General features: G+C 43.0%; 1 protein-coding gene across 2 annotated transcripts; it reads left to right on the forward strand.

The window, feature by feature from the left end:
- The first annotated feature begins 19,326 nt into the window (after positions 1-19,326).
- Positions 19,327-51,982, forward strand: SPATS1 (spermatogenesis associated serine rich 1). Of its 2 annotated transcripts, none has more exons than XM_025382581.1 (9): positions 19,327-19,423; positions 19,766-19,904; positions 28,904-29,051; positions 35,633-35,757; positions 37,029-37,190; positions 43,273-43,393; positions 44,924-44,986; positions 51,184-51,293; positions 51,850-51,982. In XM_025382581.1, exons 2-9 carry the CDS (start codon positions 19,766-19,768, stop codon positions 51,876-51,878), a joined length of 897 nt encoding a protein of 298 aa, XP_025238366.1. In that variant the 5' UTR covers positions 19,327-19,423; the 3' UTR covers positions 51,879-51,982. The 2 variants fall into 2 exon arrangements, with proteins under 2 accessions (XP_025238366.1, XP_025238367.1); XM_025382582.1 differs by lacking the exon at positions 19,327-19,423 and adding an exon at positions 20,104-20,208 and having other exon boundaries at positions 19,608-19,904; positions 28,936-29,051.
- The last annotated feature ends 9,129 nt before the right edge of the window (positions 51,983-61,111 follow it).

Below are 61,111 nucleotides of genomic sequence, written 5' to 3' on the forward strand. Positions count from 1 at the left end.
TTTTTAGTAGAGACGGGGTTTCACCATGTTAGCCAGGATAGTCTCGATCTCCTGACCTCGTGATCCACCCGTCTCGGCCTCCCAAAGTGCTGGGATTACAGGCTTGAGCCACCGCGCCCGGCCGAAAGTATATTATTTTTAATAAAACTTGTTATTTATGTTAACATATAATGGATTTATTCTTTCAATTAAATATTAATATTTTTAAGATTCCCAGTTTAATTTTAAATTTTCTTTTTCTTTTCTTTTTGAGACAGAGTCTCGCTGTGTCACCCAGGCTGGAATGCAGTGGTGCACTCTCAGCTCACTGCAACCTCTGCCTCCCAGGTTCAATTGATTCTCATGCCTGAGCCTCCTGAATAGCTGGGATTATAGGTGCACGCCACCACGCCTGGCTAATTTTTGTGTTTTTAGTAGAGACAAGGTTTCGCCATTGGTTAGGCTGGTCTCAAACTCCTGACCTCAAGTGATCTGCCTGCCTCGGCCTCCCAAAGTGCTGGGATTACAGGCATGAGCCACTGCGCCTGGTCTCCCTGTTTAATTTCTAATACATATTACCCACATAGAAGCTCTTTGGGCGTTTTCTATACCTTTTAGGAGTGCAACCTGAAACTAAACATTTGAAAATTTCTGCTTTACAGCAACCACTAAAAAATCATGCAATGAGCAGCACTATTCATGGTGGGGAAAACAATCCAAATGTCCATCAGTGGATGAATGGATAGATGAAAAGTGGTATGTGCATACAATGGAATACTAGTCAATCATAGAAAGAAATGAAATCCTGATACGTGCTGCAATGGGGATGGACCTTGAAAACATTACTCTGAATGAAAGAAGCCAGACATAAAAGGGCACATATTGTATGATTTCACTTATATGAAATGTCCAGGATAGATACATTCACCAAGACAGCAGATCAGTGGTTTCCAGGTGCTGAGGAAGAGGAGAATGGGAAGTGTGGCTTCATGGATACAGAGTTTTATTTTGGGATGATGAAAATATTTTAGCTCTAGATAGAGGTGGTGGTTGCAGAACATTGTGAATGTACTAGATGCCTCTGAATTGTATACTTTAAAATGAGTTTTTTTTGTGTTATGTAAATTTTACCTCAATTAAAAAAATAGTGCAACAAAATATCATTACAAATTTAATTTTTAATTTAATTTATTTATTTTTGAGACAAGGTCTTGCTCTGTTACCCATGCTGGAGTACAGTGGTACACTCACAGCTCACTGTAGCCTTGATCCCCCAGGCTCAAGCAATCCTCCCACTTCAGCCTCCCTAGTAGCTGGGACTACAGGTATGTGCCATCACGCCCAGGTAATTTTTGTGTTCTTGGTAAAGACAGGATTTCACCATGTTGCCTAGGCTGGTCTTTAACTCTTGGGCTCAAGCAATCTCTCCGCCTCAGCTTCCCAAAGTGCTCGGATTACAGGTGTGAGCCACTGTCCCTGGCCAAAATATCATTAAAAATTAATAGAGAAGGTGGCTCAATAGAGCAGTGGCTCAAGCCTGTAATCCTAGCACTTTGGGAGACAGAGGCGGGTGGATCACCTGAGGTCAGGATTTCAAAACCAGCTTGGCCATCATGGTGAAACCCCATTTCTACTAAAAATACAAAAAATTAGCTGGGCATGGTGGTGTGTGCCCATAATCCCTGCTACTTGGGAGGCTGAGGCAGGAGAATTGCTTGAACCCGGGAGGCAGAGGTTGCCATGGCTGAGATCGTGCCACCACACTCCAGCCTGGGTGACAGAGCGAGACTCCATCTCAAAAAAAAAAAAAAAGAAAAGAAAAATTAATAGATAAGTTAAAACTGAATTACAAAAATTATTTAGTAAACTAAAAAAAAAAAAAAAACACACACTTAGAAATGGAGGAACAGAGTAACGAAAAACATGTAGAACAAACAGAAAACGAATAGCGAAATGGTGGCACTAAACCTAACCATATCAAGAATAATATTACCCATGACCTAGCAATTCCTCTTCTAAGTATTTCACCAAAAGAAATGAAAACAACTATCTTCAGAAAGACTTGTACGTGGACATTCATAGCAACTTTATTTGTAATAATCAAGAACTTGAAACGGTCCAGGTGTCCATCAACAGAGGAATGGATAAACAAATTGTGATATATTCATACAATGAACTACAACTCAGCAATATGAGAACAAACCAGTGATATACACACAATATACATGAATCTAAAAAGATGCTCAGTGAAAGAAGCCTTACACAAAAAAGTACATACTTAATGATTTCATTTTTATGGAGTTGTAGAAGTTATAGAACAGGCAGACATCTTTTTTTTTTTTTTTTTCTGAGACACGGTCTTTCTCTGTTGCCCAGGCTGGAGTGCAGTGGTGTGATCTCGGCTCACTGCAGCTTCCACCTCCTGGGTTCACACGATTATCCCACCTCAGTCTCCCAAGTAGCTGGGACTACAGGTGTGCACCACCAATGCCTGGCTAATTTTTGTATTTTTGTAGAGATGGGGTTTTGTTGTGTTGTCCAGGCTGTTCTCAAACTCCTAGGCTAAAGCAATCCACTCGCCTTGGCCTCTCGAAGTGCTGGGATTATAAGCGTTAGTCAATGAGCCTGGCCCAAACATCTATTTTTAAAAATCTAATTTTTATCTTTATTATTATTATTATTATTTTAGAGATGGGCTCTCGCTTGGTTGCCCAGGTGAGAGGGCAGTGGCACTATTGTGGTTCACTGCAGCCTCAAACTCTGGGCTTGAGCAATCCTCCCGCCCCAGCCTCTGGAGTAGCTGGGATTACAGGTGAGCACCACCACACCAGGCTAATTTTTAAATTTTCTGTGAAGGCAGAATCTTGCTATGTTGCCTAGGCAGGCCTCCAAATCCTGGACTCAAGCAATCTTGCCTCCTTGGCCTCCCAAAGTGCTGGGACTGTAGGCATAAGCCACCTTGTCTGGCCAAGAGTAGGTACTTAATGATTCAATTTTTATGAAATTATAGGACAGGTAAACATCTATTTTTTAATTTTTAATTTAATTTAATTTTATTTTACTTTGAGATGGAGTCTTGCTTTGTCGTCCAGACTGGAGTGCAGTGGCTCGATCTCAGCTCACTGCAGTCTCCGCCTCCCAGGTTCCAGCGATTCTCCTGCCTCAGCCTCCTGAATAGCTGGGATTGCAGGTATGTGCCACCATACCCAGCTAATTTTTGTATTTTTAGTAGATATGGGGTTTCACCCTGTTGGCCAGGCTGGTTTCGAACCCCTGACCTCAGGTGATCCACCCACCTGGGCCTCTCAAAGTGCTAGGATTACAGGCGTGAGTCACTGCATCTGGCCTCAATTTTATTTTATTTTTGAAACAGGCCGGACAGCAGTAGGGCAATCTAGGCTCACTGCAACCTCTACCACCTGGGCTCAAGCGATCCTCCTGCCTCAGCTCCCTGAGTAGCTGGGACTACTGGTGCAAGCCACCATGCCCGGCTAATTTTTGTATTTTTTGTAGAGATGGGTTTTGTCATGTTGCCCAGGCTGGTCTTGAATTCCTAACCTCAAGTGATCTGCCCACCTCAGCCTTCCACAGAGTTGAGATTATAGGTGTCAGCCACCTCGCCTGGCTAAGCAGCTTTTTTTTAAGTGTAGTTGTGAATGCTGGGTTTGTGTTGTTTAGAAGACCGCCTTCCAGTGATGGACCTGAGATGCTTTGGTACTATGAAGGGGAAGGAAGAAGGAAAGAGGGGGGTTGAGATGCACAAAGAACACATCTATAATCCCAGCCCTATTAGCTAAGCAGTGCGTTTGACTAGCCAATGAAGCTCATGTGGCAAAGTGTCTGGGCAGCTTTCCTGGAGGCCTCACAATTAAGAATCAATTTTTTCATCAGAATTAACCAAGGCCAGGGGTCTTGTGTAATGTTTTTTCCTTCCTCCAGAAAATCTGGAATAAAGAAGGTCTGTATGTAATGCTATGAAAAGATCTCCAAGCTTGAAAAGAAAAACATGCAGAATAGTATGATTGTATGCTACTACTGCATATAAAGGAATGAAAAAACAAAAAACAAAAAAAAAACCAAATACGTACTCATATTTGCTTGTGCAGCTCTGGAAGGGACACATAAGAAATAATGGTGGTTGCCGGGCGCAATGGCTCACGCCTATAATCCCAGCACTTTGGGAGGCTGAGGCAGGGGGATCACCTGAGGTCAGGAGTTCAAAACCAGCTTGGCCAGCATGGCAAACCCGTCTCTACTAAAAATACAAAAATTAGCTGGGCGTGGTGGTGCGTAACTGTAATTCCAGCTACTCGGGAAACTGAGGCAGGAGACTAGCTTGAACCTGGGAGGCGGAGGTTGCCGTGAGCTGAGATCATGCCACTGCCCTCCAGCCTGGGTGACAAGAGTGAAACTCCATCTCAAAAAAAAAAAAAAAAAAAAAAGAAAAGAAGAAATAACAGTGGTTTTAACTGAGATGGGGGTGGAGGTGGGGCTTGACCGGGGGTGTGGGGCAGCAGAGAGGCTTTCCCTGTATGCCTTTGTATGGTTTTTGGTTTTGCAAGCTATATAAATGAACTTCCCATCCAAAATTAAATAAATAAGATATAAAAAGAGAGACATAGAATAACAGGAAACAATGTTCTCCATGTCCTCGGAAGAAATAAGAGAGGGAAATTTTAGGCTGTGGCTTTCCCTGATTAAACATAATTTCAGTTACAAAGATGAGCACCACACTGTGAGACAGGGACTCCGCATTTCAGTAAATGTCCATGAGGCTCTGCTGTCAAGGTACATTATTTTGATATTGTTTTCATTTCTCTTTGCTTAGTTTTTATTTTGCTTGTTTATTCTACAGGTAAGTTTATCACCAAATCCTTTTCTTTCATAAAGATATTAAAGATATTTAGACAGACCCCTTGCTAAATGCAGGATTTTTGTTTGCAGAATAACATTATCTTTCAGAAGACATGCTACAAAGTCAGGTGTTGTATGATGTCTGTGGCTGCTGGGAGTCAAATTGGCTCATTTACCAGAGTATCTGACTTCCATCTTTCATTTGAGCTATTAGGGAAGGAGATAGTTGTTCTGTCTTTGGTCTAGAAACCTGTGATAGGAAGCCTTTCCATGAAAAAGTGTTTAATAAATTAGAACAGAGAATTCCATTATGCCTTCTTGAAATGGGCCCTCTGTCTGTTTGTAAGGATGTCTGGAGAATGGAAATGTAAACACAGAATTAAGAATCCTAACATTGATGCAATTTTCATTTGCTATCAATTTACTCCATTGTCTTTGAGATGCTATTAAAAATGCATGCCGGATGTGAGTGAGATAAAACATCAAATTCAAGTTGATTCCAATTTACAATGGCACTCCATTTCTCTGACCCGCCAGCTTCCAGTGGCTTTAAGCCATCTGGGACACAGCCCAGAGCATGGGAGTGAGCAAAAAAGGCCTCTGAGCAGCAAGAAGTGCTGCCATAAAGTCTGAGAAGCTCAATTCAAAGGAAGACCTTTCCCACACTCACTCAGGGCCCTTGGAATCAGTAACTTCCTTTATATTATTAATAGTAGCTACCTTTTATTGGGTACTTACTGTGTACCAGGTAACATGCTTTATATGTAATAACTTATTTAATCCTCACAACAATCCAATGAGGTAAGTTCTAATTCCCATTTTACAGATGAAGAAAGTGAGAGAAGTGAAGTGACTTGCTGGACATCATATAGACAGTAAATGGTAGAGCAGGAATCTGAACCCAGGCAGCCTGGGGCCAGAGTCCGTGCTATTAACCGCCATGCTCAATGTTTCCTTCTCTCTTTTAGATATACAACAGCTTTTGCACAGACCACAGATGCTGAGTCTGTCTTGCTGCTGGATGTGGCCATGTGGATACATTTTTGGTCCCTGGACTAGGAGCAGAAGTGAGATGTGCCAGGTCATACAAGCTCTGCCCTTTTGCCTCTCCTTTTTTACAAGTTGGAATCTGGTCTTAGGGTTCAGAGTGCTAAGAAAGGTAACACCCAGGGGTGGCAGAGCAAGAGGTTGGAAAGAGCTTGGGTTCCAACCCCGTGGAGTTACCACGGATGCCTTGGACTATCTATTCCTGCATTATTACATGTGAAAGAAATAAACTCTTCTGTTTAAGATGCTTTAAATCTCTATGATAGCAGCCAAACTCACAAGCCAATGAATTTATTCCAGGGCATGAAAGAAAGGCTACTTTATATTAACAAGTCAAGGAATTATTCAAAGCATTTAGAAATTCAATAACAAACAAGCTTTGAGTCCTAAAAGGGGCAACTTTAATTCTTTGGAAATATCTCTGGAAATTTCCTTAATGATGACAGTAAAAGGAGGTATACTTTATTTGCTGGATATAATAAAGAGAGCATGTGAATTCAATTCAGTTCCACAAATGTTTATGGAATGGCTACTATGCTCTAGCCAAGGCTGATAGAGCCCTTGCCCTCAGGAAGCTCTCAGTCACTGGAGTGTGGGGAACACCGACAGATGAGCATGCAGACATCAACAGTGATCACGGATAGTGGAGCACAGAATCCAGCCCTGGCTTAGGGCATAAGGGAAGGCTCTTTGGAGAGATGGCCAAACAGAGTCCTAAGGCCGAAGACAAGTTGAGTTTTCCTTAAAGAAAGGAGTACATGTGTTTTATGGAAGTTGGAATTGAAAAGCCCATCCAGATCCAGAAGCTTCTCTCTTCCTTGAGAAATGTGACCTATGAAACTAACATCTTGAGTTACCCCCTTTCCTTTTTGTTCCAAGCTCCTTGCACCCATGGGACAGGTTCTGGTGAACTTTTGGGTGGCCAATGTGCTGTCTTGCACTGTAGGTAAGCAGACATTACCTAGGCTATATCACCCAGGATTAGGAAGGGTCCTTAGCTGATAGCATCTCTTCCTTCATCTTTAAACAGCGATAAAAGCTGAAGGAGCAGCCAGGGGCCTCGGGGAGTTAAAACAGTGCTCACGGAAGTGGGAACTCACTCACCCTTATCCTCAATGACAGGCAGATAGAGGACGGACAAATTATTTAACTCTGGTTGTCAGGTCTGAGGACGAATATGTTACCCTTGCCCAAGCTGGGGACTGTGGGGAATGATCAATCGAAGGTATTAGATGGCACTTGCCAGACGGTGAAATAAAGTCAGTAATTAATTACCTTGGAGCAGTCTCACAGAAATATTGATGTCTGAAAGATACCTGACATTCTCTTTTCCTTAGAGAGTATTCACTCAGAAAGAGAGTCCAGATTCTGGTAATTGGGGTAGAAGATGGTAGAAGGCAGAGGAGAAGCGAGGAAAGATAAAGGTAGAGTAGGATCAGTCATGAGAATTTTCTTTCCCTGAAATGTGGTTTGAGGCTGGCATTCCTGGGGTCTCACCCCAAACTTTTTCCTTACCTCTCTAGTCTCCAGAGTTAAGACCTGGGCCTATTCTGACTCAGCTGTAAGTCAAAGCCAAAATCCAGCAGAATATGGTCATGGACTTTTAGGAAAATTGCCTAAAATTATATTTTAAGGAAAATTGCATTCTTTCACATAAAGAGTGTGTGTATACACATATGTATATTATGTATATACCCATATATGTGATATGGTTTGGCTGTGTCCCCACCCAAATCTCACCTTGAACTGCAGCTCCCATAATTCCCACATGTGGGAGGGACCTGGTGGGAGATCATGGAGGTGGTTTCCGCCATACTGTTCTCGTGGTAGTGAATAAGTCTCATGAGATCTGATGGTTTTATAAGGGGAAACCGCTTTTGCTTGGCTCTCATTCTCTCTTCTCTGCTACCATGCAAGATGTGCCTTCTGCCTTCTGCCATGATTGTGAAGTCTCCCAGCCATATGGAACTGAGAGTCCATTTTTTTTAGACGGAGTCTCACTCTGTCACCCAGGCTGGAGGGCAGTGGCATGATCTCAGCTCACGGCAACCTCCGCCTCCCAGGTTCAAGTGATTCTCCAGCCTCAGCCTCCCAAGTAGCTGGGACTATAGGCGCCTGCCACCATGCCCAGCTATTTTTTTTTTTTTTTGTATTTTTAATAGAGACGGAGTTTCACCGTGTTAGCCAGGATGGCCTCAATCTCCTGACCTTGTGATCTGCCTGCCTCGGCCTCCCAAAGTGCTGGGATTATAGGCATGAGCCACCGCACCTGGCTTTCAGGTATGTCTTTATCAGCAGTGTGAAAATGGACTAATATATATGTGTATACACATATACATATACACAGATGCTTTTCACTTGGCTTTCAACAAAGATGTATTTATCACATTTGCTTTTCATGCAAAATGATGCGACTAGGTGAAAAAAGATAATATAATAGAACAAATAAAATACTGAAAGAAAGAGCTCTTGAATTTTGCTGAAATGAAAATTTAATGATAAATGAGAAGGCCTCTATTTAACATAAATGTAACCCTGAATGTGTTACCGTTGTCCTCTTTGACATAATAGGCAAATGTATTGAGCTGTAACTACTATACACACTATACTAAGTGCTTGAATTTTAATCTAATCTCCCTACAAAAAAAAAAAGTATGAAATTGCTTCCTGGTGTTCTTAGAAAAGAGAATTAAATTTATAACAGCCTTTTGAGCACTGTGCCCTGAGTCCTGCCTCTCCTTCCTTTATTCTCCATGCCCTTACACTATTTCATTTTCTTCATAGCACTTCTTCCTTTTCTTTTTCTTTTTCTTTTTTTTTTCCAGACAGGTTCTTAGTCTGTCACCCAGGCTGGAGTGCAGTGGTGTGATCTTGGCTCACTGTAGCCTCCGCCTCCTGGGTTCAAGCGCTTCTTGTACCTCAGCGTCCTGAGCAGGTGGGATTACAGGCGCCTACCACCACACCTGGCTAATTTTTGTATTTTTAGTAGAGATGGGGTTTTGCCATGTTGTCCAGCCTGGTCTTAAACTCCAGGCCTCAAGTGATCCGCCTGCCTCGGCCTCCCAAAGTGTTGGGATTACAGGCATGAACCACTGTACCTGGTCTCATAGCACTTATTTCTAGCTCTCATTTTTATGTTCATTTCTCTATCATATTAAAACTTGTCATTGAAGAATAACATATGTGCAGAAAAGTGCACAAGTGAACTGCTGGATGCATTTTTTGGGGGTCATGGACTTTCAAAAATGTTATTTGTTCATGTAGTTGTAAAATATACATAACACAGTATTTGCCATTTCAACGATTTTTTGTTGTTGTTGTTTTTGTTTTTGAGACAGTCTCGCTCTGTCACCCAGGCTGGAGTGCAGTGGCGCGATCTCGGCTCACTGCAACCTCTGCCTCATGGGTTCAAGCACTTCTCCCTGCCTAAGCCTCCCGAGTAGCTGGGATTACAGGCATGAGCCACCATGCCTGGCCCCATTTTAACCATTTTAAGTGTACAATTCAGTGGCATTGAGTACACTCACATTGTTGTGTAGCCAGCCATCACTGCTATCCATCTCCAGAACTTTTTCATCACCTCGACTGAAGCTCTGTACCTATTAGACATGAAGTCCCCATTCCCCTCCCCATGGCCCCTGGCACCCACCATTCTACTTTCTGCCTCCATCAGTCTGACTATTCCAGATACGTTATATGTGGTCATGAGTCACTGGCTGTGACCCTGAGCACCTGACATCATGTGCCTCCTGTTTCTCTTTATTTGGCATAAGTGTATGTTAAACCGTGTGATGATGGTCCCCAGCCAGCTACGGTGCCTTGAAGACTGTGCACAGGCATTTTTCTCTCATTTCCTGTCATCACTGTGAGAAACTGTGATGCAGCTAATGTTTCCATGTCAGACCGCAGTCTCCAGTGTGAGCAGGAGGAGCTGCCAGCTTCACAGTTAACTCCTCTTGCCCGTCACAGTAATAAGTGGATTCCTTCCACTTAAGTGGATTCGGTTAAGAGCCCAGTGGTGCTGTGAACACGATCTCTCAGAGCAAATGGACGCTATGTTTGGAGGATGCTGCTTCTACCAGTGATGATTTCTGAATTTTTCTTCTTCATCTCCTCTGAAAGATTTCTTTCTAAATTGGTAGGTTTTGTACCCAAAACAGCGTCAGTTTGGAAAAAAAAAAAGTGTTAAGTATGCAGTTCTGCTTCTTTCCTGCCATTACCCCTTCTCCTAAATCTGTTTTAGCTGAATAATCTCCTAAATCCTGTTTAGCTGAATAAGGAACATCTGGGGCTTTTAAAGGCCTTTTTCATGTGAGAGAAAGGCACATCTGTATTAGAGTATTTCCGGAAAATGAAAGAGCAGAATGGAAATTTCACAAGATTGAAGTGTGGTGGGAGAACATGTCCACTTCTCACTCCAGAACCTGAAAATCATGACAACATTTGGTTTGGAGGAAATGGCCGGTCCCGCAGCTGGGCCTGTCTCCCTCCAAAGCCCCATAATGAACCAGCGAGCAGTCCAGTCGTCATGAACGTGGACCACAAGTTCCTCTTGAGTTGCAGAAGACTGAAGAGGAAGGTGCTTTCCCTCCACTTGCAAAGTAACAAGAACCAACGGCCTCCTGACCTCATGGATGTCTTGGAGGGATGTTGAGGATGGATGAAACTCACAGGACTCAATAATCGTTCTCCACTCCTCACAGCCTCCCTGTGTTAGGACGACACAGCCACGCTCTGTGCCATGTGACTTTGCATTATCTCCCACGTGTGAAGATGGAGTCTGTGTGTTCACCTCACTGATTCTGGGTTTTCCCATGTGACCTGCTTTGGCCAACAGAATATGAGTGAAAGTGACAGTGCAACGATTTCAGACACAGGCCTCAAGAGACGTGATGCATTTTCACTCACCCCTCGTGTGCTATGCCATTTGACATGAGAAGAACAGGCCTTGGGGAGCTGCTGCTGATCCCTAGGGAATGAGATCAACCCCAGGGAGCGAACCTGGATCTGAGCTGCAGTCTGAAGCCAGGCTCCGTTGACCAGGTCTAGCCTGAAGTAGATTGATGTTAGCCGACCTCCAGACTCATGACTGAGCAAAATAGCTGTTCGTTGTTGTAGGCCACTGAGTTTGAGGTAGTTTGTTATACAACGCTATTTTGGCAATAGCTGAGTAATACAAAGGCCAAAATACAGAAGCCAAGAGTAAAAGGGCAACTGAAGTAGGTGGCTGATGTGTGAGTCAATACGGAAGTGATGGTGGGATCTGAGCAGACAGCATGTGGGGAAGGGCCTGCAGGAACAAGGTGGAGAGGATGGAGGAAAGGAATACTGCACTGCAGCTCCACCAGAGGCTGGATGGAGGGGCAGCCCCCTGCCCCACACACCCCTCCTCTTTGCCTCTACTGAGTACTGGGCCTTACATCTTTGTTCAGTGTTGTCAATATCCAGGAGGCTTCCAGAGAGTAGAAGTTTGACTCCTAACAGGGTCAAGATTTCCAGTTATGGGGTCTACATGGGCTCGTGGTCATGCTATGTCAATGGAACAATAATGGAAAGGTGGGGCACGTGAGATCTAAGGAGAACACTGCTGAATGGGTATTGGCATCACTAGCTGCAAGCTCCCTAACTCTACACAGTCATTAGTAGAGGGAACTAGCCCTCCAAAGCAGAACTTCTGGGCCATGTTGGTGTGAGCAGGCTCTGTAAGGTCCTGTGACCTTGAGGAAGCTACTTAATCTCTCCAAACTCAGGCTAGGAGGTAATGGGGATAATAACAGTACCTATCCCCACAGGATTTTTACAAAGAGTCAATGCAGGGAGCCTCTGACATAATGCCTGGCACAGAGTGAAGCCCACCATGAATTAGCATAAATAGCCATGTCGCCATTTCTCTTCTTTTCTTTTTTTTTTGTTTTGAGTTGGGGTCTTGCTATGTTGCCCAAGCTGGCTTTGAGCTCTTGGGCTCAAGTGATCTTCCTGCCTCAGCCTCCTGAGTAGCTGAGCCTACAGATATGTGCTACCATGCACAACTTATGCTGCCATTTTGTAATGAGACTGATATCTGGTGTTCAGTAAGAAATGAATATGTCTTGTTTTCCTGAGCCTAGATATTTCTTAAAAGTAGAAGGCCGAGCGCAGTGGCTCATGGCTGTAATCCCAGCACTTTGGGAGGCCGAGGTGGGTGGATCACCTGAGGTCAGGAGATCAAGACCATCCTGGCCAACATGGTGAAACCCCGTCTCTACTAAAAATACAAAAAAATTAGCTGGATGTGGTCGTGTGTGCCTGTAATCCCAGCTACTCAGGAGGCTGAGGCACAAGAATTGCTTGAACCCAGGAAGTGGAGGTTGCAGTGAGCCGAGATTGCGCCACCGCACTCCAGCCTGGTGACAGAGTGAGGTTCTGTCTCAAAAAAAAAAAAAAAAAAAAAAGTCGAAGTCCCCACCAAGTAGACTTTCGCACTAAGTTTGAACTCTCCTTGGCAATACCCCGAGCAGAAATCTGACTTCTACCATTTGTTCCTCAGCCCACATCAGCCAACCTGCTGGCTTTTGTTTTCTTTCCCCTTTCTCTGTTTCTCAGGAAATCTGTCTATTCTTATGCTTGCAGGGGGGAAAAAAGGTGGAGGTGGACCTGAAAGAGCAGATGGCAGAGCTCAGCAGGATGCTATCTCTTGCCACCAGCTTGGGCTGTGGAAATGCTATTTTATAGTTGGCACTTCCACCATAAGCTAGGTGACCCCTCTGCCGCACCTGTGGTTTGTGAAATGGATCATATGACCTTCATCACAACAACAGCTGGGGCTTTTTAAACCAGGAAGATCCTGTCATGCTAACTTGCATTTCTTTTCCTAACCTACCATAGAATCTTGCCCTAGTTCTGTCTTGCACTCTGCTTTTTCAGGGGAGAGTTTCCAAGGCCAATGAGCTCACTACCTAGCCATTTTTGCATTTTTCTTAGAGTTTGTCTGGAGAAGCCCGTCTGTCTCAGGAGGCAGTCTTCCCCATTGTCTTATAAAAGCTGGCCCTTCTGGAGGGTTTTAGTCTGTCCCTGGTCCTGGTTCAAACCTGAGTGAAGATGCAGGAGGATGTAGCCACCCTCCTCTCAGAGTTCATGATGAGCAGGGTATGAAAATGGTCTAACTTCTTCCCCAAGGACCTTCAGCTCTTTAACAACTTGCAAGAATGAAATTGCTTCTATTGGTTTCTCTCCTCCACCCTGTCCCAAGAGAACAGGCCAACTGCTGTACAGTTCCTCTTGCATCAGATTTGAGTGTTTGTACTTCTTTGTTATAGAAATCAGTCGTAGAAGAAATTGCTCTTCATAACAAAAGCACACAGTTATTGACTTCCTACCATGTGCATGTCATTCTAAGTGACTGACATGTACTTATTCATGAATCCTCTCAACCTTATGAGGGAAGTACTATTATGATCTCCCTTTACAGATGAGGCAACTGAGGCTCACAGGGACTGAGTAACTTACCTAGAGTGGACAGATGGTAAGCAGGAGTGGCAAGATTTGCGCTCGGAAAGTTTGGTTCTGAAGACCGCACTTGTACTTCTGACGTCATAATGCTTATTTTCACAGTATTGGCTGGGTTGAAGACCACAATAACATTTATTTGCTTATTTTTTCTGCAAAAGTAACACATATTCAGCAATGTTCAGCAATTTGGCAGCCTTTTAATAGGCTCCAGAAATAATCTGGCCTTCCATGGGTGAATGTTCTCTTTAGAATATGGATTATTTAATGCCTCTTTGTCTCCAACTTGGAGCCCCAGGTACAAATTCCAGGCACCAGAAAAAGTTCATTCAACTTCCTGTTAGCATGCCAACATCTCTCACTCTCAGCCTGGCCGAAACCAACTTAACCATTTCTTTTGCTACCCCTCTTTCCTCTCCAGCTCACACAGAGACTCGTGTAAAATTAGATCTATTTTTCCAAGACTTGGTGTCCTCAGGCCATAAGTCTTGGGGTTGTCTTTGTCTCCTCTGTTTGGTTGGCTTCTCATATCCATTAAGTTCCTTCTGGCTGGCCCTCTTCCTCAGACAGCAGCCTTCCCACCTCATCAGACTAATCTCCCTAGAGCTCTAGGGTTCTACTAAGAAAGAAATGGCACCCTCCAGATGGATAACTGCAGGGTATAATAAAGGCACTATTCACAGAGGTGCAGGTGGGTTTAGGAAAAGCAACAGGGAATGGGGCAATGCCTCAGGGCTGTAACAGCTGGGAGTCACTGCTATTCCTAGGCCTGCAAGGTCCAGGGAAGGAAGCAGTGAGTAGTCCCCAAAGAGAGCTGTGTGGAGCCCACCCCTGACAGGGGCTGTGGCCCTAAGTGGAGGGACATAGACAACTGAGGCCGACAGGACAGAAGCTGGGGACTGAGGGGTAAATACCCTGACTTCACTTTCCTCCCTGCCTTCCTCTAGTGCTGCCATGGGATTTGCGGGGTGAAGTCCACATAGGTCAACCTCCCAGGCACAGAACAAGGTGGGGACTGTGGGAGTGGACCTGGGAGAGATACAAGGATGGACAGCATATGCCACTTTTGCCTCATCATCCCTCCGATGAGAGATCTGCAGTGACTTCCTAGTCCATATTGGGTTAAACCTGATATTGAAGGAATTTCACTGCAACCTCACCTAATTCAGCCTTTTCCTTTCCTGTTCTGCAGAGAATAGGCATTCCACTCACAGAAGCTGGTATCCTTACTCTGCATGTCTGTTTTATATATTACATAGGTTACATACATCCTAAAATCTTAGTCATTGATTTATGTTACTCAGAAATCCAAATCTAAAGGGACTTTTGTGTTTCTGGGGACAAGCGTCCTCTCAGGCCTCTCCTGCACAGTCTGGCAGCCTAGGATGTAACCCTGACAGCCTGGCCAGTACTGAGATGACAAACAGACCTGCTCACTGCTGAGGGCACATATACGAAGGCTCTGGCACAGCGGTGAGAGCTTAGGCTCTGAATCCAAAGAGACTGGATTTAAACTCCAGCTTTGCCAGTTACTGGTGAGACAAGTTACTTCTGCCTTCTGAGTCTGTCTTTCCTCATTTGTAAACAGAGGATGATTTACTAGCACTTTACTGTGGTTGGGATTAAATGAGATAATAAATGTAAAGAGATGGGCATAGCTATCAGGGGAACTCAGTCAGGGAAGGGACTGTGTTTTATTCACCTTTAAATTCCTGTACGTAGCACACTGCCTGGAACATAACAGGGGTCTGGTCATTGTTTCCTGGCCTGAACTGATGGGGAGGCCCTCTGGCTATTTGGGAGCTGGCCATGTTAGTCAATTCTGAGGTAGCAAATTCTCTCTCTCCTCCATCTTTGCCAGGCTTCCTCTACCTACCATTGAAGGTTTCTGAAGGTGGCCGTGCGTCAGTAATCCACTCAACACCTATTTCCTCAGCGCTGTCTTTATACAAGTCTCTATGATGCCCCTTACTTGAAGTCAACAGTAGAGAATCTATCAGCGCATCCCATTTTCCATACCTGGGTTTATACTGCCCTCTGGTGCATACTTATGGGACAAGCGTGTTACATGAGGGCTTCTGCTGGATGACCTTTCCTTGACATTGGGGAAGACAGTCTCCCCTATAGGGACCATCTGCAGTGCTCTTTCGAGGAGAAGTGGTGTTTAAGACGCCCTCCTCGCCCAGTTTAGCTTGCAGCTCTTGAGGCTTACCAAACTCAGAGGCTTTTTACCAATGTCTCTGACCCTAGGCCATTAAATAATACCATCCTTCTAGGCTCAAGTTTCTTTCTCCAGCAGGCACTTTTTGTCCTGCCAAGACTCAAGAGGAACAGGGTAGAGTTTATTTGAGTTTATCTTTCTCCCTCCACTGTCTGGTTTCCTCTAATCTTTGGGCTCTTAATTCTTATGTCTGTCCCAGCTGCTCTCAGGGGTCTGGGGTTGCGGGAGCCAGGGGAGAACCAGAACCAACCATTCCTATCCAGTGCCCGGCCCCCTGCTTCCACCCCCACCTCACTGTCTACTATTCCTTCCCAGAGCCAAGCTCCCAGTTACTGAAAGCGAAGTGGGGTCCTTCAAGGAGAAGGAGCAAAGGAGAAGAGGAGGGGTTAAAGTTCAACCCACCCTCCTCTGGCCTCACCATGAAACCTGCTAGAAGTATTTGTCTTTCATGATTAAGTCGAATAACATAAATTTGCTGATATGCAACTATGTTTCACCTACATAACCAGAAATTTTATCTAGTTCAGTGAAATACTCCACATGTAAGCCCTGTGTGTGTTTGTAGTGGCCTGGAGTCCCAGGTTTCCTGAGCTCATTCAGACCCATGAGGACCAGGCTTGTGGAACATCAGGATCCTGGACTGTAGAGCTGAAAGGAGGGCCCTAAAGCTGGAGAAAGAGTTGAATTGACCTTAAGGACCTGGGACCACCGTTCCTCCCCACATCAGGCCTCCATGTTCCTGTGCAGGTTCTGCGGTAACCTCCAGACCGGGCTCGGTTTGGGGTGCTCAGCCAGGGGCCGGCAAGGGAACACTGAGGAAGCCTTCTTCTTGCCCAACTGTGCTCACCCTCCCAGCTCTACGGGCAGGATTTTCTGGGACCTTCAGGATCCTCAGCCTTCTGGGAACACCCAGCATCCGTCCCTCACCTCTGCTGCTGAGCTCTGGTTGTGGTGCTGCTGTGCACAGGAAACTTCAGGTGCAAATCCTGGGAACACACCGGCTGTGTGGGGGGCCAAGCTGATCAGAGGCAGCTCCGAGGCCCTGAGAACCCCTTAGCTGGCTCCAGTGCCTTGCCAAACCTTGGGTACAGCTGCCAGGGCAGGCCTGGTGCAGCAGGCATCTAAAACTTGCCCAAGGAGTGAGGGCAAGGTGGCCTGGGAGGTTTTAAGCTGCAGAGTAAGGGAAGGTTTATGAGTCACAGTTCACAGGACTCACCAAGGATGAGAAAGTTTCCCTTCTGTGACTCACTCGCCTGCCTAGCAAAATCACCTGACCAACAGATAGATCTTGATATCTTGGAACCTGGTGGTTCATGTTAGAAACCTGGTCTCTTTCCTCCTAGGAGGATGCAAGCAAGAGAGGGAGGGGCTCAGCTCAGACCATTGTAATCATCCATCCATCCACCCACCCACTCACTCATTTATTCATTCATTAAACAAATGGTTATTGAGCATCTATATGTGCCAGGCACTGTGCTAGTAGCAGTGGATAAAACAGACAAAAATCTCTGCCTTCCTGGTGAGGCAGCATCTTGAGTCAAGCCATTAATACTCACCTAACTATGCTGTTGCCCAGCTAACATTTTTATTACAAAACTATTACCTCTTCTACCATGGGATAAAGAGATAACATGTTTTTTAAACTTTGATAAGGGGAAATGCTCAGGATATGCAGCCATCCCTCTGTATCCCTGGGGGATCGGTTCTAAGACTCCCCTCCCATACCAAAATCTTGAGCATATCAAGGATGTTCAAGTCCCTTTTACAAAATGACATAGTATTTGCATATAACCTATGCACATCCTCCTGTACAGTACTTCAAATCATCCCTAGATTATTTATAATACCGAAAACAACGTAAATGCTATGTAAATTGTTGCTATACTTTGTTGTTTTTATCTGTATTATTTTAAATTTTAATATGTTTTTTGAATATTTCCAATCTGTAGTTGGTCATATCTGTGGATCCAAAACCCTCAGATATGGAAGGCCAACTTTTTTTTTTTTTGAGATGGAGTCTCACTTTCTTGCCCAGGATGGAATATGGAGTGGCATGATCTCAGCTCACTGCAACCTCTGCCTCCTGGGTTCAAGCAGTTCTTCTTCAGCACTCCAAGTAGCTGGAATTACAGGTGCCTGCCACCACACCTGGCTAATTTTGTGTGTGTGTGTGTGTGTTTTTAGTAGAGACGTATTTCATCATGATGGCCAGGCTGGTCTTGAACTCCTGACCTCAAGTGATCCACCCACCTCGGCCTCCCAAAGTGCTGGGATTATGGGATTATAGGCGTGAGCCACAGCCCCTGGCCATCAACTGTAATCTTAAATTTTAAAAGCCCAATACAAGATATATATATATATATATATATATATATATATATATATAATGTTAACACATTTGTGCACAGAAAAAGGGCAGAGAGGAAGCAGCCCCTAAATATCAGCAGGGGTGTAAATCACTAGCGGTATATGACATACATGTGCATAGAAAAAGGGCAAGGAGGAAACAACTCCTAAATATCAGTAGGGGAGATTGTGTTTTCTAGGAGGGCCACAAGCTCCCCTGTCCCCTGTGTTCTTCATACAGTATGACCATGATGGATAGGTGTGATCTAAGTTCCCTCTCCATGCATTTGTGACTGTGGAGGCAATACAACTTCTGCCTGGTCCTCCTGGGATGCTCACATTGGAAACTGACACTGGTGTTAGAAAGCACATGGAAAGGCCACACATGGGTGAACTGGCGCTAACCCTACTGACCTCAGCTGACAACCAGCATCAATCACCAGACACATGAGTGAGGAAGCTCCTCTGTGACCTCTGACTGAGACCCTGTGAGAGACCCCAAGCATGAGCAGCCTAGCTTAGCCTAGCCAACCACCAGAATCAGAAATTAAAAATGGATGTTGTTGTTTAAAACAACGGAGTTTGGGGGTGATTTGTTATACAGCAATAGCTATCCAGAAAAAGAGTATTTAACTTCTATGTTGTGAGATCATGGATATTAACAATACTTTTCCATATTTTCCAATATTTCTATAATGACCATTTATTTCTCTTATAATCAGTAATTAAAAAAAGGGAAAATTTGGTCTAAACACGAATTTAGGGACTTAAACTAGACTTGGAGAAAAGCTTTCTATGCAAGATTTATTAAATACTGGAAAGGATGAGGAAGATAAATTTAAGTCAATATGATGGAAAGAGTGGTGGATTTGGAATGAGGAAACTTAGAAATGAATCTGTTTTCTGGGTGACCTTGAGCAAGCCTTTGCTAAAATTTGGTTTTCTATTTTGAAAAATGCAGCTGGCTGCTTAAGGAAGATAACATCCACCAGGGCGCCTGGCCCAGAAAAGACGCTCTGTAAGTGGTAGGTGGATCCTGTCTAATCAATGCCAATTATAACCAGGCATCTGCAAGCTTTGTGGAGGGCGCATCTTTCACTGCTACCAGAGCCTACAGTTCTAATAATGAAAATTGCCTGGAAAAGAACCACAACTCTTAAAAAAAAAAAAAAAAATCCAAAACCACAAAGTGGCTTTTGCAGCGGTCCTTGCCTGTGACGCCGGGGCCATGGCTGGAGCCCGTAGCTCCTCATCACTCAGAAGCCTCCATCCTGTATCAATGGCAAGAGAGTCCGGGGGTGACAGACAGTGGGGCCGGCAGCCGAGCCAGGCAGGACGCTGCGCGCCGCGTTGCTGGAGCCGGTGTCCCGGCAACCCCGGAACGCGCCTCCGTGGGAGAAGCAGGCGGCCGCAGCGTCCCTTTTGCTCTCGGCTCTCGGTTCCTCGGCCTCGGCGTGGCGTGCGTTCGGCAGGCAGTTTGGCTGCCAGTTGGTTCGTTGGTCCCGGCCGCATGCTCCGTGGAGGCCTCTGAGCACAGACCGGGGCCTCCCCTGGGGAAGGGGGTGGGAAGACTCTGAGGTGGAAAAGAAGGAGCTGGATGGGGGGTGCAGCGAGCCTGGCTCGGGCTGGGGGCGGACTTGCTGGAGCTCCGAGGGCTTCCAAACCACGCATCGCCCAGGTGGAGGGAGGGAGGCTCTGGTTTAGAGGCCAGTCCTGCCCGCCTGACTTTCGGTGGCTTGTGGAATTTGTTTGTTTTGACTGATTATCTTTCTTAAGAGGTTCTTTTCTTTGTCTCTGGGTTGCTTCTAATATTTAAAATCAACATGTGCACAGATGAGTCCATCCATGATCACTGGAAACGGTCCACGGGGCTGCTGTCTCCCCTCTATCTCAAGCGCGACCCGCGGCAGAGAGCTGGAGAAGGTTCCAGAAAAAAGGGACTCTGGCATGACCGAGGTGGAGAGGACCTACAGTTGAGTTCTAAGAAATCCAGAGCACTCCCTGGGTGTGGAGTTGGTGGCCACATCCAAGTATACTACATCCGGGGGCGGGGGCGGGGGCAGGTGGAGGGCACCATTTGAAATTTAGAAGGAAGCTAATTTGGGGGCATGTAAAAAGAGCTGCTTGAATAGTAGCTTATGTCTGTGCTAACCCGAGATTTGATTAGGCAGAGAGCACCACCGAAGCAGAGAGTCTCATAAATTACCTCACTGGATCTCCCTTATGAGTAAAGGGAGCCAGAGATTTGACCTTCCCAGTGCTTGGGTTAATAAATGGTGAGCCTGGGATTTGACATGAGCTTGAGATTTGACGTGAGTCTGCCATACTCCCGAGCCTGTGTCCTTTCGTCTTTGCTCAGCTATTAATAGGTTTGTGTCACTGTTTATTGGATGGGACAGTTTAGGTGGGAATTATGAACACTTTAAAAATTAAATGATGGCTGGTAGCTCCATAATTGGTTAAGGCCAAGGAGGATATTCAGGGACGCGTTTGCCTTTAGAGAACAGTGTCATGGCGCCTGAACAGCCACAGTCGCCCAGAAAAGCTCAGAGCGCGCCTGCGCTCAAGTTGTCATTTACCTGTTATGGGTGAGAGGCCTGAGTGCTGCAAAAAGGGATTGTGAAATGTCCAGACTTTGCTGGATCAGATCTTAGCTTTCTCCCTGGTCTTCTGTATTCTGGGTCTGTGATCTCATTCTCCTTCACAGTGGGGAGAAAGGAGGGAGGTACAACTCATTCCACCCAGCTATTAATATAAGCTGGGACCGCAGAGAAGGAGGAGCTGGAGGAGTTAGAACTATTAATTGTCCAAGTGTGTCTGGAACAGCAAGGAGAAAAGGGTTCTGGGATTCTAAAACTTTAAGCTCCAGACCTTCCTGCAGTTTCCAGTTTGGTTTGGGGTAAAGGAAGAAGCTGCTGTTTTAAGGATGTCCTAGGGAGGATCCATGTTTTTGAGTTAGGGGTACCAGAAGGGCACCAGGTCCCAGACCACATTAATGAAAGACCCATGGTGTCCTTTCCTGCTGTGTAGGAGAGTCTATTCAGGAAAACACATCTGAGTTTAGCTTAATATGGAATCTATGGATTTCAGGAAGGAAGGGGCTCCACAAACCAATTGAAGATACGTGTGTGTGTGTGCGCGCGCATTTTTCCATCAGAGAACCGATTGCTTTCATTACTGCCTATGGGGGAGGGGATATAATAAAAAACGGGTTAAAATTTTCTGTCCTTGATCCTTAGGCCCATTATGAAGCAGATAAGCAGGGGTGGGAAATAGTGTTTGGTTAAATGAATATCCATGTTAAACAAACATGGCTTGATGTATTATTTTTCTCCCTGCCAGACAGAGCTATTGTGACAATCAGCTGAGATGACAAACATATGAAAGTGCTTTGGTTATGTAAGGTGTTATTCCTGCCTTAAAAAAATGGAAATAATTATCCTGAATTCCACAGATGGCAATAAAGAAACAGACTTTCTTCCAAATTGTCTTTTTTCCCTTGAATTCCTTTCTGGTTACAAGAACCTTCTCTTGGCCTTTAATTACATCATTTCTTCTTATTTTGTGGTGTTTTAGAAACTTGTCAGAATTTTCTGGCTTCTGGCTTATTTGACATTTATTGCACTTGAATAACAATTTTCATGATAAATGGTGAACCTTTCAAGCAGGGTGTATCTCCTTAGCGTGTTTGTTTCTCCCCACAGCCTTCTGAGCTAGATGGGGGAGAGGGAAGCCATTGGGAGCTGGGGGTGGAGAAGTAATTGGCTTGCTTGGAGTAGCTGGATGGTACTCTATGCAGTGGGAGCATCAGTATTAGTATTAGCATCAGTATTAGTATTAGCATCAGTATTAATAAGTGTTCAGACTTGTAATTCCAGCTTCTCTTCCAGCTAATCTTCTTTTACCAGGGGAAGGGCGGGGAGGCATCTTGAGGACATGTTTAACTGTCTCCAGCTCAAATTTGAGGTTGAGTTACTCTTAGGAAGATCCTGTAGTCAGCTTGATCTGGAGAGTGTGCTGTTGGTCAGTTTAGCAAGAGATTGCTCTTCCCATCCTTGTCCATCAGATAAGCGTTCCCCATTATAGTGGCCACAGGCCACTTTCGAGATTGCTGCTGCCACAAAACTTTTTAAGCAAGCAAGGAAGTGTGCTAAAGTTTTAGGTGTGATTTCACTGCTCGCTGCTCAGGGACATGCAGTACATTTAAATTTTGCTCCTAATGCAAACAAACAAAAAACTTGAGAAAGGGCCCTCTCTGATACCATCCATAGAGCCAACCAATTCTTGCTTGGGTGAACTCTCAAGTCCTATAGTGGCAATATACAATTACAATGTTTACATGCTATGAAAGGCAGCCACTGTTAAAACCTATGGGCAAAAATTACCATAAGTAAATCTTACCATAAATACCTCAGAACTCACATGCAAGTATTGACATAGAGCACATCTTTGGCCTTGATTTCATTTCTTCTCCACATAGGTGAATCCATTCTACATCTCTAGACATGCATTTCATGCCTTTTTCATAGATACATTTCTAGAAGTAGAACTATTGAGTCAGATGATATGCACTTCTCATAGGCTTCGGAAGGCACATATGGCCAAATTGCTCTTCAGTCAGATGGGGACATTCCCACCAGCAATGATAGGAATTCCATTCCTCCAAGCTATGCCAACCCTGGGTGTTTGCAAATGGATAACAAATAATGGTATCTGATTTTAAGTTCAGTTCTTCAATTATTCGGACGGGGCCAGGTACAGTGGCTCATGCCTGTAATCCCAGCACTTTTTAGGTGGGCGGATCACTTGATCTCAGGAGTTTGAGACCAGCCTGGGCAACATGGTGAGACCCCATCTCTACAAAAAATACAAAAAAAAAAAAAAAAAAATAGCTGGTCATGCTTGTGCATGCCTATGGTCCCAGATACTTGGGAGGCTGGGGTGGGAGCATTACTTGAGTCCTAGGGGCAGAGGTTGTAGTGAACCGAGATCACTCCAGCCTAGGTGACAGAGTAAGACCCTGTCTCAAAAAAAACCCCCAAAAACCACAAAATAAACAACCACCCACTTCCCCAAATCCAATTATTAGGATGGATGCAATTTCCCCCAAACATATATTGGCTGTTTGTATGTGTTATTTTATTTTATCTTATTTTGAGATGGGGTCTCACTCTGTCACCCAGGCTGGAGTGCAGTGTCCATTCTACTATAAAGACACGCACACGTATGTTTATTGCGGCACCATTCACAATAGCAAAGACTTGGAACCAACCCAAATGTCCATCAGTGATAGACTGGATAAAGAAAACGTGGCACATATACACCATGGAATACTATGCAGCCATGAAAAACGATGAGTTCCTGTCCTTTGCAGGGACATAGATGAAGCTGAAAACCATCATTCTCAGCAAACTAACACAAGAACAGAGAACCAAACACCGCATGTTCTCACTCATAAGTGGAGTTGAACAACGAGAACACATGGACACAGAGAGGGGAGCATCACACACCGGGGCCTGTCAGGGGGTGGGGGGCTAGGGGAGGGATAGCATTAGGAGAAATACCTAATGTAGACGACGAGTTGATGTGTGCAGCAAACTACCATGACATGTGTATACCTGTGTAACAAACCTGCACGTTTTACACACATACCTCAGAACTTAAAGTACAAAAAAAAGCTCATAATTTGTCATGACTATTTTTTATTTCTATCATGTATGTTACAGATTTTCCCCCAGTTTATAGTTTGCTATGAAAGTTTTAAGTTTATATTTAAAGAGGCATGTTCAAATCTATGCCTTTTTTCCTTTATTTTGCCTATATTTGATATCTTTCTTGGCAATAACTTCTTCACTCTAAGATTATATAAACTTTCACTTATTTTTTTCAGGTACATCTTTAATTTCAATTTTCACATTCAAATCTGTAAGTTATCTGGATTATTCCAGTTTGGGATAAGAAAGGTTTACTTTTATTTTTATTCCAAATGGTTAATCAGTTGTTCCAGCAATATTTTTTGAATAACCCATCCTTTCTTCACCAAGATAAAATGCCACTTGTTTTCATATAAAATTTTATTCTATGTATGTTTACTATTTTGTTCTATTGATTTGTCTGTTAGGGTTTTTGTCAGTACCATCTCGATTATTTGAATGTTAAACTACATTTTATAAATTATACTCCATAGCTATGTAACCCTGAACAAGTTATTTGACATTTCTGGAGCTTAATTTCTTTACCTGTAAATTTATCTCATTTTAATTATAATTATGGCCTTCTTTTCATTTCTAGTATTATTATTATTATTATTTTTGTTTTTTTGGGGATGGAGTCTCACTCTATTGCCCAGGCTGTAGTGCAGTGTGATGTGATCTCAGCTTACTGCAACCCCCGCTTCCTGGGATCAAGCGATTCTCCTGCCTCAGCCTCCTGAGTAACGGGGATTACAGGCATGCACCACCATGCCTGGCTAAGTTTTGTATTTTTGGTAGAGGCGGGGTTTCACCATGTTGGCCAGGCAGTCTCAAACTCCTGACCTCAGGTGATCCGCCCGCCTCGGCCTCCCAACATGCTGGGATTACAGACCAGGCCCTAATATTATTTGTATTTAAAATTTTTTCTTGAACCTTGTTTATCACATTATTACCTTTTGCATGAAGCCAAAGTTCTGATAATCTTTATTTCAATCTTTTATGATTTTATTCCTTAAAATTTTTTGGGGGGGGAAGGGTTACTCTTTTTTTTTTTTTTTCTTATTTCTTAAATTGACAATTTATCTCATTCATTTTGGAATTTTTATTTTGAACACTATAATCCATCAATTCTTGGATAGACAGTTTGCATCTTTGAAGTAGGGACTGGATGTTACCAGGTCTGTGAGCCGAGCAGCAGACAGGATGTGGTTGTAATAATTTTTGCTGTATGAGCACTGAAGCATGTAGAATGTGTGTTCACAGCTTGGAAGAAAACTCCAGAGACAATAGAGAAACACTTTTGTGCAGTGTCTGATACCTGTAATACCAGCACTTTGGGAGGCCGAGGCAGGCAGATCATGAGGTCAGGAGTTCGAGACCAGCCTGGCTAAGAGACCAGCCTGGCCAAGATGGTGAAATCCCACCTCTACTAAAAATACAAAAATTGGTCTCAGCGCCACCGTGCCTGTAATCCCAGCACTTTGGGATGCTGAGACGGGTGGATCGCCTGAGGTCAGGAGTTTGAGACCAGGTTGGCCAACATGGTGAAACTCTGTCTCTACCAAAAATACAAAAATTAGCCAGGCATGATGGTGGGCACCTGTAATCCCAGCCACTCGGGAGGCTGAGGCAGGAGAATCGCTTGAACCCAGGAGGCACAGGTTGCAGTGAGCTGAGATCGCACTACTGCACTCCAGCCTGGGGGACAGAGGGAGACTCTGTCTCCAGTAAATAAATAAATAAATAAGCAAGCAGGACGTGGTGGCTTACACCTGTAATCCCAGCTACTCGGGAGGCTGAGGCAGGAGAGTTTCTTGAACCCTGGAGGCGGAGATTGCAGTGAGCTGAGATCGCTCCATTGCACTCCAGCCTGGGCGACTCGGCTCAAAAAAAAAAAAAAAAAGAAAGAAAAGAAAGAAATGCTGCATCACTCAACTCACATTTTAATTGAAATCTTAGGTCAGTATTAGGTGGAAAATGTGGATATTAATGATTGAGTTGAAAGTGATTTAGTAGTCAGACTTCTGAATGTGCATAAGATTTAAGAATGCCTTAACCAGTCTATCTTGCTTATAATTTCCTTCTTTATACAGTGCATGAATGACATGTGATTAAAATCTATAAGTAAATCTAAAAGAATACCTCAATAAGTATAAAATAAAAATTCTAAGTGATGAAAACATGTGTCATAGTTTAACTGGCAGCCTTTGTTCTTTGTGATACATAAAATAACAATGCTATTACAATTGATGATGCCTTATATTCAGTGAAATACAGCATGTGCATTTAAGGTTTCAGATTTCTAATTACCGCTTTAGTTGAATCCCACAAGTTTTGATATACAGTACTTAATGTTCATTGATCATTAGGCACCTCATGATTTCCATTACAATTTATTCTTGTATGTGAATTATTTAGAAGCGTGGTTTGAGTTTCCAAGCTTATGGATACTTTTTGGCTGTCTTTTTATTATTGATTTCTAATTGTATTGCATTGTGGTCAGAGAGTGTGGTCTATGTATTGTTGATACTTCTTTTGTGGCTTTGTATATGGGTGGTTCTTCCTTTGATTACTGGGGACCTGTTCTCACGTCCTCACAGCTCTGCTGCTTTCCTGCCACCTCCCCTGGGCTTGGCTCCATCCCAGTTACACCTTAAGCAACCAGTTGGCCCTCACTGTGCTGGGGGCTGCTCTAGGCTCTGGGGCATATTCCAGAGCAGCACTTCCCACACTTGGCTGACCCTAAGAATCACCTGAGGTGCTTCTTAAATATCCTGGCTCCCAGACTGTAGGTCTGAGTCAGAGGCCTGGAGTCTGCATATTGAACAAGTGCCCAAGGGGATTCTCATGACTGGGCAAATTCAGGAAGTTCTGTACAGTTGGGAATCTGGAAGTGGAACGGGATAAAATACAGTGATGGAACTAGACTTAAAGAAGGAGATCACTGCCAAACGTGAGCCTAAATGAAGAGCAGGGGTGAGGGTAGGGGCTTATTCAAAATGCAGGTTCCCAGGCCTCACTTGGAGAGATTCTAATTCAATAGGTCTGCGATGGAATTTGGGAATCTGTATTTTAAACAGGCTTCCTAGGTAATTCTGATGCAGATAGGCCTTGTGCCATCTGAGAAGTCCCAGAGTGAGAGGATTTTGAAGGGAGGAAATAGCTCAGCTGAACTTTAAGCTTTGTAAAGTCACAGGCAAAGTCCTCTTAGGAGTGAAAGGTTTGGTGATAGATTGGGACTTGATAAGAGTGGGAAAGATATTATTCACTTGTGATATGAAATTTGAGAGGAAATGGATAAAAAACTGTCTGAGTAGCAGTCCTGCTGCTAGATGGTGGGAATTTGCATCGTTTATAGTATACAGTCATATCAACAGGTTCTGCATCAGCAGATTCAACCAACTGCCCATAGTAAATATTCAAAAAGGAAACAACAAGGCTGGGTGTCATGGCTCACACCTGTAATCTCAACACTTTGGGAGGCTGAGGCGGGCGGATTGCTTGAGGCCAGGAGTTCGAGATCTGCCTGGCCAATATGGTGAAACCTTGTCTCTACTAAAAATACAAAAATTAGCCAGGCGTGGTGGCAGGTGCCTGTAATACCAGCTACTTGTGAGGCTGAGGCATGAGAATCATTTGAATCTGGAGGTGGAGGTTGCAGTGAGCTGAGATCGTACCACTGCACTCCAGCCTGGGTGACAGAGTGAGACTCAGTCTCAAAAAAAAAAAAAAAGAAAAGAAAAGAAAAGAAAACATCAGTATAACAACAAAAATAATACAAATAAATATATAACAACTATTTACATAGCATTTGCATTGTATTAGGTATTACAAGTAATCTAGAGATGATTTATAGTACAACACACAGGAGGATGTGCATATGTTATATTCAAATACTACACTGTTTCAGATAAAGGATTTGAGCATCTTTGCATTTTTGTGTTGCGGGGGTCCTGGAACCAATCCCCTGTCAATACCAAAAGATGACTCTATATGTGTGAAGCATGATACTGTGTAGGTGGAATAGTAGTCAGTCTAAAAATGTCCTCAAGAATCAGAGAAGTTTGACTCTTATTTCTTACAATTTTCTCATTACTAGAGGTTACATTGCCATCTATTGAGCTTCAGTGCTCTATGAAATGATGCATAAAGAAATATGCATAATCTTTTCATCGGACTTTTTATTTTTGTGGCTGGATGAGGTACATAACTGTAGGAAATGATAACAGAACAAATTGACTTTCATGAAGTATTAGTAGTATAGGCAGAGTGAAGATAATGGGTACTCGTCTCTGTCTGACACTCACTGGTTTTCAGGACTCCCTTACTTGTAACTGTGGGTGGCTGGGGAGTTATAATTCTTTTTCATTTATTCACTCAAACATTTATTGAGCACCTGCTTTGTGCCAGGCACTGTTATGGATGCTAACAAGATGAATAAGAACTGTGAGGGGAACCCACAGAAATTTTTGAGGGCGTTCTTTGGGTTGTGATCACCATTATATTCATCAGTTTTTCTATGAACAAATCCTTTGGAAAATTATATTGAGATGCCTAATACAATGTACAGTGCTATACAGCTCACTTCAGATCCTAGGTCTTCCACTTAGTTCACAGAATGTGAACTGTGGGTAGGGGCAAGCAGTCTAGTACAGGCGTTAGGATCTCAGGCTTTAGTGTCACAGAGCTGTAATCAAATATGAGCCTAGATGTTTTCTTTTTTCTGAGACAGAGTCTCTGTTGCCCAGGCTGGAATGCAGTGATGTGATCTCGGCTGACTGCAACCTCTGCTTCCTGGGTTCAAGCAATCCTCCCACCTCAGCCTCCCAAGTAGCTGGGATTACAAGAGTGCACCACCATGCCCAGCTAGTTTTTGTATTTTTGTAGAGATGGGTTTCACCATTTTGACCAGGCTGGTCTCTAACTCTTGACCTCAAGTGATCCACCCACTTTGGCCTCCCAAAGTGCTGAGATTACAGGCATGAGCCATCGTGCCCGGCCTAGATGTTTACTTTTTATGTGATCATAGGCAAGTTTAACCTTCTCAGCCTCAGTTTTCTCAACCATAAAATGGGGATAATAAGGAATACCTATGCCTGTTGATTGTTATAGGGATTAAATGGGATAACATGTATAAGGTGTTGACATAATCCTCAGTGCAAGGTAAATGCTCAGTAAATGTTAGCTGTTTTAAAAATTTATTTATAATCTAGGAAACAAAATAGGGCAGAATGTATTTTCAATAATATAATTAGATGGTGATATCTCTGTGTTGCAGGTGCTAACTGCAGTGATTTTCTGGAATCTAAGGGATGTTTTGCCAAGACAGCATCCTCTGGCAAAAGTGTCAGTTCCTCATCTTCTGTGGAAACAGGCCCAAGTGTCCGTGAGCCTCCAGGCCTCCCCAGAGTGTCTGCTTACCTAGAGTAAGTAAGGGTCTGGTGTAGAGCTGTCACTGTTTGGGGGATATTCTGACCAAGAAGCCAACAGTCTGAGAGGTAGCATGGTATGCTTGGCAAGAGCATGGATTCTGGAGCTAGACTGTGTGGGTTCAAACCCCGGTTCTGCCACTTAGTATTGGTGTGAATCTGAGCAAATTACTTCACCTCGCTGGGCTTCAGTGTTCTTGTCTGTAAAATGCTGATGATAGTTTATAGGATTGCTGTGAGGATGAGTTGAGTTAATACCTGGAAAGAGCTTAGAAGACTTCCTGGCACACAGCAAGTTCTGTGTAAATTCTTGCCATTATGAAGTTCAAAAATAAGTGAAACTGTGTATTTTTGGGATATGTACATACATACATGGGTGGTAAAACTTAAAGAAAAGCAAATAAATGATTATCATAAGAGTCACAGTTAGGATAGTGGTTACTTTTCCTGGAAAGGGGCACACACAGATGGTTTCTGGGGAGTGGGGAAGAGAAGGACTGGCAACGTTTTGTTTCTTTTGTTTGGGTAGAGACAGGGGTCTCGCTCTGCCACCTGGGCTGGAGTAGAGTGGTGTTATCTTGGCTTACTTTAACCTCAAACTCCTGGGCTCAAGCGATCTTCTCTTCTTGGCCTCTCAAAGTGCTGGGATTGCAGGTGTGAGTCACTGTGCTAGGCTAACGTTTTGTTTCTTGACCAGGATGTTGGCTTTGTATTTAGTTGTAAAACTGTCTTTATGCTTTATGTACTTTCCCTGTTTCTATTTCTTTTCCAATAAAAGGTTTGAAATGCTTTTCTAATAATTTTTGTTACAATGAAAGTAATTTAAGCTTATTGTAGAAAATTTGAACAGGTGAAGACAGTATTAAAAATAAAAGTCATGGCCAGGCGCGGTGGCTCGCACCTGTAATCCCAGCACTTTGGGAGGCCAAGGTGGGTGGATCACGAGGTCAGGACATCGAGACCATCCTGGCTAACATGGTGAAACCCTGTCTCTACTAAAAATACAAAAAATTAGCCAGACGTGGTGACGGGTGCCTGTAGTCCCAGCTACTCCGGAGGCTGAGGCAGGAGAATGGTGTGAACCTGGGAGGTGGAGCTTGCAGTGAGCCGAGATCGTGCCACTGCACTCCAGCCTGGGCAACAGAGTGAGACTCTGTCTCAAAAAAAAAAAAAAGAAAAAAAAAGTCACATGGCCGGGCATGGTGGCTCACACCTATAAACTATGCCCAGCTAATTTTTAATTTTTTTTTTGTACAGAAAGAAAAAACTATTATAGTTTCATACAGAGTAGTTTCACTGTCCTCAAAAATCCTGTGTGTTCCATCTATTCATCCCTTCCCACCCCTCCCACCCCCTAGCAACCACAGATATTTTTACTGTCTCCATAGTTTTTTCTTTTCCAGAAGGACATATAGTTGGAATCGTATAGTATATACCCTTTTCAGATTGGTTTCTCTCAATAATATGCATTTAAGTTTCCTTCATGTCATTTCACCCCTTAATAGCTCATTTTTTCAATGCTGAATAATATTCCATTGTCTGGATGTACCATAGTTTATTTATTCATTCACTTACTGAAGGACATCTTATAAAGGCAGCTTTTTCACTGAGCAATATGCGGAGAGAATTTTCTTATACCTGTGAGTGTTTTTCAAGAACACAGTTTTCAATGACTACAGTGCTGGAATAATGTCAGATGAATAGACCACAATCTAACCAGTGACCTATAGTTTTAAAGAGTTGCTATTGTAAATAGTGCTGTAATGCATATCCCTCTACATTCGGCTTTTGCCCATCTCCGGTTATATTATGAAAGTAAATTCCTAGAAGTGGATTTATTCAGTCAAAGTTAAGGGAAGTTGCTCAAGTGATTCTTTATATAATAAAATCTGTTCCAAGTGGACTTGCTGCCCCCAGCACTAGACATGGAAGAGACTGACATAATCCTTAAGCTCTGCCTCTTTCGGTCCTCTGCAACAGATGTATACCACTAGCAGCAGCAGTGGGTCCATGTATTGGGAGGGAAAGAAAGCCCAGACTGTGAAGTTCACATCCTGTGGGATGGGGAACTGGGTGATTGCTGCCAGTTCTGCATTCCTAATTCCCACCTAAATAAGTCCCCTTTATCGCTCATGATACCTGGGTTATGGAGGACCTAACTCAGTCAAAGCGTGTGTAGCCAAATCTAAAGCTCCAGTCTAGACATAGCCTCAGGCTTTAGATTGATAAATTGAACTGCTTTCTAGATATCTCCACCTGATGTCCCACAGGCCTCCAAACTCAACGTGCCTTGACTGAACTTCTCATCACCCATCCTCACAAACCAAATCCTTCTGTGTTCCTTGTCTCAGTTGATAATCTCGGTATTCATACAGCCCCAAAGGTATAGATTGACAGGTCATACTTGTCTCCTCCCGCTCATCCAACTGGGGATCAAGCCCTGAAACACCATATAAGTCCATCTCTTCTACTCCATCTGTATTACCATGGTCCCACTCAAGGCCCTGATCATCTCTCACCTGGACCACTGTAATACCTTCTTGATTAGTTATTTATTGGTGCACAACAAGTCACCCTAACTTAGTGACTTAAAACAACAAACATTTATTATCTCACATTTTCTACAGGTCAGGAATCTGAGTATAACCTAGGTGGGTGCCTCTGGCTCAAGGTCTCTCTCACAAGATTGCAGTCAAGGTGTTGGCCAGAGCTGTGGACTTATCTGAAGGCTCAACTGCAGGGGGTGTGGATCCATTTCCAAGCTCACTCATATGGTTGGTGGCAGGATTCACTTCCTCACAGGCTGCTGGGGCTGATAGTTCAGTTCTCTACTGGCTGTTGCCCACAGGCTTCCCTCAGTTCCTTGTCTCTACAGAGGGCAACTCACAACATAACAGCTGTCTCTCCTCACAAGCAAGCAGGAGTGCACACAAGAAAAAGCCACAGTCTCTTTGTAACCTAACCTGGGAAGTGACATCCCATAACATTTACTATTTCCTCTTTGTTGAAAGTGAGTCAGTAGGTCTAGCCTATACTCAAAGGGAGAAGATTACAGGAGGGAATAAATGCCAAGAGGCAGAGATCATTGGCAGCCATGTCAGAGGCTGCCTGCTACACTCTCCTAAATGGACTCCCTGACTTAAGTTTTATATTCTCACAGTTCATTCCTTTTATAGCTTCTAGAGTTTTCTAACCACATGTGACCATGTCATGTTCTTGCTTACTATTATTTAATGATATCCCATTAAAGCTTGATAAAAAAGAGTCCCCCCTCATATGAACTGCAAATTCTCCAGATCTGTCTCCTTCTCTTCTCCAGTTTTATCTCCAATACTCCTGCCACAACCACATCAAATGTCGTAATTTCCCTGATGTTTCTTCCTTCTATGCCTTTGCTCACATTGCCTCCTTTGCTTGAAGTGGCTTTCTCCAATGGCTTGCTGTGTGCACATATTGTAGAAGCTGCTCGGCTTCCACTGACTTTCCAGTGGCGTCATCTATGCTATTCTCCTTTTACTGGGGAATTGATTTTCACTCCTTCCTTACCAAGTTTTTTTTTTTTTGTTAGATGGAATTTCACTCTCCTGTTGTCCCGGTCGGAGTGCAATGGCACCATCTCAGCTCAATGGAAACTTGGCCTCCTGGGTTCAAGTGATTCCCCCTCCTCAGCCTCCTGAATAGCTGGGATTACAGGTGCATGCCACCACACCTGGCTAATTTTGTATTTTCAGTAGAGTCGGGGTTTCACTATGTTGGCCAGGCTGGTCTCGAACCCCTGACCTCAGGTGATCCACCCACCTCGGCCTCCCGAAGTGTTGGGATTACAGGTGTGAGCCATCATGCCCGGCCCTTCCCTACCCAGTTTTTAAATATTTTAACACAAGGTCTTGCTATGTTTCCCTGGTTGGTCTCAAACTCCTGCCTACCCAGTTTTAATGAGTATTCTGAATAGGAGCTATCATCATCTTACTTGTCTCTACTTCCTGATTGTGATTGATTTAAGGGAGAACGTGTGATCTAAGCTGAGCCAGTGAGTCCTTCCCTGAAATTTTTCACATAGGAGATAGGGGTAAAAATTGGTTGGAAGACATGAGAATTTGAATCTGGGCTGTCAGTGGCCTTTTTGCTCTTGTGAAGAAGCTCATCTGCAATTGGCAAAAATGAAGCCAAGGTGTCAGGATAAGCAAAAGAGAGTGATAGTTCTGAGACATTGAACCCCAATTCCAGTTGTCCTCAGCTGTACTCTCGTGATGGAAACTAACACACCTCCAAAATTGCTTATCTTCTGAATCAGGGGTGGGGGCACTGAGTTATTGGTCCTACCTACATCACAGGATTGTTAGCAGGGAGCAGACAAGACGAGCAATATGAAGTTGCTTTGATGCCATTTAAATATGAGTGATGCATTGTTATGAAAAAAGATCCTTTGACTTGATAACAGATCATTGTACCTGAAAACACTGTCCAAGGCCAGGTCTCAGACACAAAGCCATTTAAACCAGAAGTGATTGCATTTTCTGCTGACACCTATAAAAGTTTATTGTGGGTCTTTATAAACTGCTAGGAAGTTCAGCGCTAAACATAATGCTCTATTATTGTAATCAGTTCAGTCTAGGTTTGTTTTTGATTATTTTTTCATCTTCTCTATATACTTATTGATTTTTTATTTACATTTAATGGTTTTATTAAACATGCCTTTTTGGTAACAGATTTATTTAAACATAATTCACATACCATAAAAGTCACCCACTTAAAGTGTGTACACAACTTGATGGCTTTTAATGTATTCGTAAAGTTGTGCAACTATCACCACAATCAATTTTAGAACATTCTCATCACCACAAAAAGAAATCCATACCCTTTAGCAATCATTGCCCTGCACCCCCATCTTTCTGTCCCTCTAGTCTGAGACAACCATTAATTTACTTTTTGTCTCTATAGATTTGCCTGTTTCGGACATGTAATATTAATGGAATTATCAATATGTGGTCTTTGGTGTCTGGCTTCTTTCACTTAGCATAATGCTTTCAAGGTGCATACATGTTGTAATACATATCATTCCTTTCTAAAAATTGTGGTAAAATATATATGGCACAACAGTTGCCATTTTATCCATTAAAAAAACGTTTTTAAAGAGATGGGATTTCACTCTGTAGCCCAGGTTGGAGTGCAGTGGCATAGTCACTGCTCACTGCAGCCTCCACTTCCTGGGCTCAAGTGATCCTCCCTCCTCAGCCTCCCAAGTAGCTAGAACTACAGGTGTGCACCACCACACCTGGCTAATTAAAATTTTTTTTGTAGAGATGAGGTCTCACTATTTTGCCCAGGCTGGTCTCAAACACCTGGGCTTAAGTGATCCTCCTACCTTGGCCTCCCGAAGTACTGCCTGCCTGATTTTATCCATTTTAAGTGTACAATTCAATGGCATTAATTACACTCATAGTGTTGTGTAACCATCACCATTGTCTATTTTCAGACATTTTCATCACTCCAAACGGAAACTCTATGACCATATAGCAATAACTTGCCATTCTCCCCTCTCCTCAGCCCCTGGTAACCTGTAATCTACTTTCTATGAAATTACCTATTCTAGATATTTCATATAAGTGGAATCACATAATATTTGTCCTTTTGTGTCTGGCTTATTTTACTTAGCATAACGTTTTCAAGGCTCACCATGTTTTAGCATGCATCATTACTTCATTCCTTTATTTTTTTCTTATATTTTTGAGACAGGATCTCACTTTGTTGCCCAGGCTGGAGTGCAGTGGCGAGATCTCTGCAGCCTCCACTTTCTGGGTTTAAGCAATTCTCCTGCCTCAGTCTCCTGAGTAGCTGGGATTATAGGCATACACTACCATGCCTGGCTAATTTTTGTATTTTTAGTAGTGAGGGGGTTTCTCCATGTTGCCCAGGCTGGTCTCGAACTCCTGAGCTCAAGTGATCCATATGCCTCAGCGTTCCAAAGTGTTAGGATTACAGGCAGAAGCCACCATGCCTAGCCACTTCATTAATTTTTAAGGCTGAATAATATTTAATTGTACGTATTATGTACCACATTTTGCTTATCCATTCTTCTCTTTATGAACACTTGGCTTGTTTTCATTTTGGCTATTATAAATAATGCGGCAAAGAACATTCACATGCAAGTATCTGTTTGAATCTCTGTTTTCAGTTCTTTTAGGTGTATACCTAGAAAGAGAATTGCTGAGTCTTGCGGTAATTCTATGTTCAACTTTTTGAGGAATCACCAAATTATTTTTAAACACTTTAAAAAAATCAGTAGAGATGGGATCTCACTATGTTGTTCAGTCTGGTCTCAAACTCCTGGCCTCAAGTGATCCACCTGCCTCAGCCTCAAGGTTTTGGGATTACAGGCGTGAGCCACTGAATGCCCATCTTTTCAATAAGTTTCAGTCCCCTTAAATTGTGAATACATAAATGATATGCTCAAGGACTTTTTATAGATGAGTAGTCCCAGTTCTCACAAGCGAGGGCAATTCTAGGGTAAACTATGTGAGATCAGGCTGTAACTACCAGTTTAAACACGTGGAAGAATCCTTCTGCTTTCTTTCCAGCACCACTGCTGACTTGGATCAGAAACCCTCCTCCTCACATTCTGGTCACTCCTCGGAAATGTCATTGCCTCAAGTCCAAAAGGATAAGTATCCTGAGGAATTCAGCCTGCTTAAGTTGCAGACAAGTAAGTCACAGACCCTCCTCCACATGCCTCTGTGCCCCAGGTCTTTTCAGAAGTCTACCATACTGTTGACCACCATCACTGAAGGCCCACAACTGTCAAGCATTTGACATACTTTATCTCAAAATTCACAACACCTCTGCCAGGAAGCTATTATATGTTTTTCAAAAATACAATGCCTTTATATAAAACCCATTAAAATACTGCAGAAAGACATTAAAATAATATAGAAGTATATAGAGTATAAAAACCCTTCCCCAATGTTTTCCAACAATATCCCTATTCTGCCTCATAGCCGTGAAGAGTTGATATATATTTTTCCTGTATTTTGAAATGTATATGTGTGTGTGTATATACACACACGTGTACATATATAGATGTAAAATAAATGGGTTAGTATACAAACTGGTATAAATAGATCATGGACCTGTTTCTGTGCCAATACATACAGATCTATGTGGCTAATATAGACATACCCATTTTACAGAGGAGGAAACTGAGGCTTTAAGACATTCAGTCATCCATAAAGCCACATGGCCAGGAAGTAGAGCGATGGGATCAGAACCCAAACTTGCTTGCCTCAAATCCTATGCTCTTCTTGGCTATCCCAAAGCCCACATTTCTCAAGCATCCCTAGAACTGCTAGGGGATCTTTTATTGTTTAAAGTCACTGTTAGCAATCTTACAGGAAAAGTATCAGATGATAAAACAAAGGCATTGCAAGGTCCAGAAACTAGCCTGAGGTCTCACGGAAGCTTTTCTCATTTGAAATTATCACAGGTACATTTCTCAGTGTCACCGTAGCGCATGTGCGTGCTATTGTTGCAGTCAATACCATGTTTCATCCACTTGAGGTGCCATGTGGATGGCACTGGCCTAACCATTTGCTGGTTGATGGCATTCTATTTTTCCTACACAGTTATCAGAGGGAAGATTGTATCATAGGTACTTGGAAGACTGTATCTGAGCTTCCCAACCAATACTTAACTGCCAAACATAAAGTTGGCTTTATTTTTGAAGGAGAGGATGAAGAAGGCAAACAAGCAAACAAAAACAAAGAAGGCCTCTTAGGTAGCTCTCCCCCCACTTCCCTTCCTTTTGTGTCTAGTCCCACAGAGTTTCACACTGTCTCTGATGTAGAACCAAGGGATTATACACATTAATTAAAGTTGTATAGCCAGATAGTGCCTGCGGAGTTTTCACCGCTTTTTGTCATCCAGTTGCATTATGAGGCTGGGAGCAGCACTAATGGAAGGCTTTCTGGTGTCTTGCAGAAGATGGGCATCGTCCTGAGTGGACGTTTTACCCAAGGTTTAGCAGCAACATCCACACTTACCATGTCGGAAAGCAGTGCTTCTTTAACGGAGTCTTCCTCGGCAACAAGAGGTCTCTATCAGAGAGGACGGTGGACAAGTGCTTTGGGAAAAAGAAATACGGTGATGTTTCTTTCTGGGTCTTGACTGTGCAGTCCCCGAAAAACTCTCAAGTTTAGTGATTCTATAGGCCCTGCGTTCTGTAGCTGGGGGCAGCCCTGTAGAGTCACCGTGTTCCCCTAGTGCAGCCAGGAAGACAGAAAAGTGAAGGGGACAGTTGGCAGGCTGCACGTTTTGGCAAAGAACTCACAACAGATGCTGATCCACATTTTCTTTTTTCTCTGAATTTCATAAAATGCAAATGTGACATTTAAGTCATCAGATAAGTTCTCTCAGATCCTTATTAATAGAAACCTCCATTGAAGTCTGAAGAAAAGAATTTATGTTCCAATTAGATGCTGCCTGGCATACACATTTAAATTGTACTTTATATTCTCCACAAGGAAAACATCCCATAACCCTCAGCCTGAAGTGCATGTTTTTATTTTATTGCTGATTTAATTAAAAGCTATTGAAATGAATATATATCTACCTGTGTATCTGTATCTCTTTGGTTTGTAGCTCAGTGAGTTCTTTGCCCCAACCTACTCATAATAGACTTACTGAAAGACCCTCAAAAGTTGCTGAGTACCAACGGACCATTTATGACACATTTTTCTATATAAATCCCTGTGTAGGAGGCAACCATTGCTCCCAAAATAAATAGGATTGCTGTAGCAGGAATACAAAGAGAAAGAAGTAGACTGTTCTCAGTTTTGAGTTTTAAAATAGACTTTTAAACTCACAGCAGAGACAAATAGTTTTGAGAATTGAGGCTTTTATTTATTTGGGTAGAAAAATACATGGAAAGCCATACTAAATGAGCTGGGAGAGTGGTCATTGATATGGGAATCTGTGAGGAGTCCTGCACCTTGCACTTTTTTTTTTTTTTTTTTTTTTTTAAGACAAGGTCTTGTTCTGTGGCCCAGGCTGGAGTGCAGTGCCACCATCTTGGCTCACTGCGGCTCTGAACGCCAGCCCCCTAGCCCCAGGCTCAAGCAATCCTCCAACCTCAGCCTCCAAGTTGCTGGGACTACAGGCATGTGCCACCATGCCTGGCTGATTTTTCTATTTTTAGTAGAGACAGGGTTTCTCCATGCTGCCCAGGCCAGTCTCAAACTCCTGGGCTCCACTGATCAGCCAGCCTTGGCCTCTCAAAGTGCTGGTATTACAGGTGTGAGCCACTGCAGCCAGCCTACCCTGCACTCTTGAGCTGCAAGTACCTATCACAAGTAAATGGGATTATCATAATGACCCAAATCTTAATCTTCACTTATCACTGCCCTCCTGGCTCAAAAGTAAGCCACCTTATCCTGACCTTCCTTCCTTCCTTCCTTCCTTCCTTCCTTCCTTCCTTCCTTCCTTCCTTCCTTTTTCCTTTCCTCCCTCCCTCTCTCCATCCCTTCATTTCTTCTTTCCCTTCTTCCTTTAGGGTTTTATAAATACTGAGTAAATGCAATGATACATTTATGAAATATTTGTTGACTATATAGAATGAAATATAAGATATACTTATATTATACTTGTGTTCTTTTACTCCATTTAAGACGTAAAATATTAACTTTATATTTGAAGCCTCCAATATCCTCTTCCCTGAATATTCCATCTTTCCTCCCCCAACTCCAGTGGTAATCCATATTTTTTTAAAGAAAAACTTATCGGGTAAATTTTCAAACAATAGCATAATGAAACCCAATGTACTCATCCATTTAGCTTCAATAATGATCAATACCTGGCTAACTTGTTTCATCATTACCCCTCCTCCCAGGGATTATTTTAAAGCAAATTTCAGACATAATATTATTTCATCTCTAAATATATCATATGTGTCTCTGAAAAATAAGGATTATTTTATTAACATAACCACAATTCCATGTCCTAATATCATATTTTTAAAAATCAACAGTAATTCCTTAATATATTCAGTGTCCAAATATCCTATTATTTCATAAATGCCATAATTTAAAAATATTTAGCTTGTTTGGATCAGGATCCAAGTAAGGCCCACAGATTGAAATTGGTTGGTATGTCTCTTAAGTTTCTTTCAATATATAGGTCCTCCCTCCTTTTTTCTTGCAATATGTTTGGTGAAGAAACTAGGCCTTGTCCTGTAGTGTTGACTACGATCAGGACTTTGCTGATTACATCACTTGGTATCATTTAACAGGTTCCTCTTTCCTGTGTACTTCCTGTGAGGTGGTAGTTGGATCTACAGGCTTGATTCGTTTTAGTATGATTACTTCTTAGGTGATGTACAGTGACTTCTTTAAACATCAAATGCAATGGTCTTTTTCCATTTCTTCTCTTCCTTGATCTCACTGCAGCACTCGATACTGTCAAGCTTGACACTGGACACGTCTTCCTTTGTGAAATTCTCTCCCCACTCTTTCTTTTTCTCCCTTCCTTCCTTCCTTCCTTCCTTCCTTCCTTCCTTCCTTCCTTCCTTCCTTCCTTCCTTCCTTCCCCCCTTCCTCTCTCCCTCTCTCTCTCTCTCTCTCTCTCTTTCTTTCTTTCTTTCTTTCTCTTTTTTGACACAGAGTCTCACTGTGTCACCCAGGCTAGAGTGCACTAGCATGACCTCGGCTCACTGCAACCTCTGCCCCCTGGGTTCAAGCAATTCTCATGTCTCAGCCTCCTGGAGTAGCTGTGATTACAGGCATGTGCAACCACAGCCAGCTAATTTTTGTATTTCACTGGAGATGGGGTTTCACCATGTTGGCCAGGCTGGTCTCAAACTCCTGACCTCAAACACCTGCCTTGGCCTCCCAAAGTGCTGGGATTACAGGTGTGAGCCACCACTCCCGGCTGCCACTCATTATTTCTTGGATGAGATGAAGAGGCAGGCTTAGGGACTGCCAACCAGCTGCCATTTTAAACTGGAATGCAACTCATTATTATATAAAAAAATCAATCAAAATATCTTTAAATAATGGTTGAATGTGATCCATCAGCCATAACCAGGATATTGGCAGAGTTCCCTAAAGGCCTAGTTGTTGCCATAGAACAAAACGCCATCTATGATTGTAGGTGGTAGGGAAATAGGTCTGAAAATATAATTTTCTATTGTGTAGCTCTTCCTACAGTATCGCATATTGTATTAGTCAGAATAGGATAGATTCTGCCGCAGTAACAATCCCTGAAATTTCAGCAGCTTAAGCACTAAAGTTTGCTCCTTTCTCTTATAAAGTCCACTGTGGATCCAGCAGCTCTCCAGGGCAGTTCCTTTCCAAGGATCCTGTCTGCTTTTATCTGTGACCTTTCCATCTCAACCTGTGGCTTCTAAGATTGCCTTAGAAGGGGAAAGAGAAAATGCTGGAAGGTTTTTCACTTCAGCTCCTTAAATGCTTCTTTTTAAAGGTGGTACATATCATCTCTGCTCACAATCTATCAGTCAGAACATGGCTCTACCTAAGTGCTTTGGGGCACTGACATGTGGGGCAGATTAAGTTATTTGGTGAACAGTTCACTCCCTCGTATGGTTATTTGTCTCTAAGTGTATGTGTCCCATTTTCTACCTCCTGAATGTCTTTACATCCAGGAAATTGGATGGTCTGTATAAAAACAAACAAGCATTAGAACTGATCGTGCGGTGTTATGGGTCCATCAGCTATTGATGCATAGTGGCCAGCACTTTGGGCTGACACCTGTCTTGGTGAGCTATCCAGAAATTATACCAAGGCCCCATATGGTACCTAATGGCTTAAACAAATGTGTTATCTCAGAAGTGTTGCTTGGGAGATTTTCCCCCTAAAAGTAACACCTTATGCAGATACCACACCATTGGCTCTTTTTCTTCCTCCTGATGTTATCTTGTGATATCTTTTATGATAGTCTATTTTTTTTTTTTTTTTTTGAGACAGAGTTTCACTCTTGTTGTCCAGGCTGGAGTGCAATGGTGCAATCTCGGCTCACTGCAACCTCTGCCTCCCAGGTTCAAGTGATTCTCCTGCCTCAGCCTCCTGAGTGGCTGCGATTACAGGCATGTGCCACCGTGCCCAGTTAATTTTGTATTTTTAGTGGAGATGGGGTTTCACCATGTTGATCAGGCTGGTCTCAAACTCCTGATGTCAGGTGATCCACCCACCTCAGCCCACCCAAAGTGCTGGGATTACAAGCATGAGCCACTGTGCCTGGCCACCATAGTCTATTTCTAGGTGTTCTCCTTAGACCACCTATATCATATTCAACTTGTGAGTTTATTAAAAATGCTGGTTCTGGGAGCTACTAGAGATCTTCTGAAACAGAATTTCTTGGGTTAAAGGTTGCATTTTAAACAAGTTTCCTAGGTGATTTTCAGGTGTGCTAAAATTTTGGAACCACTCTTCTGTAGTATATGGCATTTACTGCCTTGTAGTGTTACCTTCGTCTTTACGAATGTCTCCCCATCTAGATAAGATTCCCTGGGGAGAAGTATATACCTTAGCTATATAGTAATCATACCTTCCAGATTAAAAAATAATTGGGATGAGGGGTATTAGTCCAGTTGTGATTTCAAATAATAATAATTGCTACTATTTCTTGAGTGCTTGTTATGTGCTCATATCATTATTATTTAGTATTCATGATAACTCTGCAAAGTAGCCATTTGAAATAAACAGTTTATACATGAGGTTACAAAGGCTTAAGAAGGTTAAATAAATAGCTCAAGGGCACAGAACCAGAAATTACAGGAGTGAGTATGAACTCAGGTGCGACTGACTCCAAAGTCCAAATCCTTCCCACCACCTCTTGTTAACACCTGACTCTTACTTGTCAGTGCCCTGGTTTGGGATTCAAAAGGTTTTGGATTTACTGTATATTTAATTAAATAATTAATTAAAATTTTGAGACAGAGTCTCATTCTGTTTCCCAGGCTGGAGGCATGTGGCATGATCTTGGCTTACTGCAACCTCCGTTTCCCAGGTTTAAGCGATTCTCCTGCCTCAGCCTCCCGAGTAACTGGGATTACAGGCGTGTGCCACCACACCCAGCTAATTTTTGTATTTTTAGTAGAGACAGAGTTTCACTGTGTTGGTCAGGCTGGTCTAGAACTCCTGGTCTCAAGGGGATTCAGTATATATTTTAAACCTCCACTCTCTCTGCTTTGAATCCTCAGCATCTCATACCCAGCAGGCACTCGATGCATGGGTGTAGCTGCATGGGTGTGTTTCACTACACAGAAGAGCTAATCAAAAGTGTAATACAGTCAGTTATTGAAAAGGTTTTTGAAAGAGAAAGATAAAAAGTTAAATACTACGCTAACCCAAGAACTCCCACCTGTCACGCTGATGGCTTTTCCGAGTTAGCTAGAAGAATCTGGGTGTGTGGCAAACATGGAGGTCATGCTTCCAGCCTCGTGTCCCTGCTTCCGAGCCCAAGGGTGGTGAGTCTTGTAGTCCAGGCTTGTTCTCTTAGGAGATGCATCTGGTGTCAAGTGTGTGGGTTGATTTACTTATTTTATTTTTAATTTTAAGTTTTTTATAGGCCATTTTAAGGACTTTAGGTATGTGGGTTTAAATGATCACCCTGCACTAGGCAGATGCCTTCCACTCCCGTAATTAGTTTCTGGTTCCCGGGGCTTTAGCAGGGGCTGAGCTGGGTGTACAAGCCTCTGCCGAGTAATCTTGCTCTTCTCCAGGAAGCCACCTCCCACTGCTGCATGGCCCCAGTCCTTGAGGCAGAAGGAGCAAGACATCCTTAGTTGGTTTCCTTCCCAGACCCAGTCAGAGAGGCAGAGCCCCAGGGACATTTGTTTCTTGGGCTTCCTAAGACTCAGGGATTCAAAGTGCACTAATGCTCAGGAATCAAGAGATTATTAGGTCACGGATTTTTGGATCATTGCAAAGAGACCTCTGATTCACCTTATATTTTAAACCAAAGCACTCCATCTGAGTCTAACAATTCTTTTCCAGGGTGAGGTAGTTATAACAACACTTTTGGAAAATGTCCCAAACATAGGCTCATCTCCTTAAGGCAAGATAATCACAAACAGAACTTTGAGAAACTTCTATGTAATTTATAATAAATTACTAAAATATCCTATTTCCATTGTCATGCCAATACTTACAGCAAATCTGTGGATCATCTTCAGCCCTTGTATGATTTTGTTTTCAAACCTTCTCCACAGATATTGATCCCAGGAACGGAATCCCAAAGTTAACTCCAGGGGATAATCCATATATGTACCCAGAACAGAGTAAAGGCTTCCACAAAGCAGGATCAACGCTCCCACCAGTGAATTTTTCAGTGTAAGTGTATGTTAATACTAGCATTATATCGTTAACTTTAAAGGAATTGTGTCTCTCTACTACATAGAAATTATATTTTAAAAGGGATAGATGTCAACAAGATGTGATTGGATGAAAATTCCTTGAAAAGCTCATCTTTAGTTAATTAGTGTCTGCACAGATGCATGTGTATAATTAAAATTGCACACAGGACTTGGACTACAAAAAAGCGGTTGTTAATTCTGTTCCTATCTCTATTAGCACAGATTTGAAAGCTTTTAAATGTTCATACTGAATCAGATTGTTGGCCATAGTGACTACTACGTGGGTGGACTTAAACTTGGAAATAAACTTAGACCAAAGTGATGGAGAAAAATGGGAGGATCATTACATTAAAAGAAAAATAGTTGGTGTATTACTTTTTTTTTTTTTTTTTTTTTGAGAAGGAGTCTCGCTCTGTCGCCCTGGCTGGAGTACAGTGGCGTGATTTCGGCTCACTGCAAGCTCTGCCTCCCAGGTTCACGCCATTCTCCTGCCTCAGTCTCCCAAGTAGCTGGGACTACAGGTGCCTGCCACCATGCCCGGGTAATTTTTTGTATTTTTAGTAGAGACAGGGTTTCACCATGTTAGCCAGGATGTTCTCGATCTCCCGACCTTGTAACACACCTGCCTCGGCCTCCCAAAGTGCTGGGTAGTTGGTGTATTACATTTAAAACATTGTTTTAAAAAATTAACCATGTGAAATGTAATGATGCTGACAAAAAATGATCACAACTAAAATCTGTGGGCCGGGGGCGGTGGCTCACGCCTATAACCCCAGCTCTTTGAGAGACCAAGGGGGGCGGATCACCTGAGGTCAGGAGTTCCATACCAGCCTGGCCAACATGGTAAAACCCCGTGTCTACTAAAAATACAAAAATTAGCTGGGCACGGTGGCAGATGCCTGTAATCTCAGCTACTCAGGAGGCTGAGGCAGGAGAATTATTTGAACCTGGGAGATGGAGGTTGCAGTGAGCCGAGATTGCAGCACCACACTCTAGCCTGGGCGACAGAGCGACTCCATCTCAAAATAAACAAAATAAAATAAAATAAAATCTGTGGGCCAGGCACAGTGGCTCATGCCTGTAATCCTAGCACTTTGAGAGGCTGAGGCTGGAGGGTTGCTTTAGCTCAGGCGTTCCAGACCTACCTGGGCAACATGAAAAAACCCCTTCTCTACAAAAATACAAAAAATTAGCTGGGCATGGTGGTGCATGCCTATAATCCCAGCTATTTGGGAGGCTGAGGTGGGAGGATCACCTGAGCCTGGAAGGTTGAGGCTGCAGTGAGCTGAGATTGTGCCACTGCACTCCAGCCTTGGGGACAGAGTGAGACCCTGTCTCAAAACATAAATAAAATAAAATAAAATAAAATTTGTGGTTCTTACAGTTTTGAAGTCCATACTTGAAAATTAAAATCGGAAAACAGGACATTCTATTGAATGCAATGATGTATTGATCGCTTTGCTGTAGATGGCATACCAGTTTTATGATTGCCTTTTCTGTTTTTCAGAACACCTTATGAAAAGAAATTTGATACATTTATTCCACTTGAGCCTCTTCCACAAATTCCCAAGTGAGTTCTCTTACCATGTTTTGTGCTAGCCCATCTTTATGAAATATCAATTATTTTATTATTTCCTCCTGCGGAGGAGTGGGTAGATAACCAGGACACAGGGCCCTTTTGAACCCCAGCAGGAGGGTGGGGCAGTTTGTAAGGAAGGCGTTTGGATAGACACTCTGTAGAGTCTGCAGTTGAGATGGTCACATATTCAACAGACGTAACTGACAAACTACCAGATGCCATGTGTTGTGCTAGCCATGCACGATAGGAGAGTTCACATGGAACAAAAAGACAGGGTTCCTGATTCCTAGAACATGAGTATTTTGGGAAAGAAAGACACACACTTAAATGATTGCAACTGGGGAGAACGGTTAGAGTTTCAAGAGGCAGAAATAAAGCTAACAGAGCACTTCTGTGTTTGAGGGACATATCATTCCTTTAATTTCATACTTTTGCTTCACTCCATTCTGAACCTCATGTATTTACCTAAGCTGGTTTCTGACCGATAAAGATATATTTTCTTTTCTTTCTTTCTTTTTTTAACTTTCTAATACAAAGCAGGCTCACATGAGTGGGCATGTGTCCCAGGGTCTGACCCACTCTGGAATTCAGTGGGAATAAAAGCCTTTTATTCCAAACTTGAGATTTTTAATGTCTTTATTATGTTGCATTGTTACTTATGGCACATGATTAGGGCTTCTCATGTCTGTACTTTACATTTTTAATAAACACTATTCTAGAATATTCCAAATAATAGCAATTGCCTAAATTTCATCATCATCCTACTCAACTATTTTAGCTTTTGTACATTACCTTTCATATGCAAATATGTTTTTACATGTATAAACCTGAGAATACCAATTAGTCAGGTTTTCCTAAAAAGAAAGTTTAATTTTTTTTTTTTTTAAAGAAGTACAAAGCTGGCTGGGTGCAGTGGCTCACACCTGTAATCCTAGCACTTTGGGAGGCCAAGGCAGGGGGACTGCTTGAAGCCAAGAGATTGAGACCAGCATGGGCAACATAGTGAGACCCTATCTCTACAAAAAAATTAAAAAAAAAAAATTAGCCAGGCATAGTGGTATGCAACTGTAGTCCTAGGTACTTGGGAGGCTGAGGCAGGAGGGTTTCTTGAGTCTATGAGTTCGAGGCTGCAGTGAGCTATGATTGTGCTATGCACTCCAGCCTAGGTGACAGAGCGAAACGCTGTCTCAAATTAAAAAAAAAAAAAAAAAAAAAAAGAGAGAGAGAGAATTCGATCAGCATATTCCTCTGTGCTATGGTCAGTAAGACAATTGGGAGACTTGGACCCTTTCCTCAGGGACAGTCACCCTAATGAAAAAGTCTACTGACCAGTTAGTCATGGCAGAAGCAACAAAGGCTTCTGTTACTGGATTTAGCATTTACTGTTTCCTAGTTCTCTGTTTTGTTCTGTAGTGTCTAATTTGCTGTTAGTCCCATCCAGTGATTATGTATTTTGATCTTTAGAAATTCTATTTGATTCTTTTTTATATCTGTTGTTCTTTCCTATTTTCATGTTTTCCTTAAATACTTGGACATAGTAATAACTGTTCAAAGATTTTTGTTTGCCGGCCAGGCGTGGTGGCTCACGCCTGTAATCCCAGCACTTTGGAAGGCCGAGGCGGGCGGATCACGAGGTCAGGAGATCGAGACCATCCTGGCTAACATGGTGAAACCCCATCTCTACTAAAAATACAAAAATTAGCTGGGTGTGGTGGCACGTGCCTGTAGGCAAAAAAAAAAAAAAAAAAGATTTTTGTTTGCTAATTCTATTATTTGTGTCATTTCTGGGTGTGTTTCTGCTGACTGATTTTTTTCCTGATTATGGGTCACATTTTCCTGCTTCCTAGTATGTCTAGTAATTTTTATTTGGATACTGGACATTATAATCTTATATTGTTGAGTATTTGGATTTTGTTGTCTTCTTTTATTTTTTATTTTATTAATTTTATTTTTTAGACGGAGTCTCACTCTGTTGCCAGGTTGGAGTGCAGTGGCGCGATCTGGGCTCACTGCAACCTCCGTCTCCCAGGTTCAAGGGATTTTCCTGCCTCAGCCTCTGGAGTGGCTGAGATTACAGGCACGTGCCACCACACCCAGCTAATTTTTGTATTTTTAGTAGAGATGGGGTTTCACCATGTTGGCCAGGATGGTTTCAATCTCCTGACTTCGTGATCCACCTGCCTTGGGCTCCCAAAGTGCTGGGATTACAGGTGTGAGCCACTGTGCCCGGCCTCGTCTTTTTTTAAAGAGTGCTGGGCTTTGCTGTAGCAGGCAGTTAAGTCACTTGCCGTTTGGTTTGATTCTTTTGAGGCTTGTTTTCGAGCTTTGTTAGGGCATGTCTAAAGTAGTCTTTAGGTATAGTTTAACTCCATTACTAAGTAAGATGTGGCCCTTTTAGAGTCTCTACTGAATGCCTTGAGTGACCAATGAGGAGTCTTCACTTTAATTGGTGGGAACTAAAATGATTTTTAGCCCTTTGTGAGCCCATTCAGTTCCCAGTCACTCTACTGTCTGATCTTGTGGAGTTCTACCCTACACATGTGTGTCTTAATATTCAGCAAAGACTTGAAGGAAGTGCCATGTGAATTTCTTAATTTCATTTTTTTGTATAGTTCCTTCTTCCCCAGAACTCTGCCCTGCAGCTTCCAGCCCTCCAAGACTCTGTGAACTCAGATCTTCGGCTCCTCAAACTCATAGAGAATGCCATGCTCTGTGTAGGGTTGCTCATCCTACGCTGTGGTCTTGAATGCGCCGCTAGGCAAAAGCTGGGTGATTCCAGGGCTCTTTTCATTTGCTTTCCTTTTCTTTAAGATCACAATCCTGCGCTGCCTGTTGTCTCATTCTGAAAACTGTTATTTCATACATTTTGTCCAGTTTTCTACTTGTTTAAGTCAGGAGAGTAAATCTGATCCCTGCTACTTCATTATGGCTGGAATTATTATCTATGAATATAAATGTTATTATCCATCATCTATTAATAAAAATTGTAGTTTTTTTCCCAAGTTATTTGATGAATCAGTTTTGTACTATTCCATCACTCTCATCAAAGTTATTCATATCTTTAAATAGTGTAGTAATTGTGCTTGGAAATTTAAGAATGTTAAATCTGCAAATGCAACAATCCACCTTTAAAATAAGAACAAAACCTGATAACCAGAACCAGATAAAGTTGCCAAGTCTTCTCTAGTTAGCTAGTGACAGAGAGAGCCAGAATTAGAATAAAAATTAGGGAGGTAAGATTACTCATTGAAAAGGTCCCTATAATGTGCAGTACATTTACAGGGATTATTTAGTCAACTCAGCAGATATTCTTTGAGTACCATTTATGCACTTGATCTACAGGAGAAATGGGGAGGTGGTGAGGTAATGGAGGCAGGGATCACAAAGATGAATAAGATATGACATTTGTTTCAAGGCTCATTGTCTGTTGTGGGGAGAGACCACTAGATGAGTAATCATAAAACAATTGAAAGCAAATATGATACAATGTGTACCTAGAGGAAAGACATGTGGGGAAGTTGGGGAGGTGTTGCAGAGGAGGTGGTATTTGATCTGGCTCCTAGATGAGGCATTGCAATTAATGTATCTTCCAAGGACAAAGTATTATGGGATGCATCTACATTAGGTCACTTAATATTTATTTTTACATTTCCACGTGTGCTTGAAAAGAAAGTGTATTCCATTTAGTCAGGATGGAAAGTTAGATACATACTCAGAAGATCGACTTTATTGGTTATGTTGTTTAGCCCAAATATTTCCTTATCTTTGTTCACTTGGCCTAGTTTGGATTGAGAGTTAGTGTGAGAGTTAGGGTGTCTGAATATTAGCATTTCGACTATTTTTGTTGTTAATTGTGTCTTTTAGCATTATAAAAGTATCTTTATTTTTCTCATTTAATATTTTTTGTCCTAAAGTATACCTAGCCTGTTATTAAGATTCTAATTCTTACTTTATTTTATTTGCATCTGAGCTTTGCCCATTCTTTCTGCCCATTCTTTTGCTTTTGAAGCACTTTGCTTTTAGTGTAGAATTGGATTTTGCTCTGTGAGCCAGCTTGAAATATTTTCTTTAATTCAGGTGAATTAGGCCACTTGCATTTATTGATTAGACTGATATATTTGATTTCAGTTCTGTTACATTATTTGCTACATTTATTATGTGTACTGTATTATATTTACTGTGAATCTTTCAGTGTTTTCTTTGATTGCTTCAAAAAAGGTTGAAAAATGCTTTCTTTTGATATTTAGAAATGCTTGTGTTCTTATTCTAGTAGTTCTTTGTGCTAGTATCTTTATACGTTGCTCTTAGTCCTGCTTTTCTTTTCTTTTCTTTCTTTTTTTTTTTTTTTTTTTGAGATGGAGTCTCACTCTGTTACCCAGGCTGGAATGCAGTGGTGCGATCTCAGCTCATTGTAACTTCCACCTCCCGAGTTTAAGTGATTCTCCTGCCTCAACCTCCTGAGTAGCTGGGATTACAGGCATGCGCCACAACGCCCGGCTAATTTTTGTATTTTTAGTAGAGACAGGGTTTCACCATGTTGGTCAGGCTGGTCTCGAACTCCTGACCTTGTGATCCACCTGCCTCAGCCTCCTAAAGTGCTGGGATTACAGGCGTGAGCCACCACTCCTGGCAGTCCTGCTTTTCTTATTTGGGCTTCTACTACTTGGCTTGTTGGCTTTAAGTGATAACTTTGACTTTCACCAATTACCTATTTGGTAACCATCCTCTTCTTTCTTGCAGGGACTTCCCTACCCCCAGCAGTTTTACAAGGGCATTTTGCCAATTGTGGTATATTTCTCCCCTAAAGCACAAGAATTCTAGCTTCCAAAAGATGAAAACATTCTGCATCTCCCTGCTCCAACTCATCCCAGAGTCACACTTCCTACTACCTACTGGACCACACACAGCCCAGAAATGCCCTTTCAAGTCTCAGTGGCTCTGGGAAGACTCTGGGTGTCTGCATTAGCCAAGGTCCCAGCAGAAAACAGAAAGCACACTCAGCTGGGATTCTGAAGACAGCTTAAGGAAAGGGACTACTTATGGGTGTGTGGGCAGGGTTGGGGGAACCCACATGGGAGGGTGAAGCACCCAGAGGCTCATGACAGTGGGAAGCGTTACTACTCCTGGGTCTGAGCAGCAAGAAGAGGGATCACGGTTTGCAGAACAGTAAGCACTGGAACTCTGGGAGAAGGGCTGCCCAACGGGAGCTGTGGCACTGCCAGAATTGGGGTACCTTGGGAGATAGGACATCAGGGGAGGAGCTAGGTAAGAAATGCCCTAATTTCTGTCCACCTTCTGATCTCCTGTTGGTGCCATCAGCCAAACCCAGCTCAAAGGTGGAAGCACGGGTGGGGACGGTGGTTCATGCCTGTAATCCCAGCACTTTGGGAGGCTGAGGTGGTAGGATCACCTGGAGTCAGGAGTTCAAGACCAGCCTGACTAACATGGTGAAGCCCAGACTCTACTAAAAATACAAAAATTAGCTGGGCATGATGGCATGTGCCTGTAGTCCCAGCTACTTGGGAGGCTGAAGCAGGAGAGTCATTGAACCCGGGAGGCAGAGGTTACAGTGAGCAGCAATTGCACCACTCCACTCCAGCCTGGGTGACAAAGCAAGACTCTGTCTCAAAAAACAAAACAAAAAGAAATGTGGACTGGATGTAGTGGCTCACACCTGTAATCCCAGCACTTTGGGAGGCCGAGGTAGGTGAATTACCTGAGGTCAGAAGTTCGAGACCAGCTTGACCAACAAGGTGAAACCCCGTCTCTACTAAAAATACAAAAATTAGCTGGGTGTGGAGGCGTGTGCCTGTAGTCCCAGCTACTCAGGAGGCTGAGGCAGGAGAATTGCTTGAACCTGGGAGGTGGAGGTTGCAGTGAGCCGAGATTGTGCCACTGCATTCCAACCTGGGCAATGGAGTGAGACTGAGTTTAAAAAAAAAAAAAGTGGAAGCACGGAGGAGACCAGGTGATACTAGCTGTAAGGTCAGCCTCTTGGCAGAGAAGGGCTGAACAAGAGCTGGGTTTAAGGCAGGGGCAAATGGTGAACAACTAACATATTTTATTTTGAAGCTGGTCTCCTAAATTGGAGGTCTTTTTACTTTTGGAGCATATAATGCCTTATCCGCTGTTGGTGTTTGTAAATTTTGCATCAAACTGAAACTCAGGGTGTTGTCTTCTTACCACAGCTTGCCCTTCTGGGTGAAGGAGAAGGCCAACAGTTTGAAGAATGAGATACAAGAGGTTGAGGAGCTCAACAACTGGCAGCCAGCAGTGCCCTTAATTCTGCTCCTTCCTGGTAGGTTAAAGAACCTTCAAAGAATAGTGTAAAAACTGGAGGAGTCCACCGGGCATGGTGGCTCACTCCTGTAATCCCAGCACTTTGGGAGGCCGAGGCGGGCAGATCATAAGGTCGGGACTTCAAGACAAGCCTGATCAACATAGTGAAACCCCGTCTCTACTAAAAATACAAAAATTAGCCAGGTGTGGTGGCACATGCCTGTAATCCCAGCTACTCGGGAGGCTGAGGCAGGAGAATCGCTTGAACCCAGGAGGTGGAGGTTGCAGTGAGCTGAGATTGTGCCACTGCACTCCAGCCTGGGCAACAGAGCGAGACTTTGCCTCAAAAACAAACAAACAAAAAACAAAACTGGAGGAGTCCAGAACAGGCTTTTGAGAGGCTTCACAGTGGAAAGGAGGGCAGGCAAAGTATCTCCCGGAGTGGATGTGTCTTCTGTCCTGAGGTGGTCTCATGGGCAGATGTCATAGCCAAGCATTGAGGGTTGAGTGTATTGGTTGAGAATTGTTAGTTTTGTAATGGAAGAAAACCTTTAACTCCATGCCTCTATCCACAGGTGCTTTGGACTTTCCAAGACAATCCTGAGCATACACAGGCCCATAAAACATGTGCTGACTGCACTCTGGCGAGCCTTTTCCAGTTGATGGTTTTTCTCATGTGACTGTTCTAAATTCAATGTTTGACCCTTATGAGGAAGTGTTGTGCTTTGCTTTTTTAAAACTTTATATTTTGAAAACTTTCACATTTACAGAAAAATTGCAAGAATTGTACAACAAACACCTGCATATCCTTCACATAGATTCTATCAATGTTAACATTTGTTCAAACTTTCTCTCTCTCACAATATTACAATTACCATTTTGCTGAACTCTTTGAGAGTGAGTGGCAGATATAGTAATGCTTTACACCTGTATACCAACATACCTCAGCATGTATCTCCTAAGGTCAAGGATGTTGTCTAACAAGCACAACACAAATATCAAACTCATGGAATTTAATACTGATAAAATATTATTAATATTTGGTCCACATTCAGTTTTAGTCAATTATATTTAGTTTTCTAAGGATGCCCTCAAATCAATAATAAAATACAGACATTATGTGAGTGTCTTAGCCTGTTCAGGCTGCTATAACAAAATACCATAAACAGAATGGCTTATAAACGATAGGAATTTATTTCTCACAGTTCTGGAGGCTGGGAAGTCCACGCTCAGGGTGCCAGCAGGTTCAGTGTCTGCTGAGGGCCAGCCTTCTGGCTTATAGACAGTACCTTCTTGCTGTGTCCTCATATGATAGAAGGGGTGAGCTAGTCCTCTGGGGTCTCTTTTACAAGGGCACTAATCTTATTCATGAGGGCTCTGATCTCATGACCTAATAGCCTCCCAATGACCTTATCTCCTAATACCATCACCTCGGGGATTAGGTTTCAACATATGCATTTTGGGGTGGGGAGGATAAACATTTAGACCATAGCAGTGAACTTTCATTGCTTTTGGTAAAACCGTTTTCATTTTATTAATACCTTTCGGAATGTTTCTCTAATGTTAACTTGGTACATGTCAGAAAAACATGAAGGCTGGATCTATACCAGGTAAGTAATACTGTTGCCCTGCAGCTGCATTCCTCACTCCAGTGTTGCCTATCTACAATAGCCAAGCAGGGTGAGAGCTCAGTGACCACCAGTCATGAGTTTTAGGGCCTCCTGTCAATCAGACAAAAAGCAAACATTTGGAGGAAAAGGTGAAAACAAAAGCTGCCTCACAGGCTCTGACACAGTCAAACTAACAGCTCTTGGCATTTTTATAGCCAATCTCTTTCTCCACTAGGGAACCCCACTGACTGACTAATGAGGGCTGCAGATCTAGTCTCCCCAAAACCTTAAAGTGGAAAGAGATTGGGGCCCATGCTGAGACATAACGTGTCTATGACATGAGCATGATTTATTTCCCATGTCTGTTGTTTCCAGTCACAGCCAAAGTGAATGAAGCATGTTTAGAACACAATACATTTAGCCAGGTGTGGTGGCTCATGACTGGAATCTCAGCACTTTTGGAGACCGAGGCAGGCGAATCACTTGAGGTCAGGAGTTCCAGACCAGCTTGGTCAACACAGTGAAACCCTGTCTCTACTAAAATTACAAAAATTAGCCAGGCATGATGGTGGGCGCCTGTAATCCCAGGTACTCGGGAGGCTGAGCCAGGAGAATCGCTTGAACCCAGGAGGTGGAGGTTGCAGTGAGCCAAGACCATGCCATTGCACTCCAGCCTGGTCGACAAGAGCAAAACTCCATCTCAAAAACAAAGAAACAAACAAAAACCACAGTGCATTCATGGCACCTTCATATGTGCCTCTAGACTAACTGGCAGACAGCATGGTGCCTACCGCCAGCTGCTGTGCCTGACCACTCCTTGGGTTAACATCAGCATACATCTGTGCTAATCCTCTGGCCCCTGGGTCACAGGCCCACCCCTGCTCCTAATATAATAATTAAAAAGAAAACCAAATAATTTTTAAAAAGACAAAGGCTGCCAAGAGATTTTTCCAGAACACATTAACTTCTGAAAAAATAATTTTTTGTGCCTCTATTACTTAAATATAAAAAAGTCTTCCTTCCTTCTAGTCAACAACAACGTCCCACCCCTAAAAAAAAAGTCAACTGCAACCACCATGTGGGTTAGTAATGGAGGACACAATATAGAACAAAAAAAGATTCTGCAGAGATTTCCTGATGGGATTATCTAGGTGGCACAGGAAACTGCTCTCAGAAGGTTCCCTGGTGTTTTGGAAGGAGGGTGTCCTACACCATAAATATATTAAGAAAAACAACTGACTGGACAAGGTGGCTCATGCCTGTAATCCCAGCACTTTGGGAGGCTGAGGCAGGCAGATCACGAGGTCAGGAGATCGAGACCATCCTGGCTAATGCAGTGAAACCCCGTCTCTACTAAAAACACACAAAAAATTAGCCAGGCGTGGTGGCGGGTGCCTTTGGTCCCAGCTACTCGGGAGGCTGAGGCAGGAGCATGGTGTGAACCCAGGAGGAGGAGCTTGCAGTGAGCCGAGATTGTGCCACTGCACTCCAGCCTGGGTGACAGAGCGAGACTCCGTCTCAAAAAAAAAAAAAAGAAAAACAACCAAAATGTAGTTTTAGAAGGTTTGGAGTAGTCTCTAGGTTTCAAAGAGGTCTATATAATTCCTAGATGCTGCTCTAAGTAGATATGATTTGATTCCTTTTTCTTTTAATCCAGGCCGCAGAAACCATGAGTAAAAAAAAACAAAAACAAAAAAACCCCACACAACTGTTAGATGATTGAACTTCTGGAGTTGCAGGACTACATTTCATCCCCTGAAAATCAGGGAAGTTTTCACTGGATCTGGTGTTCTCTGTGGGTACATCTCGATGGCCAGGCCTTATTCCATGGCACCTCAACAGCTGGCAGGGAGAGTTCCACTGCCAACTTCGGACAGCATCAGTATGTCTGCGTGTGTTGGGGAGATAAAGGCATAGAAAAGGCCACTTGGGAAAAATGTGTGCACATCACAGCTGTTCCAGCTTTTGCTTCTTTCCAGCTGTTCTAGCTTTTCTTTTGCTTCTTTCCAGCTGTTTCAGCTTTAGCTTCTTTCCGCTACAAAGAGGTTGAACCTGTTAGATGTAAAGATCCCCTTCAACTTACTGTAGGGTCTTTGGTAAATAAAAACACGTGTGTGTGCAGAGGTGCGTGTGTGTTCATTTCTTACTTTCAGTAACTGAAGTTCAATAGAAATAAACTATATGTGGCACTTTACGAGTAAATTTCTTGTTGTGCAATTTTACATTGCACAGAGGTATTCTAATTTTGGATCCTGGGATAAACGAAAAATGGCCTCTGTGGACATGAGGAAACATTGTATTATTCAACTAGTGGCACCAACGTTCAAATCAGTGATCTCTGAACTCCAAGTTACCAAAATGTTAAGATAGTAGGATATCAAACTTCTAAACTTCCACAAGGAATTTAGGAATATACTGTAGGAGTTCACTAATTGTCCACATTTCTAATACGAGACACTCAGTTTGGTTAGTTTTGTTTTGTTCTTAGGCATTTGGGTCTCAAAATCTAGGCAGGTAAGCACATTGTTTACAGGACTTGACTTGGTGAAGGATTTTAGAGTTGGAGCCCTTCAAGATCATGTCCCTGTCCTAAAGAGGCTTTTCTTTCCTGGCTGTGAAATCAGGAGAGAGTACTTGGGTATATAATTACCTCTACCCAGAACTGAGCCACATGCCTGATGCGGGATGGTACACCTTTTTAAGGGGTCTATGGGCCAAGTTCCCGGCACACTCTGGGAGAGAATGTGGGAGCCCATTTGAGATGACCGGTGTCCTTCCCATGCTGGGGAGCCCCAAGAGGGACTGTGGCCTGATCCCACCCTCAGGAATGGGGAGGCCACTACTGGCTGACCTGGGATCCAACACTGAGCCTCCTAAATCCATGCTATAACGCTTACATGAAAAGTAAACATTTCGTGGTGTGCATGAAGGGCCCTAGCCTTGTATCACATAAGCAGCCAAAATATCCCAATGTCTTATTTTCTGAGGAAATGTGTCTGCCTCCCCCAAATGTGGTGTGGGGGCAGCAGACAGATCCAGCTTCCAGTGGTGAAGCAGTGAGCAAGTGTATGCTCATCTGGCTAGAAATCTGTTCTTTTGTCCGGGCACAGTTGGGGCTGGAGTAAAAGCTGGGTTTCTGTTAGACAGAATGGAGTAAGGAGCATAGTCATACTAAATATTCTTTGTTCTTTATTTAAAATTCATTTAACTGGGAGCTCTACTTTTTTTTTTTTTTTTTTTGAGAAGGAGTCTCACCCTGTCACCCAGGCTGGAGTGCAGTGGTGCCATCTCAGCTCACTGCAAGCTCTGCCTCCCAGAGCCTGACTTCACGCCATTCTCCTGCCTCAGCCTCCCGAGTAGCTGGGACTACAGGTGCCCGCCACCACGCCCGGCTAATATTTTGTATTTTTTTTTTAGTAGAGACGGGGTTTCACCATGTTAGCCAGGATGGTCTCGATCTCCTGACCTTGTGATCCGCCTGCCTCAGCCTCCCAAAGTGCTGGGATTACAGGTGTGAGCCACCGCACCCGGTTGAGCTCTGCATTTTTATTTGTCAGAACTGGCAACTTACAGTGCATGTGGCACAAAGGAGATAGATTTGAGGGCTAAGTGGGAGGTCAAGGTGGTGAGACTCTGGGATAACTTTGGAATGGGTGGGGTAAAAATATAGGAGAAGGAGAAATGGCAAGTGGATAGATGATGGTGTCGTTGCCAGGGCCATCTGGACCTCATGTATCATCTTTGTACAACTAGAGAATGATGCCCTCTTGGTGGACACAACCCTGTGGATGAACAGCTTGGTGACCTGTGTGCAAGCTGGATTTAAACCCCCATGTCCTTGTGCAGTGAACTTCTTACACGACTGTATGCAGCAGTCTTGTGCTATTCACTGAAATGAGGCATGCTGGGGATGTACAGATTTTTTGGGAGGAGGTCAATGTTTGGCAATTTGACATTGAGGAACCTGTGACACTGGCAGAACTGTCTAGGGTGTAGCTGGGCATATAAACCTGGGGTCTGGATATATGCATGTGAAAAATAAAGCTCCTGTGAGAAATGTGTATTCTAAGCCTGTGACATGTAGATGTAGGGGCTAGATGTAAATTACACAATTGGAATATCCATCCCAAACTGAGCAATGAGCTTAAAAAAGACCCTTAAACCTCAGGGCCTGAGCAAAAGCAAATTCTCCTTGGGATCACTTCACTTCAGGGCACAGGCGACTCCCTAGAGAACACCAACAAAGGTGAACCCCTGAGAAAGAACTATAAAACCACAATTGGATCCACCAAAGGAATTGTCAACGGATGAAACTCCATTAGCTTTTCCCAGTGCTGGTTGAGGAATTTCTAAATGGGAAGGAGGGGCTTATGGATGGCAATCTGGTGGATGGGGTGGGGCTAGAGGACCTGTCTTGAAATGGTATCATCATGCAATGCATAATGACATTTTGATAAACTCTAAACTGCATATATGATGGTGGTACCATAAGATTATAATACCATATTTTTACTGTATCTTTTCTTTATTTATTGTTTTGCCAATGTCTTTTTTAAACAATTATTAGAAGACATTTTACTGATAAACGTTTTTACTATACCTGTTCTATATTTAGATACACAAATGCCATTGTGTTACAACTGCCTATGGTATTCAGTACAGTAACATGCTGTATAGGTTTGTAGCCTAGGAGCAAGGGGTTATATATACCATATGGCCTAAGTGTGTAATAGACTACTGCATCTAGGTTTGGCGTGAGTACATTCTATGATGTCCTCACAACAGTGAAATCGCCTAACGATGCATTTCTCAGAATGTATCCCTGTCATTAAGTGACACATGGCTGCATTTGCAAAGCAGGATAATATTTTTATGTAAATTATTATGCATGTTTATTTGGGGAGATGGTGAAGATTGTGAGAGTCATTAACCCTGCCTCTAAACTATGCCTTGCTGTTGCCATAGGCTTTTGCCCCTAATTTTAGCCCTTTCCTGCATAGTTTCTTCGTGGTAAAAAAACTGGGTGAAAGGGAAACTAGAATTTTGATTGCTTTCTCTGCTAAGTAAATGTCAATCCATTCAGAACCAGCTCCCCAGAGAGGGGTGAGGGATAGGGAAATGGGGACAATGCAACCTAAAAATCCTCCTGCTAACATCTCTGGTTGCCCTTTGTAAGTCGAATGGACTTCTAACCTCTTTTTCCTGAGCCAGAGTTTCTCAAATTGTGTTTCATGAGTGTCAATAGATATATAAGAAAAAAGGTTTTTAGGGTCAAATTAGTTGGGAAACGCTATATAGTAAGTCCTCACTTTTATCATTGATAAGTTTTTGGAAACTGCAACTTTAAGCAAAAGGATGTCTCAATTTTACCATAGGCTAATTGATACAAACAAGAGTTAAGTTTCTATGGCATATTTCTGGTCACAAAACATCACCAAACTTCTAAAAAAAGACAAAAACCCTTCTAATATTGAACAGTGAAGTAAGTGTAAGCTATGCATACATTTAAGAAAGATTAGGCTGGGGCACGGTGGCTCACACCTGTAATTCCAGCACCTTGGGAGGTCGAGGAGGGCAGATCACTTGAGCTCAGGAGTTTGAGACCAGCCTGGGCAACATGGTGAAACCCCAACTCTACAAAAAAAATACAAAATTTAGCCAGGCATGGTGTTGCACGCCTGTAGTCCCAGCTACTCAGGAGACTGAGGTTGGAAGATTGCTTGAGCCTGTGGGGTGGGGGTAAAGGCTGCAGTGACCGAAGATCGTGGCACTGCACTCCAGCCTGGGGCACAGAGTAAGACCCTGTCTCAAAGAAAAGAAAGATTAATAAGAACAAGATAAGTATTCCCGCTTATTCCAGTTCAGGGTGATAGGTGGCCAGAGCCTATCCCAGCACAAAGCAGCAATCAGCTCTGCACAGGACACAGGACACCATCCCATTGCAGGGCACACTCACACACACCCACATTCACTCAGACTGCAGGCTTGCAAATGAACCTCACCTGCACAGCTTTGGGATGTGGAAGGAAACCAGGGTATCTGGGAGAAACCCACACAGACAGTGGCCCTGGCCTCAAGTGGATTTTTTTTTTTTTTTTTTTTTTTTTGAGATGAGGTCTCACCCCGGGTGGAGTGCAGTGGTGTGATCATGGCTCACTGCAGCCTCGACCACCCAGGCTCAAGTGATCCTCCCATCTCAGCCTCACAGGTAGCTGGGATCACAAATGTGCACCACCACACCCAGCTAATATTTAATATTTTTGTAGGGACGGAGTCTCACTATGTTGCTCAGGCTGGTCTCAAACTCCTGGGCTCAAGCAATCCTCCTGCCTTGGCCTCCCAGAGTGTTGGAATTACAGGCATGAGCCACTATGCCTGGCCTCATCAATGTTATCATGAAACGATCTTGCACAAAATGATGTTATTCAAGGATTTGCTGTATTAGCAAATGAATGTATTGGCTTCCTAGGGCTGCCACAACAAAGTACAATAAACTAAGTACAATTAAAACAAGATAAATGTATTCTCTTACTGTTCTGGAGGCTGGGAGTCCAAAATCAAAGTGTCAGCAGGGCTGGCTCCTTCTTGGAGCTCAAAGGGAGAATGTGTTCCATGCCTTCTCCTGCCGGTGGCTGCCAGAATCCTTGGCATTCCTTGACTTGGACCTGCATCACTACAGTCTCTGCCTCTTTCTTCCCATGATATTCCCCCTGTGGGTCTGTATCTTTTTTCTTCTCCACTTATATGGACACTAGTCATTGGATTTGGGGACAACCTACTCCAGTATGATCTCATTTTAACTTGATTACATCTGCAAAGACTCTATTTCCAAATAAGGTCTTACAGGTTTTAATTTCAGTGACTCTGCAAGAGGGGACGACATACAAACCATTTTTTTTTTTTAAAGACATATTTTATGTAACTGGTGTTCTAAGGAACATGTTTGGGGAAAAATGCCTTGGGTGAGTGAGGAGACTATTTAGCAGTGGCCACTCACTTTACCAAAGATTCGCAGTGACCGACCATATAGTCTGGTTCCCTGATGGTAGATGCTTCTTATGGCTGTCCCTCAAAAGATTATTGGCAGTCCCTGGAGCCTCTTTGTAAGGGTTCCCATACCTGGCTGGTGAGACTGCAGTAGTATGACGGGGGAGACTGGCCAAGCAGGGCATCCCGGAGGACAGTGTGTTTGTGTTCTGATGTTTGTGGCTACAGTGCTCTGGTTTCAGACATCCTGGGACTTCCACGATGTTGCATTTTCTGAATTCTGAAAGGGGATATACAATCTGATTCAAAGGTGAAATGAGGGACAGTTGACAGGGCTGTTTTATTTGGATGAGTAGGTTGTACAATGCATGTCTCTAGGGGTGGAATTCACATAGTGGAGATGGTAGATCCAATTTTCTTGTAATAGAGTGTCCTGTTCTCAGAACGCCAGTATTTTGTGACAATTTTCCAGCAGGTGGCATAAAGTGTCTTGAGGAAGGGGCACCTTTTTCTAGTTCTCACAAAGGTGACATATGGTATAGAGGTGGCCCTGAATGGAAGGAGAAGCCATCATCAACTCTTGGAATGTGAGATCTGAAAGGCCTCTGAGAGAGTATTGATCCATCTCTGGAATTGTTAGGACTCTTGCTTACAAATAATAGAAACCCAATTCTAACTGGCTAACACCAACAGGAAACTAATAATCAGAATGCAAGAACAGGAATGCAGCTGGGACTCAGGGGCATGCTGGATCCAGGTACTCTGACATGGTCAGGACTTACATTTCTCTCTTTACCTGCTTTTTTCCCTTAATCCAAAACATGGTGGTAGACAACTCCTGGGTGTCACATGGTGGATGCTCAGCAGTCAGCAGAGACTGACCTCCTCTATGCTCCAGTGTTAAACTCTCAAAGACCTAGTATTTGATAGCACAACAGGATGACTATAGCAAAAAATAATTTAATTGTACATTTAAATTAACTGAAATATTATAACTGGATTGTTTGTAAAACAAAGGATAAATGGTTGAGATGGATACCCCATTTACCCTGATGTGATTATTATGTATTGTATGCCAGTATTAAAATATCTCATGTACCCCATAAATACATGTACTATGTAACCACAAAAATTAAATATAAAAAATTAAAAAAACTGCCCCGTTACAGGAGAGGTCCAAATGAAAACACTTTGAGTTTAACTGGCCACAGGTCCGATGGTTTCCTATCCACCACACAGG

The sequence above is a fragment of the Theropithecus gelada genome, chromosome 4 (assembly GCF_003255815.1).
Source record: "Theropithecus gelada isolate Dixy chromosome 4, Tgel_1.0, whole genome shotgun sequence".
Taxonomy (NCBI): Eukaryota; Metazoa; Chordata; class Mammalia; order Primates; family Cercopithecidae; genus Theropithecus; species Theropithecus gelada.

Coding starts and splice junctions, on each gene's coding strand:
- SPATS1 (XM_025382581.1), top strand. CDS start 19,766: ATGAGTCCATCCATGATCACTGGAAACGGTCCACGGGGCTGCTGTCTC. Junction 19,905..28,903: donor CGAGGTGGAGAGGACCTACA/GTTGAGTTCTAA, acceptor TCTGTGTTGCAG/GTGCTAACTGCAGTGATTTT. Junction 44,987..51,183: donor CCTCTTCCACAAATTCCCAA/GTGAGTTCTCTT, acceptor TTCTTACCACAG/CTTGCCCTTCTGGGTGAAGG.